General features: G+C 38.6%; 3 protein-coding genes, 1 long non-coding RNA gene and 1 other non-coding gene across 5 annotated transcripts; 3 read left to right on the forward strand and 2 right to left on the reverse strand.

Annotated features, from left to right (window-relative positions):
- The first annotated feature begins 4,953 nt into the window (after positions 1 to 4,953).
- LOC122083658 (cytochrome P450 90B1-like) lies at positions 4,954 to 9,644 on the forward strand. Its single transcript, XM_042651527.1, has 8 exons — positions 4,954 to 5,253; positions 5,556 to 5,880; positions 5,977 to 6,129; positions 6,240 to 6,488; positions 6,580 to 6,672; positions 6,770 to 6,848; positions 6,938 to 7,044; positions 8,979 to 9,644. The coding sequence occupies exons 1-8, from the start codon at positions 5,048 to 5,050 to the stop codon at positions 9,267 to 9,269; spliced, it is 1,503 nt and encodes a 500-aa protein (XP_042507461.1). The 5' UTR covers positions 4,954 to 5,047; the 3' UTR covers positions 9,270 to 9,644.
- A 3,688-nt stretch (positions 9,645 to 13,332) lies between these two features.
- LOC122084317 lies at positions 13,333 to 26,677 on the forward strand. The gene is made up of 13 exons (XR_006141871.1): positions 13,333 to 13,691; positions 13,996 to 14,140; positions 18,402 to 18,489; positions 18,907 to 19,033; positions 19,115 to 19,241; positions 21,368 to 21,639; positions 21,716 to 21,779; positions 21,959 to 22,103; positions 22,587 to 22,676; positions 22,843 to 22,988; positions 25,527 to 25,799; positions 25,886 to 25,922; positions 26,325 to 26,677. It is a non-coding gene; the product is annotated as an uncharacterized LOC122084317 (long non-coding RNA).
- Positions 26,678 to 26,854: 177 nt separating this feature from the next.
- Positions 26,855 to 31,636, reverse strand: LOC122084827. The gene is made up of 7 exons (XM_042653252.1): positions 31,618 to 31,636; positions 31,450 to 31,536; positions 31,153 to 31,296; positions 30,744 to 30,871; positions 28,366 to 30,594; positions 28,096 to 28,201; positions 26,855 to 27,796 (listed from the first exon to the last, which is right to left on the reverse strand). The coding sequence occupies exons 1-7, from the start codon at positions 31,634 to 31,636 to the stop codon at positions 27,195 to 27,197; spliced, it is 3,315 nt and encodes a 1,104-aa protein (XP_042509186.1). The 3' UTR covers positions 26,855 to 27,194.
- Positions 31,637 to 42,113: 10,477 nt separating this feature from the next.
- Positions 42,114 to 42,187, reverse strand: TRNAI-AAU. Its single transcript has one exon. It is a non-coding gene; the product is annotated as a tRNA-Ile (tRNA).
- A 4,135-nt stretch (positions 42,188 to 46,322) lies between these two features.
- On the forward strand, positions 46,323 to 48,990 carry LOC122083205 (SCARECROW-LIKE protein 7-like). The gene has a single exon (XM_042650927.1). The coding sequence runs from the start codon at positions 46,804 to 46,806 to the stop codon at positions 48,652 to 48,654; it is 1,851 nt and encodes a 616-aa protein (XP_042506861.1). The 5' UTR covers positions 46,323 to 46,803; the 3' UTR covers positions 48,655 to 48,990.
- The last annotated feature ends 23,099 nt before the right edge of the window (positions 48,991 to 72,089 follow it).

A 72,089-nucleotide genomic window follows, 5' to 3' on the forward strand; every position in this document is an offset into this window, starting at 1 on the left:
TTGATTAAATCTAATTGCATGTTAAATAATAGCTTTTAAAATGAAAAATCAAACATCAATATGTGACGCTAGATGATGCTCAATTTTAATGGACATGTCTGTTATACAATCTAAGTCACATGTAAATTTTGACTGATTTAATATCTCTTTATGTTATTATAATGTTTTAAAATGAAATTTTAAATGAGTTTCTATTTTGTTTTGTTTTGGACTTTTAGATGAAACATAAGAAAACACAAAGGGAAAAAATTTATACATTGCACACAAGCGATTGATATAGGTCATCAAATTTATAGAAATGTGACTTACCATGCAAATTGTGTTCATTGAAAATACAAGTTGTCAAATAATTAGTTGAAGTGATTGAAAGTAAGGTCCATGCCCTAGAAAAAAAAAGGTTTTTAGCACGGTTGGGATCTAAAGAAAAAACATTAGAATTATATATAAAAACATGAAACTCTATTCTGACACATTTATAATTTTATAACTTACATGTAATAGACTCAAACACCGATTCAATTATATATATATATATATATGTATATAGTTTTTGTGTGAAAAAGCCTAGAGACACAAGCAAACAGAGATCATTGTGTGAGGTGGTGGTGGTGGTGGTGGTGTAGTTTTTTTGATAGTGAAAAATCTCTAGTTTTTTTGGGTAGATGTAAGCATTTGTATTGGCTCATGTTATTTCGTTGTATTGTGTGTGATTGTTTGTTTGATTTCTTATTCATGATTGTGCATTCATTCCCAACTGTTTAAGCCTCTAGGAAAATATGTGAAAAAAGAATTAAAAATATTTTATTTGGGCGAGAGAACATAGGAAACACCAAACCAACAGACCAACCGGAGGGCATGTAAAAAAATAATCAGGGCACACAGTTGTGGGGCTTCTTCGCTTATTTCTATACAAAATAAATACATTGAATCTGTACAAAATCTGAAATCTTCAAGTAATTTTTCCAATATAGGTGACACCTTGCTTGTCTTATTTTCATCATTTTCTGTCAACACATTGATTTGTACTTGATGATTATCAACTTGAGAGACCATATCGTCTTTAGTTATAACATCATTTCTATTATAGATGATAAGGGATTTGATTGAATTAGGTTTTAAAATTTGGCAAGTGTTTATTCAAACCTAGATTTGTCATTTTATGGATCAGAATCTCCACATCATTGACATATTGCTCAAAATAGTGGACGGTCATGAACTTATTATAATAAGAGTGAAAATGAAATTGTAATTTAAAGGAAAGGGATAGAGTTGGAATTTTCGGGATATTGGGTTATTATATTTTTATTATGAATAAAAAGATCCTGTTCAAGAGTATAACTTCTATGTCCAGACTCAGAATGAGGCAAAATGACCACTTCACCCTCAAGAGCTCCAGTATGAGCCACTGTTAGTAGAAACACGTTATCGTTTTTTACTGTTTAAAACACGTTTTCCAATATGCTTATTAAAGATACGGGAAAAAACAGCAAACAACAAGCATTCCCATTCTAAACACATTTAAAAAACATTTAAACACGTTCCAAATTTGTTGCATTTTTTAAGACTTAACTTGTTGAACATAATGTCTACTTAATTGGCCATTTTTTTTTTCTCTCTCTCTCTCTTACTCTGATCGACCTGATTCTTTCACCAACTTGAAGCTAACTCAATGGCCTATGTTTCTTATGATATCACCTTCAACTCAATATCAATGTATGAACCCCGAAATTGAGATATAAATTGATGCATTTGCTGAAAAAGTGTTTCTAAAGTGATGACTTTCAATTCAAACTGAACATACATTACTCCAAGAGTGTGTTGACCATATTGACAACAATAAACAACATTATAGTCAAGTCACATCGCTCAATAAGACTTGAACATATGTGGTGTATAAATTTAGAATTGATGTTGGATGATATTCTAATTATATATCATAAAACTTATAATGAGACATAAGATATATGCATTAATGTTGGATATTGTAGTTGTTTTGAACATTAAATATATATATATTAATGTAATAATTCATTAATTTATATGAATATGCTATTGTTGGTTTTTTTTTTATCTCATTTATTTGAAATTTACACGTTTAAAATGCATATTGTCCGTTTTCTATGTTTCTGACTGGACAAAAAATTTTGCTGTTTAAAGCTTATATCGTCCTTTTTTTTTTTTTCCTCTCCGCCGCGCGGTTGGTGGGGGGGGGAAGAGAACCACAAACACTTCAAAACGTTATTTTGCGAAAGGTCATCAAGTCAATAGTTCGTGGCATTTCACTGTCACGCCTAGTGTCATAAATGGCGGCGTAGGTGATCACCGCCTCCTCTCCACCAATCAAAATTTTTTTTTGTCCTGCGGAGGAAGACAGGTGCCGAAGGATCCTCAAGTCGGTCTTCCTTGCCTCATTGGCCAAGAAAGAAAGAAAGAACTCTTTGGTATTATTATTATCAGGCTTTGGCACTCCAAGCTTTGCAACTGGGCTTAAGTGCTTACAAAAAACCAAAGCGCTCTCCCGGACTAGTCTTATCAGGGACTTGCTTTTTCCAGCTGTAAGGTCCTACGCTAAAGTACACAGGCGGTGGAGCATTCATTTCGCCGCCGCATATGGCCTGTCCTCATGATACACGTGTGTGTGGTGTTGATAAACCCCTATGATGCAATGATTGGTACGACTCACTCCTCACGCACCTACACACACGTGTCTCTACTATCAATCTCAACGGAAATGCCCAGCCGCACGGGTGGTTTGGTTCAACCTCTTAACATGTCAAGACCAGATGATGTAATCTTCTTCTTTCGGTGCTGTTTTGCCACGTGTCAATCTCAGGCATTTTATGGCTGTGATAAAGTAGACTTCCGATGAAGAATAAGAGTAGCTTCGTTTTGTATATATATATACATGTATGATCTCTTGGGCCCCGCCGAATAACCAATTAGATTTTTTGTCAGGGCTTCCCCACGAGAGACAACCTCCGTTGCATCACGTCCAGAGTAGTAGTGGATAAAGTTTCACGTGGAAAGCCAATAATGTGTATCCACGTGGAAGGACTAATGAAGGTCCATCGATGGTTTTACTGTAGAGCATGGGGTTGGGTATTGGTCATCGAGAAAACTGATACAGTACCAATATGGATTGGTATCAGATTGAAATGCCCTTGATTTTTCTTAATTTTTTTTTTTCTTGTTTTTTCGATTTTGATTTTATTTTTTTGTTTCTTTTGTTTTTTGCTTTTACACGTTCTTTTCAATCAATATGGTATTTGATATTGTAGATTCTGATTTGATCAGATTGGCACACAAAAAATAAGGGAACGATCACAAGAGAAAGTTCTAGTAGGAAACTCTTCGATACTTAAATCAAAGTATGATTAGTAGATGCAAAAAATGAATGAGTATAGCTATGAGTGCATGAGACTTCATATATAAGATTTAGGTCTCCATCTCCTTTTCATAGAAGTTGGTCTTGATGGTTACTTGGAAGGGTTCCCTCTTTCTTTCTATGATGAAGGTGCCCTTGTAACCATTTCTCTAACCATGGTTCCCACTCGATCGTTATAACCATAATGGATGTGTAACTTGAAGAAGAAGTTGTTGGACATGTGATCGGTTATGATTGTGATCTATTCAATGGTCCTGGCATTGATATTGGAAAAACTGGTTATCAATATGATCTATTGTTGATACGTATATTTTATCTCAATAAGCTGATTGCATTTACACATATCAATGTCAATAAAATATCAAATTTAATAACACATAAAATTGATACAAATAGACCAATCTGATACCGATACCTAAAACCATGGGTCCATCACATTCTTGACTAATTGAGTAAAACCCGCCGGCCCCGCCTCTCTCCCTCATGACATATAATCATCGCCTCAGATAGTGTGGACGGGAATTGATCAAATTCCCAAAAAAATGAGGCACACACGTGCATGCAGTTCGTGGCCGACCATCTGGTGGACTTCAATTGAATAAAAGGATCTTCTTTGGTCAAAAGCTGACCTCATTAGAAGTAATGGGTCCCATCCTTTTGGTCCTACCAAGCCTTTTGCAGGTTGTACACTTCTCTTTCTCTCTTCTACCCACTCATGAATGAATGGGCTCTTTGAGCATGCCCTAATGAGTAATCACTAATGAATGCATGCTCTCTTTTGCACCGTCCAACACACTCACGATTGATCTGATTTTTGCTGGCATAGATGATCTTTCCACTACTCCATCCCATCCCATTGTGGGCCCTCACCATTTCCAATATATAACTTCTTATCACAGAGTTGGGCTGGGCCTAGTTGACCTATCTTGACTAGGGTTGTCAAAAATTTATTTTGGCTGACTTAATGGAAGGACAATAAAGATAGCATACAAATATTTATGGCCAAAGTTTGACTCTCCACAGTCCTATGGAATGGAACTGCAAGTCCTCTATTTAATGAGGCCTAGGTTCATAGGTTTTCAGCCTACAAACCTGGCGCAGTCAACAACCTGGTCTGATACTCTGATCAAATCAACTTAGTTCCAATGTTGATAATTTTTGCTGGACCCTTTTAATTTCCATCTTAATCACGTCCACAAGCTCACGAGTCCTCGTCTTGGTTCTTGGGCCCAATTATGTGATCCTGTGTAGCGGAAGTGTATCACAAAACATGTGACATTTGTTGTAGCCACGGCAGGATACATGCTTCAAGGAGCCAGACGGTCTCCACGAATTTCTACTCTGATACATACACAGTACAATTGTAATGAAAGTATCATAACATAATAGGATCCAGTGGTAGTAGCTGCAGGTACAGGAGTGGTCTCCGGACCTGATTAGTATATTGTCATCCTAAATTGCTTAATGACGATGGTTCTTCCACATAAAAGTAGCCCAGGGCTACTTTCGTAATTTTAAAACACAGAGTGACTGAACTTTAAAAGCATCTCAGCATACTCCCTCCTTTCTTCATCTTCTTCTCTGTACGTTCAACTCCTCGAATTCGAAGCGAGAGAGAGAGAGAGAGAGAGAGAGAGAGAGAGAGACTTGTATTGCTTTTCCATGACTGTAACAGAGCTACTTCTCTTGCTTCCCACAGCAATTGTAGCTCTAATCATCACATGGAATTATATCAGAACGAAGAGGAGAAGAAGATGTAATCTTCCACCGGGAAATATGGGATGGCCACTTCTAGGCGAAACAATCGGTTATTTGAAGTCTCACTCTGCTACATCCACTGGAGAATTCATGGAGCAACACATATCAAGGTACTTATTTCTCTCTAACTCCTCTCCCCTGTTTCTCCTCTTTTTCTGACTCCACCGGAATGCTAACCACCGGCGGGGACCTCCGACCTCCGACATTCCGGTGGTGTCTTCAATGCGAAACATGCCTTTTACGACTTCAGTCAGATCTGAGATCTAAGAAAACCTCTTTGTATTTTGCGCCAAAGTTAATTAAGAGAGACATGTGCAAAGGTCTTTCTCTTTAGTTTGATTCTCATCTTACGGTGTTAAATTTGTTGCATATGTGGCGAAATATTACTGGTTGTTTTTTTATGAAATTGCAGGTTTGGGAAGATATACAAATCGAATCTATTCGGTGAACCTACAATAGTATCGGCAGACGAAGGGCTTAATCGATATATATTGCAGAACGAAGGAAGATTGTTCGAATGTAGTTATCCAAGAAGCATTGGAGGGATACTTGGGAAATGGTCGATGTTGGTTCTGGTTGGAGATATGCATAGGGATATGAGAATGATTTCTCTCAATTTCATGAGCAATTTTAGGCTTCGAACTCATCTGTTACCTGAAGTGGAGAGACATACTTTGCTGGTTCTACGATCTTGGAAGGAGAATTTGTTTTTCTCTGCTCAGGATGAAGCAAAGAAGGCAGGTTTAGGTTTAGGTTTCTATTCTGATTTGAAGAATTAGACTAAAGTTAAGGAATTTGAATGTTAACTGGTAAGGAAATTGGTTAATTTGCAGTTTACTTTCAATTTAATGGCGAAACACATCATGAGTATGGATCCAGGGAAGCCAGAAACAGAACAGTTGAAGCGAGAGTACATTACTTTCATGAAAGGGGTCGTATCCGCACCTTTGAATTTTCCTGGTACGGCTTATTGGAAGGCTTTACAGGTACAGTAATTACTTTATTTTTTTTCTTAATTAGTCATGATTTGAATTTTAAATTCTTAAATTCATCAATTTTCATGATTCTAATTAATTTTTTTTGGTGGATTAAATAGTCGAGAACGACGATTCTTAAAGTAATCGAAGGTAAAATGGAGGAGAGGATCCGGAAGATTGATGATGAATGCGAGAGAGTTGAAGATGATCTTCTTGGTTGGGTATTGAAGAATTCAAACCTTTCTACAGAACAGATTCTTGATCTCATACTAAGCTTGCTTTTTGCTGGTCATGAAACTTCTTCGGTTGCGATTTCTTTAGCTATTTACTTCCTGCAAGGCTGTCCCAAAGCAGTTGAACAGTTAAGGGTAAGAGATAAAATAATTCTCTGACACTTCTTATGATTGAAATGTTCTCTATTGGAAATCTTTCTCTGGTTAATTCTTAATTAATTTTCAGGAAGAACACGATGAGATCAGCAGAGCTAAGCAACAATCTGGAGAGTTTGGATTGAATTGGGACGATTACAGACAAATGGAGTTTACACAATGTGTAAGCTTAACTCCTCTCTCTCTCTCTCTCTCTCTCTCTCTCTCTCTCTGTCTGTCTGTCTGTCTCTCTAATTAAGACTAAATAGTTTTAAATACAGGTTATCAATGAGACACTAAGGCTGGGTAACGTGGTTAGATTCGTTCACAGGAAAGCTCTCAAAGATGTTAGATACAAAGGTAGGAGTTAAGAGGATAATTAGAGTGGGAATTTGACGATTTTCCAATGGGAAAATTAATTTTCCGTACTTTGTTTTTGTCTTAAAAAGGGTATGACATTCCAAGAGGGTGGAAAGTTCTTCCGGTGTTTGCTGCAGTTCATCTGGATCCTTCGATCTATGACCAGCCTCAACGCTTCAATCCATGGAGATGGCAGGTCAGTTCATGTCCACGGTCCACTTGTTTACTTAAAGTTGCTTTTTTTAACGCTTTTGGAGTTTTTTTTCCCCAATCTTCTATATTCGAAAGTGGCCCCCACCAAGCAAAATCCACCATTTCATTCCATCTAGACCATTCAATTGTTTGACTGATTAGACACATCAGAACCATAAAATGGATGAGATCTTCCCCAGTTGCTCTTATCAGGAGGTAGGGGTGTCAACGGTCCGGGTCGGTGCGGTTTCGGTCCGGTTCCACCGATTTCGGTGTGAGTTTGGAAGTGACCGAAACCGACCCAATAAGGATTTATCGGTTTCGGTCCGGTGTCGGTTTCGGTGCGGTTTGGGTTCGGGTTGGTACCGGTTTGGATTTATTAGGTTCATTTCGGTTTGGATCGGTTTTTTAAACCGGTATGAAGCCATTAGGAAACAACCAAATGATGAATTGTTGAACTTCGATTTCTTAAATCGATTTGTAACCGGGTTGGTTTTGATTTTTGGTCTAGTTTGAATTCGATTTTCCATACAAATGTATACAAAACTATTCAAATTTTAATTTTTTTAATGAATTTTGGAGTGTTTCGGTTTCTTACCGGTTTGGTTTCGGTTTCGGTCCGGGTTTTGAGCCGGTTTCGGTTTGGTTTCGGGTTCATCCGGTTTTCGGTGCGGTTCGGTTTGGTTTTGGGGTTACAATACTTGAAACCGAACCGAACCAATAAGGCTTCGGTTCGATTCGGTCTGGGTTGTTATCGGTTCGGTCCGGCCGGTTTTACCGGTTCGGTTTAGGAATGGACACCCCTATCAGGAGGGTATGGGCCCGTTTGGGGCCTTTGGGTAGATTTATTGTCTTAATCTATTTAATGACTCTTTTGTTATATGTAATGTACGGACTTAGGTCCCATCAGCCATTATTCACAAACATGTCCTTAAAATTTATATTATTTTCAAAAGAAGGATTTCCTTCGGGTGGAAATGATTAAAGCTCATTGGGATATGGCATGCACGTGCATCAATGATATAAGTGAAATCAATACAGATAAAATAATATGCTTAGTGAGGCATAGATTTAATAATCGGTATCGGATATTGGATATAGTATCGTGGGGTGTCAATTGGTCGGCTCGAGCCGGTCTTGGTCAGGCCTGACTGGCCTATGTCCTTGGACCATGACCTACCTATTTAAGAAATGAGTCGGTCTTGGTCAGTTTCGTATCGATCTCGATTGAGTTCCAAGCTTTAATCGGATTAATTGGGCTATAATCGGGCCTTAAATAGGGTAATGTACCAATAAAGCCTTGAACGGGCTTTACACGGTCTTTCATTTTCTTAGATTTAAGATACTTTAATTTATTTGGTTAAATTATCAACAATTTTGAAAAGATATTACACTTAATTACAGTCATTAATTGATAAAAATATCAATATATACCTATTCTATACCAAAAAAATCAAAATGCCTATATAAAAGGTCGGTCTGTGTTGGGCTTGTAAACGGGCTGGGCCACTTGAGAGGCCCATCGGGCTTATCCTTTGCACCGTGTACTACCTATTAGGTCCGGTCAAGGTCGGACCATAAACATATTGGGTTCAATTGGACCTACCGGTGCGGGCTTGGAATTGACATCCCTATAGTATCGGTTGGATATGGATATGAATTGGTTGATCTGAAACTGATATTTCAAACCATGGTGGGAGGAGATTTATTTGTTCTTCTTTATAGGATGAATAGTGGGAAATACATTAGTTTCATTTCCTCTAGCAGGGAGACAAGCAGGTTAGTTGTTGATGTATCTGATTTCTCGAGAGAAGTGAATTATTCCATTTCTTTGGCTGTAGTAGGGATTGTAGCTAAATTTTTTCCCTTATTGAATATCATCTCTCACTCTTAACCTTATTTATTTCTATTTTTGGTATTGTGGGTGAGGAATTGCAGACCACTCGTGATAGGGGAGGTGCAGCATCCACTAGTCCGAGCTTGACTACGAGCAATCTCTTCATGCCGTTTGGGGGTGGACCAAGACTTTGCGCCGGCTCAGAACTAGCCAAGCTTGAGATGGCGGTGTTCATTCACCACTTAGTTCTCAATTTCCATTGGGAATCAGCAGAACCTGATCATCCTCTCGCCTTCCCATTCGTCGACTTCCCCAAAGGCCTACCAATTAAGGTCCACCACCTCCACAACCACCAACACCACCACAACAACCATGACCTCATACAAGTATAACCATACTCAATGAAAGCTCAGTTCTTATTCTTAGCCTCTCATGTACTGGATATCAATCAAAAGATTAAAAAAACAGTTAAATGATTGGCGAAGTGGCGAATATTCCATACCGACATCTCTTGGCTTGTAGAGAGACAAGAGAAAAAAGCCCAAATTGCCATTGTTTCAGGCTTGTCGAAGATTTGCGAATTTCGCCTCACATGGAACGTAGAGAAGAGAAGAGAAACCCCCAAAACAAGAGGATTTGTAGCGTTAACTACAAAGATTCAGAGGACCACGTCCCCTTTGTTGTAACCTTGTAACTTTTTTATTTTCGTTTGTCCTTTTTCTAGGTCGCGTTTGGCCTTGGGGCCCTAACTTATCTGTTTTGTGTGATAATGTTTTCATCTTTCCCTATTTTAGCTGTAATAATTTTCTATTTTTGATAGGGGAAAAAACTTTTACTATCTATATATTTAGTATCGATTTCAGCATTCAAAGATTGAACAGAACTAAGTAAACCTCAGAAAAATTAAGGCCTTCTTTTGTCTTCTTGTCTGTTTGGGTCTTGGGGATTTCTCTAAGGCTCAATTTGGTTTTAATGGGAATTTAAAGGGAAAAAAAGAAAAATTTTCATACTTTAAAAAAAGATGTTTATAATCATTACCCCATATGATTTTATAGACTATTTAATTTTTTTAACCATATTTAATAATGATATATTTTACATGTAATTTTTATTTTACATATTATAGCAAAGGGTTTTGGATGCAAAGTAAAGTAAAATTTTATAATCAAATATAGAATAATTTGAAGTTAATATTAAAATCACATGGGTAAAAATTACATATATTTCTTTTTTAAGTAAGAAAATTTTCACTTTCCTTGCAACCAAACATAGCCTAAAGTTAAAGGGCAAGTTGACTTGGAATCAACCTAGCTAGATTCTTTTCTCTCACACACTATGAACAATGTTCATGGATATCCAGGTCATTTTAACATTGGACCAATGCTCAGAAAGCACATTAGATTGTCACTTCTTGGTTTTGCCAGAATCTTAATCTTGGCTTTTATATTACTTATTAGGGACTTAGGTAGAATAGCTCCTCAAAGAGTTAGCCATTAAGAAATGATGTTCAAGTATCTATGTCTTCACATTGGGCTACTTAACTCTGATGTGGATTTATAAGTTCCATCGTCTTTCGTGTGGAACCCCAACAGGGGGAGGATCCGATGATAAATTATAACAACATGGCAGGAAAATATGACCTTGTTTTGTGAGACCTATTGCAAAGCTTTGCAAAACTGAGATTTCCCCCCTTTTTTTTTTTTAAATTATTTTTTATTATTATTTTAGCGAGAGAGTTTGGTGGGGTTTCAAGTGTAAGAAGAGTTCATATAAGACATGATTTTTTTCTATTGATGAGTTCATATAAGACATGATTTAGGGTCTAGGTGAGTTTAGATATTTCTCAAGTTTGATGTGAATTTCAGTATGGTCTTTGATGCTGAATGTTGGTTTGGGTAAGGTCTAGTAAGGGAACGAAATTGGGTACACAGTTTAGTAGATCATGTTCTCAAGTAAGCAGCCTTTTTTTTTTTTATTTCATATTCTTAGAGTTTTCTCATTAAAAACAGAAAAAAAATAGTGCCTTATGGATGGTCAGAAAAAGATGCACACATACCGCTGAAGTGCATAAAGGTTAAGCACCTGGCGGTATGGCTATTAAAACTAAACCAAACCAAACCCGAAATCAAAACAAACTGTTTAAAAAATGTAATCATTAAATCGAATTAAATAAATGACTTCATCTTTCAGATATGTAATAAATGACATATAATGTTAAAAATTAACGATTAATAACCTTTAATGGTAAGAATAAACAATTATCAACCTGCAATGGTAAAAAAAATAAAAAATAAAATAAATAATAATTTCCTGTTAATAAGAATAAACAATTAGCAATATGTAATGGTGTCAATAAATAAATCGAAATTACTTCTCTTTGCAACATTGGAAGCACATTGATGATGTTTAAAACGGTGTAAGTGGTTTCGATTTCGCTATTTGAAACTGTTTATTAAATAATGATTTGTTAATATCTCCATCTAGTTTACTGTAAACTGAACAAATCAGACCGTGCATGTGACTATTTATAAACTGTTTAACACCCTTACCTGATGGCAAACTCATGCAAATATACAAAGATTAGTGATATAGAATATCCATAAGATCAATATCTCTTTCTTTCTCTTTTATCACACATTACTATGAGATATTTGTGTGACCCCTCATCAGTGTGGGGCCAATGGGAGTACATGTATGGACATCCAAAGAGAGAGATGGGGTGGTCATTTCACTGCCCCCTACCAACGGGCACAACAGGATGTTGCTGTGCAGCGATGTTTTTCTCAAATGTTTCTTGTGTCCTAATTGTCTTTTTTTATTTTGTAGAATTTTTTTCCCAATTGTCTATGACCTCAAAATTTGTTAGCTTTATTTTCTTCCCCCAAAAAAAAAAAAATGTTAGCTTTCTTTGGCTTTCTGGCCAAAAATTTCATGTTTTAATAGGCTAAAGAGACTTCTTTATGGGCCTTGAATTGATAGAGCATCACCCAACAACCTCACCCTTAATTCTCCTTTGGAAATTAATTTGGCATGAGTCATGAGAGTTCACGAAAAATAGTGCATGAAATCTAAAGCTCTACTTCAAGGCTTCCCATAGACATCTCCTGTGTTAACCATAGGTGGATACTGGGCCAGGGCTTCTCAATTGGTTGTGTTTCATGGGTATCTCCCAGGCCTGTTTCTAAATATTAAAGGCCCAAAATTGTGCTCAGACGGTTCACCGTAAGCCCATCACCGGGCCTCAAGGAAGAGCATTAGACAGAGAATTTGGTATTTGGTTTACAATAACAGCTTCATAGATCAAATAGTAGGATACCAATTTTTGTAATAATTTATAAGGAAGAGTAACCCAGATAAAAAAGAAACTATGGACCAATTAGAACACTTGAGGCTGCTCTCAGAAGAAGAACCTTGAAACAGATCAAAGTTGAAAGAAGAGCTCAACCGTCTCCTCAATGAAGAAAGCCCATTGGAGACAAAGATCGAGATAGAGAGACAAAAATGTCATCATTTTCTTTGTTTTTTTTTCTTTATAGGTTGCGAACGGTTAAGCGCTGCTACCGTAGTTTCTTGACCATATTGGTCTTATGTGGATTTATATCATTGGTATATGATATAGGACGTTCATCTGAGTGGCAATTAAGGAACCCTTTCCTTTTTTTTTTTTTTTTTTAATTCCATCATGGGTTTAAGTTTCCCACAATGCTAGCTATAATCTGAAATTACACGTGGACACCCCTTCTCTCTTGATGAAAACCCAATGGCGCAGCGTATCCAACATTTCCCCCTAGGTTAGAGTTTACTATAGCACTACGCCACTACCCACTTAAAATATCCTAAATACGCTCCCCCTATTTACATGTATATAGTCTTTTTAACACCCCTCCCCATCCAAAGCCCTGAAACTGCACACGGGACCTCCCACTTTATTTATTTTTGGTAAATACCGCTTATTTATGGAACTATGGACGTGAATGCCAGAATTAATTTACCAAAAAAAAAAAAAAAAAAAAGTGCTAGAAAGAGTGCCACTTTAGTAATTATCCAATAAAGTTCGGATGTTTGTATCTCATAATTCATAAGGCTGCGTTTGGTAGTCAAGAGAAGAAAAAAAAAAGTTTCTTAATTTAAGAAATTCTCTTTTTGCTTGACATGTCTTTAATCAAGAGAAGATATTTTTTTTTGTATTTCAAAATTCACCTTGAGAATGATAAATTTTTCTTTTTACTATAAAAAAAAAAAAAATAATAATAATAAAAATAAAATAAAAATAAAAAACACAAAAACACACAAGAAAATACAATTTTTGTTTTTTATGCTTCCAGTGGTAACCAATATACATATATTCTTCATTTTTTTTTTCCTATTATTTTCTTTCCTTCTCTTTTCGAGACTATTTTTTCTTTTCATTTCTTCCTTGAGTAGCAAACACAGCCTAAGAGCAGGAGAGAGCGCTCGTGGTCTCATTCTGTTAACGTTACCTACCTTCCATGCTCTAGTATTCCATTTATTCCTTGGGGACTAGGCACTTGGAGGTGACCACGACAACCTCCACCATCTCAGTTATTGTCTCCTCGCTCGCGTCGTTCGCCATTTCCATTCTCCCCGGTAAGAAGAGGGAGCAGTGAGAAAATGTGGCGCTGTGTAGCCTTCGATTATCTTCTTCGTCTTCGAAGAAATCGATCGCCAGCGAACCTCTTAAACAACTTATTTCAAGATTTCTTTCCACTGAATCGGTAACATCTCTCTCTGTTCCTTCTCTTTAATATTTTTTTCTGAGAATCCATGTGTTGCAAGGCTGCAACGGAAGCTAGGTTTGATCTACTGCTTCATTTTTTTTTCCCATTTTAACAGAAACTGAAAATTCTTATATTTTGATCGCTAGTGTATTTTTCGTTTCCTTTACTTTTGTAGCTTTGTCTGCTTTGAGTTAGATTCTTAAGTTTTCTGTGCACCCTACTTTTTAATTGTAATTACTTTCTCGATTTCCAAATCAATGCAGTCGATAGTTGATAAATTAGAGAAGGCTTTTTATTCATTATTTGGACTTTGAGACATTCGGTTCTAATTTCTTGCTCCACTCTGCCTCTTTCTTTTTTTTTTTTTTTTGGGTGACAGACTGGGGGTCGATCTTCTTATACCATCGTAGATCACACATTTGATGCCGTTGTGGTGGGAGCTGGGGAGCAGGGCTGAGAGTGGCCATTGGGCTCTCTGAGCATGGTTTCAATACGGCTTGCATTACTAAACTTTTCCCTACCAGGTCACATACTGTTGCATTACCACTGTATGGAGCACCACAATTAATGTAAATGTTAGGGCACTAGATTTAGATGTTAAACTGAAAGTCTGTATAATGATGTGGAGTTGCTCATGTCATTTATGCCTAAAAAATATATGAGATTTTCATAAACATGCTGGCGTGGAATAGAGCCTTAAGTTGCCACTGTCTGGAGCACCACAATTGCAGGTGTGGTTTAACCTATACTTACAAAAAGGATTTATAATCCATACGCAAAGGCAAGGTAGAAAATATAGCTATTGTAGTTAACTATAGAGAAGACTTAATTGCATTATATGTTTAACCTATAGTGACTATTTTATTAGTTGGCTTGATGAACTAAAGACTGTCGGTTGCACCAAGATTATCATATGATATGAAGAAGAAGCAATAACATAATGGGTTTTGAACCTATATATGCTAAAGAAGCAATACTTTAGTTGGTCATAAAACTTAGTTGGGATATCTTTGAGAATCTGGTGGAGCTAGAGAACCTGATTAAAACATTCTACCTTGTTTGAGAACTCTTTGTGGGCCTCTTCCTGTGAGTCTCCGTTTGTAGGTATTTGGCTCTGGAATGTGCCAGATACCCTACCTCATCTTCAGGTGGAATGTGACTTTCATGTATAGGTGTAGTAATTTGATTCTTCATTGCTAACAACTTCTGTTTGATGCTCCTTTGACTTTCATTCATCCTGTCAAATAATTGTTGGAACATCTCCAACACCCTAGCCATTGGATCAGGTGGATTTAGAAGTCTTGAACTATTCTTTGCCATGCTCTAGTATTGTAAATTGAAAAATCAAAACAGTACCAAAATACAAGATATTTTTCAAAGAATAAGTTCAGAATAAAGGAGTAAAAAAATTTGAAACAAATCAGATGGTGGGATGGGTCTAAAGCTCAAGTTGAATTCAGTATTTGAGAGATAGAATAGTTGTTGAAAACTAGAATTTGAGTCGATTGTTAGATCAGAATATATTGACCTAGCAGATCTAGGAGAAGGGAATTTTGGTAATAAATCAGTGAACAAATAACAGAATTAGAATAATCGATCTAAACTGAAATATGTTAGGCAGCAGTGATTAAACAGAATCTGAAATGAGTATATCAATTAAGCATAAAACAGTAGCTAGAATTAGGAACAGGGCAAAACTGGAATTAGAAATAAATCAAGATCAACAAGTCAGAATTAGGTCAAACTAGTATCGAATTCATCATTAGGGAGCACAGTAAGCAGGGGAGACCACCCTGTGTGATACTCGTCTTGTCTTGATGACAATTACTAATCATCATCTGCAGGTACAGGCCGGACCAACTGTATGCTACTAAGCTTGGTGCCCCCTCAGGCTCAGGCTAGCCTTTTCATATATTTGATTGGGCCGAATTGAACCGCCACCACTACTTTGTCAAACTGATTGGAATACTTTAATTCTTACCTTGCTATAATCGCTCACCAATAATTTTGAACCCCTCAGTGACTTGTGTCGCTTATCCAATTATTATGACCAAACCTTTTTTCCCATTGGTGGCTATCTGATGTCTCCTTGTAAATTAATGCAAAGTCATGTTCCCTTCAGCTTCAGAGTCCGTCATGGATGAAAAGTTATCATGTCCAGACTTTTCTTCCCTTGTGGGACAAAGGTGTGGGTTGTGGCCTGTGGGGGTGTCTGAGTTTCTATATTGACCATGACCTTCAAACTTCATTATCCATCCCAAGTATTTGAGTTAATTAGGGCGGGGGAGGGTTGTTCTTGCTTACCCTTAACCTACGGAAATGGGTAAGGCCAGTAAAGCTTGGTGCTGTCCTTTAGGCTCCGTTTGTTTGATGGAATAAAACAGGGTGGGCAAAAAGGGGTGGGCAAAAAGGAATGGTTTCTTTGAAATCCCAAGAATGGAGATTGTTTGGTTGCCTTGGGGCAGTAAATTACTATGACAAATTCTATTGTTTCTGTAACCACTATTAGCTGATGTGGCATTTTAATTCTCCCACCCTATCTCTTTGGAAAGTCCCATCGATTTTGGAGGGACTTTGCAGAATATACATCTCTCTCTCTCTCTCTCTCTCTCTCACTGTTCTTCTTGTACATTTGTGGCACAACCCAGAAGCTACACAGCTCCCCATTGCCACCGTTTGGAACCTCCCCCTCTAATGGCTTCCCACATGAATGTCAGATCCAAATCTATACGAGGGTTTGAGGTAACTGATCGTTAATCATATTTTTTGATGCTTCGATGCAGCCACAACCAACATAGCCCACAATCCAGTACAACATGATCATACAAAACACATCGAGGTTGATTGTCATTTCATAAAGGAGAAAATTGGCTTTATATGGCATATGTACACCCTTTGTAAGGAAAAGGGATTAGTCGGCTGATGTTTTGACCAAAGGAATCAATTCCCCAATGTTTCATACCCCCTTGAACAAGATGGACATGTATGATAAAATGGCACCTATTCCCCAGCCTGAGGGGGGAATGTTAGATTACTTCTTGTAAGAGTATGATGGGAATTGAATGTATAGGTCTAATGAGAGTAAACACTTATTTGTAAGTGCATTTATGTACATTTACATGCATAACAAGTAATGTAAAGAGGAGAGAGGGAATGATTACTCTCTCCAACACATTCTCTCAAAACCTTGACTCTTCCTTGTCTTCTTCATACTTCTTCTCTCTCTCTTTCTCCTTTGTTTCTCCTTCCTTTCTTCCACTGATTCACCCTCATAATAGAGGACAACTGCAACTCCTCAAGCCTTGCTAATCAGGTGGGCAACACCTTGATAACTATGCTTTTGATGATCTTGAATGTTAAGAACCAAGTAAAGATTTATGATTTGAAGTATGCCTAATATGAGCCTTCTTTTCTTGCTCTGTTGATAAATTAGAAAGTTCACATTTGGGGTATAAAATTAAAATGTCTGTATTATCATTAACTTTGGTAAATTATGGTATTTGTTAATATTTGTGCATGCATTCCATATAATTTGTTAACTATATGGGATGCTTAAGATTGGTTGAGGTAATCAGATTTGTCCATTGAAAATTGTTATTGGGGCCATCTTCACATAGATTGCTGATGGTACCTCTATATCTCTCTGGCTCGATCATTGGCATCCTATGGGAATTCTCCTTCATTCTGTTAGTGCTAGAGCCATTTATAATGCTGGCTCTCCAAGCATTTCGTTGGTTGTGGATATCATAACCCATGGATCTTGGACTCACCCCAGCTATGAATTCCGCCCAACTAACTGTCTTGTGAAACTCTTTGCCTCCCTTGGTTGTTTCTCAGCATCTTCGATGAGACACTACCCTTGGTCACCCAGCTTTTCAGGTATTTTTAACTCTAAAGTGGCCTGGGATTTTGTTAAAACCATAGGCTCTCTCTCTCTCTCTCTCTCAAGATTGTATGGTTCAAGTATAACATCCATCGCCATAGATTCACTATCTGACGAGCCCTATCCAACTGCCTTCCAATGCAGTTTTTTGTCATCCACCATCAAAATCCGGTCTCCCCCTTGTGTGTTCTTTGTGGGTCTGAACCGGACGAAACCAACCATATGCTTCCCCTTTTCTGCTTCTATTTGGAAAGGGGTCCTAGCAAAATGTTGGCCCAAGAGTAGAAGGATTTCCCTTTTCAGAGGGAATGGATGTGGATTGATATGACATTTGTCGGTTCTTCTGCCTATGACACTGTGGGCAAGCTTGCTTTCTGTGCCACCATCAACCAGATTTGGATGGAGCGTAACCTAAGGAATGGACTTCTAAATCTTGTCCTCTTAGACAAATTTGAAATTCCATTTCCTTTGATGTCAAAGCCAAGATCTCGGGTGTTTAATCCACTTGTATTGCCTCTTCTAGGAATAGTCATATTATTTTGTCTCGGGGGATCTCCCCCTCCTTGATTTGGACCCCCTCCTTCCTTGAGGGGTGATCCTTTTGCTTTTCTCTCCCCCCTTGTGGGAGCTGAAGTATTCTTTTTTTCATCTCTTTTGGTTAATGTATTATTTATTCACCCCCTCTCCAAAAAAAATGAATATTTGTTTTATTTATTTTTTATTTTGTTCAATGTACAACTTCCATTTTAACTATGCTGATGAACCCACAACTGGTTTTCTGAGCTTTTGGTTTATCTGGCTACCTTTTTGCAAAATTGGTCCAATGACCAGGCTTTAGAGACTATTTTCTGTCAGTTACCATGATTTGTAGGTAATTTTTTTGTGGTGTTGGATCAATCTAGGGTTGTATTAACGCTGCACTAGGGAACGTGAGTGAAGACGATTGGAGGTGGCACATGTATGATTCAGTCAAAGAAAGTGATTGGTTAGGTAATCTACTAATTTGATATATTCCTTTGTCTTGGCTTGTTTAACGAGGCTTCAGTTTTTCAGACATCTATTTTTTTCCCTCAAGCTCCTGTCATCACTAAGAAAAAATTCATGGGTTTTTGCCATATTTACTGTCTTGTTCTTTTGCTCCCAGCATTTCCTACCCTCAGTTAAGTGTTGGCAAGATAATGAACTCTAACTTGAGAGATATGCCACATGGATTCGGGAATAAGGGGTCACAGTTTTCTTAACCGGCTAAAGACTTTGTTATTTTCCCTCTCCTGTCCTCTCCGTGTGTGTGTAAGAGACTAAGAGTTCTAGACTTTCCCATGGGCTTTTACTTAATATTCTTCCTTTTAAGTGGTTCTCGGTATGCAAGTGATATTTGTTCTCTCAGACGATCAGGGTGTTATACAGTTTATGTGTAGAGAGGCACTGAAAGCAGTCATAGAGCTTGAGAATTATGGTTTAGCATTTTCGCGAACCGAAGGTGGGAAAATATATCAGCGTGCATTTGGTGGTCAAAGCCTGAACTTTGGAAAAGGTATGAGCTATCTCAATGCTGATGGCATGTTTTGTTTGGACATTAATCTTATTATGGGCTTCTTCTGCTTTTCCAATATAGGGGCAGGCATACCGTTGTGATCGAACTGGCCATGCTTTGCTGCACACTCTTTATGGACAGGCAATGAAACATAATACCTGATTCTTTGTGGAGTACTTTGCATTGGATCTTATAATGGACAGCAGTGGTAAGTTCCTGAATATTCTAGGTTCTTTATGCAATGAATGTTTTCTTTTTGTAGGCTCATTTGGTATTTTGAATTCCTGGGGATTCTTAATGAATCTTTGAAGTTTCTTTTCCTTTTTTGTAGGGTTTATAAGGTGAAAAATTGTTGGTTCCATGGGGATATATGTTGGATTGGTAAGCAACCCAAGAGTGGGGTGAATCGGGTATGGCGGAATATAAATGACAATTAGAACTTCAACCACCCAAAACAATTGATAAATTGCAAGGTTGTAAGGACTACAAAAGTAAAGGTGTGAAGAAGGGAAACAGTCAGTGATGGAGACAATGAGATATAGAGTGGTTTGGAAACCTTGCCTACATCCACTACCAAGTACCAAGTGATAAACCTACACTAGGACTTTCCACTATGATGATGACACAATTACCCTTACAATTGTTTTTCTGGGTTCAATAATAACCCAAATGTTTTAGCTCACACTTAAACCTAACAATGGGGAAAACAATCACCCGGAACAACACAAGTGTTCACAAAAGCTCAAAAGCAAAATACATAAATTCAAGCTCAAAGATAAAATCTAAAAAATGTGATATGCAAGATGAATGGTCAACAGTGATTCTCGATAAAAGCAATAAACCAAGACTTGAAAAAAAGAAGAAGGAATGAAGCTAAAAACAGGACTAAAGACTAAAAAATAAAGAAAAGATACAAGGATAAGAAAAGAGAACAAAAAACGGAACTAAGAAGGACACAAAAAAAAAAATCAATGAGAGATCCATTCTGTTGAGGAGGGGAGAAGAGTGAGGAAGGAGTAGTGAGAATAAGAGAGGGGATTAACAAGGAGAATAACGAGATATACATCTCATTGAGGAGGAGGGATGAAAAGAAGGAAGTGAAGGAAGGGGATGAAGGAAAGAAGGAAAGAATACAGTTCATCATGTCCTTAGGATTCAATCCCTGGTAACTGATTAGCTAGATTAGTTGACCAACTGTGAAGAATACCCTATTAAGAGTATGAAGGAAAGAAAATAAGGCACTAAGTACTAACATGGATGCACAGAATACAGAATAAAAGTAAGAAAAAAGGCTGTACTAAAAAAGAACAAGTACCAATTAACAAAAGGATAAAGAAAAGACACAAGCACAACAATACAAGGATAAAAAAATACGAAAAAAAGGATAGGAACACAACAAGAAAACTAGATGCATATCAATGTAATGTCCAAAGAACCAAATAAGAACAAAACAAGGATAAATGAGCTAGACAAGCATATACAAAAGAGGGAAACCAACTCCTAAATATTCTCAACACATACATAAGTAGAATCCCAATGAGTAATGGGAACTATACATCTACACACAACACGAAGGAAGAGAAAAATAACACAAGTACAAAAAATAACACAACAAAAAGGAAGAGAAAAATAACACAAGTACAAAACAAGGAAGAAGAAACAAAAGACATACAACAAATATATAATTTTCAGAAATATACCAACTCATAGAGGTAAGAGGAGAATGAGAGGTGAATAAGAATAAAACATTTAACAAGAACTCCTACATCATGTTATTGGATTGGATTAATTGAACTGAGCATAATGTAATCACCAAGTGAGGAGATAGGAATTGCCCCTTTGTTGCAATACTTACCGATGAAAACCTTTTTTTCTGATGAAAATATGTCTTTCTCTTTCTCATTGACACACCCTTGTTAATTTTCTTCTCCCAATTTTAGATGAAAACTTTGTTAAACAAAACATACCCCTTGCAAACTTTGTAACATTTCCATATCCTCTATTAGACCAAAAAATTCTGTGTCGTTAACTGTCATATGTACTTTTTCCTAATGTGAGCATTATGCATGACTATAATTAGAGTTTCGAATTAAAGTGATATGTTTTCCTATTTCAAGGATTCCACGCTTCACAATACTACGGTGGAAATTAGTATTTTTATGTTTTCTATTTTCAGTTCTCTGTTTTGTCTGTTTAACCAGATTGCAATCTTTTCTTATTCCTGTGATTCCCTAGAATAGCCAATACTTCAGTGCATTTAGCACCAGGATGGATGAGCTACATATTTGTATGTGTTTGTTCTGGAATTGACTGATTCCTGGTATCAATGTTCAGGTACCTGTCAAGGTGTAATTGCATTAAACATGGAGGATGGGACACTCACTGCATTGATTCTGTGCTTCCTCAACGATATTAGCTACAGGGGCACCGGGCATCGATCATTATGAAGCTTAGTTATCAAATTTTTCAGAGGCAATACGTCATTTATCTTACTTCTGTTTAATCCTTGTCTGGGTCATGGTAGAGCGTACTTTTCTGCCACCTCAGCTCATACATGCACTGGGGATGGCAATGCTATGGTTGCACGTGCTGGATTACCCCTTTAGGTTTGTTGCTTGATGTCACAAGACTTCCTCAATTTTATGTCTTTGTATTGTTCCATTCTGATTATTCTTCCCACAGGATCTTGAATTTGTGCGATTTCACCCAACGGGTATTTCCGGGGCCGAGTGCCTCATTACTGAAGGTTGCTATTTACTTATTTTTGCTTTTGAACTTTGTAATTTTCATGGAAGCATACATTTTGCAAGATTTATGGTTTTGTCTGTTCAATGTAAATCATTCCATCCGTCTTAATTTTTGACTGCTCTGTCGTAGTACATTGTTTTTAATGTATGTTCTTCTGCTGTTGCTTGCATCTTGTAGAATCCCATGGTGAAGGTGGCATTCTGAGGAACAGTGAAGGTGAATGCTTTATGGAATGTTATGCTCCTACTGCTAAAGATCTGGCCTCCAAGAGATGTTGTGTCAAGATTAATGACCATGGAAATTTGTGAAGGTCGTGGTGTAGGTACGTTGTCAAACATAGACTCAAATATTCTTTCACATAGGAAACGTCATGACGCCATGGTTTTTTTCACTGGTTGGATGATAGATGCATAGCAGGAATCAGGATGGCTTGATTCAAGCTCATTGTTCTTGTCATCTTTTTCTCCATGATAACATAAGTCTGCTCTTTTTAGTTTTGTTAAATACTAGAAATAGGCGCCTGTAGCTCAATCTTTGAGATTTGGTGGAAAAAAGAAAAAAAAATACTAGAAATAGTAATGCGCCATTGAAAAATTACCACACATATATATATATATTAAGATATGTAACTTGTGATTTCTGTTCATACTGTGTAATATTTTTCTTTTTTTCTCCCCCTGTCCTTTTCTCTTGTCAAGTTCAAAATAATTACTTAAGACAAACATGTCCCCAAAACTACCCTCCCTCCAAAAAATACTTTCTTCTGGTCTATTTCTGTTTACTTAAATCATTAGCTTTCCTTCAGGTGGTTCACATCAAACAGATGCAGTAGTTCCTGGACTAATGGCTGCTGGTGAGACAGCATGTGCATCTGTTCATGGTGCCAATCGGCTTGGTGCAAATTCTCTACTTGACATTGTTGTTTTTGGCCAAGCTTGCGCAAATAGAGTAGCAGAGATACATAAAGCGGGCAAGATTTCCTTTTATTAGGATAGCTATATTTATATTTCCTTCAGAAATCTGCATTCTAAATTAATTTGCCACTACTTGTTGCCTTGTAGGGACAAACAGAAATCCTTGGAAGGTGATCCTCGGGAGATGAGAAATTCAAATGGTTCATTGCAAAATTCAAAAATTTGTCTGAATATGCAACAAGTTATGCAAAACAATGCTGCTGTATTCCGCACTCAAGAAACATTAGAAGACGGTACTCCAGTTCAAATTTCTCTTCTACTTTCATTAACCAGTTAAAAACTAAGCAATTGTTCTCCCTGCTTCCCTCCCTTGAGGTTAACAACTAACTATTCCTCCCATACTCTTTTTTTTTTTGTCTCCTTTCTATAAGGATACCTTCTTATGGTCCACCTAGTTGTGCCATGGAAAGGTGATTTTGCAATTCCAACCTCTAAATAGATGGTATATATGGTCTGGACTGTCCATGTATAGGAGACCTTGATCCCTAGTCGTGCACAAAATTTGGGACACATCCGATCTGCCATGGAGCAGGTATAGGGCCATAGAGGAAGGCATGCTTTGGTGGGCCATTTAGGAAACAATTCCATCAATGTAATAACAGCAAATATTCTTGACCCCTAGAGGTAGCTCAGTTGGGAAGGACCAACTAATGTAGGGCTGGTGGGCCCTCCAAGAAATCAAAGGAGATCGATATCAAGGCTGTTTATGTTGCCCACAAAACAGAGTAGCAGTATTGGTTTAGTAGAAACGGAAAATAGAACAGAAAGATGGCCGTGGCAGATCGATGGGAAGGGGAAGAAGAAAGAAGAAGAGAGAAATAGAGAGGGAGGGGGAAAGGAGAGATTTCAAAGAAGAAGAAGAAGGGGGTGGAGAAGCCGGCCATGCAGGAGGAGTTTCCCAATCAATTCATTTTTCATTAAATCAACTAATCCCATAACTTGGGTTACATGCTTTATTTATAATAATCTAAAATTAGAGCTTCCTCCTTAAAGTCAAAGACTAAAACAGAAATAAAATCTCCTAAATCTAGACTAATAGAAATAGAAACAAAGAAGGACTCAAATTGAAAACTTGTTACCTATCTAGAAACTACCTAAAATAAAAGATTGCAAATAAAATAAAATCCTAGAATTTGTTACTTATCTAGAACTACCTAAAATAAAAGAATACAAATAGAATAAAATCCTAGAATACTCTAACATTCTTGAACCCAAATCAGTAACTTGGAACCCAAATTGGATCTGGGTCTTGGTCCGGGTTCTGGAGCGGGTTTAGGTCGATCCATCCGAGCGCTGCTACATCAATTCCCCTGTTGTTTAGAAAAATTCATCCATGAGTTTTATAGAAGGAGAGAATCAACACCACTCGATCAGCATCCTCGATCAATGGCTCCAATGGGGTAAAGATCCAACGCACCTCGCGATCAACGGTCACGATCTTCTGATGGTCATCAACAAATGATATGACTTTGATCGGAATTGGATGGTGGGGCTTCGCAAATGAGATCGGGCCATCGATCAGTTCTTCAGAAGCATCCTTCATCGGATCATCCAGTTCATCTTCAACATCGACAACAAAGCTTGATGTAATGGTCTTTAGATGGGGGCAAGGTTCTCGAGGTGTCGTCACAATGTCATGAGTAATGTGACCTTGCTGTCGTCCGCCGGGTTTCTGAATACGTGACTCTAGGACATTAAGTCTTGTGTTAATGTCCTGGAGGGTAACAGAATGTGCTTCCCTTTCTATCCTATGTGCTCTTCCCTTTCTATCCTACTAGCAACCAGCTCTTCTTGGAAAGCTTTAACCATCTTCAATGTCTCTTCATTTTGTCGAAGTAACTGAGTCCACAGTTCAGATGAAAGAGTGGTGTAAGCAACCATTGGAGTAAACAAGTTGACAGGAAATTTGCTCTGATACCAAATAATGCGGGGCCGCTGGGCCCTCCAAGAAATCAAAGGAGATCAATATCAAGGCTGTTTATGTTGCCCACAAAACAGAGTAGCAGTATTGGTTTAGTAGAAACAGAAAATAGATAAGAGAGGATGGCAGTAGCAGATCGATGGGAAGGGGAAGAAGAAAGAAGAAGAGAGAGAAATAGAGAGGGAGGGGGAAAGGAGAGATTTCGAAGAAGAAGAAGAAGGGGGGGGGGAGAAGACAGCCATGCAGGGGGGTTTCCCAATCAATTCATTCTTCATTAAATCAACTAATCCCATAACTTGGGTTACATGCTTTATTTATAATAATCTAAAATTAAAGCTTCTTACTTAAAGTCAAAGACTAAAACAGAAATAAAATCACCTAAATCTAGATTAATATAAATAGAAACAAAGAAGGACTCAAATTGGAAACTTGTTACCTATCTAGAAACTACCTAAAATAAAAGATTGCAAATAAAATAAAATCCTAGAATTTGTTACTCATCTAGAACTACCTAAAATAAAAGATTACAAATAGAATAAAATCCTAGCAATCTTGAACCCAAATCAGTAACTTGGAACCAAAATTGGGTCTGGGTCTTGGTCTGGGTTCTGGAGCGGGTTTGGGTCGATCCATCGGAGAGCTGCTACATCACCAAAAACTCACAATTAAGGGGTCACAAGTTCAACTCTCCATGGGGTCTAACTATATATATATATATATATATATAAACTCCAAATATTCTCTGCTGTTGTGTGTTGAATTTTTCAAGACTTAAAACCAATGAGACTGTTCTGCGATATTTTAATGTCAATGAAATCCATTTTTATTTTCAAATTTTGCCCTTGTACAGGTTGTTAGTTAATTGATCAGGCATGGAACAGCTTTCATGATGTTAAGTTGAAGGATAATAAATATGAGATCAAGCTATCTTTTAGTTGGTTTTAAAATTAGTCCACAAACTGTTCATCTTCATTGGATCTGACCTCTGACATCTCGTTGGAGGAACTCTGATTTGATGGAGACTGTAGAGTTGGAAAACCTTTTGATCAATGTATGTATAACCGTGCATTCTGCTGAGGCCTGGAAGGATAACAGAGAAGCACATGCCCGTGAAGATTTTACGGTTGGTTCAGTTTCTCCAACAATTTATCATTTCGTTTTCTTGTCCTTGTATTTTATTAAGTAAATTATCATTATTTGATTCTGCAGAAAAGAGATGATAAGAGTGGATGAAACATACATTTGGGTACGTCTACTTCTGCTTCTTATCTACCCCAGTCGGTTTAAAGTTGTTCTGTTTGATGGGGTTAAGTAAATATGCCTTTCCAAGATTTAAGGGGTTCTTATGGTCAGTGAAACGATTTTTCCCCTATCCCTATGTGAACTTTTCATATCCTATGAATGCAAAACCACAGTTTGGTTCTTTAATTTTATTTTATTTTACTTTTGGATAGTAGCTTGAAGTTATTTAATGAACTGAATTGAAACTTAGAATTCGTTTATATTAACTGTGTTGGTAAGATATTGAAACTTAAAATCTAGTATTCTATTCAGGTGGAAATGTTTAGTTTCAGACCTGGATGCTTGTTTATTAAGTCTTATTTATGCTAAACCATTGAAAGACATGCTTTAATTACCACTTGTCCAGGTCAACTCTTCCCAATGGAACTGATTTTTATTTTGGTCTGCGGATACTGGGAGAACGAGAAGGTGCGACTGGACTACAGACCTGTCCATATGAACACATTGAATGATGAGGTGGAGTCATTTCCTCCAAAAGCATGTGTATATTGAACATTTTTCAAAGCATGTGTATGTTGAACATTTTTCAATGTAAGGTGGGCAGCTTGGTGGGATGGACTGCGAGGTTCTGATCTTGGATCCAAGATTGTGACAATGTGGCCTGTATTGGATTGTTGATCTGATTTGTGTGATAAAATTTTCTTCACTATTAGAAACAGTAAGAATAATAACAGGCTTTGCATTTAAATGCATGAATAATTTTCTTGCACCGTTGTCAACCTGAGTCAAATGATTTACTGCTTAGACATATTTTTATTTTGTGCATGGTATTTCATCCTTCTCCGAGTACATATATATTTGTGCTCTTGAATCTGAAGGTGAATTTATTGATTCTTGGAGGTTGAACAATAAATATTTCCTTGAACGTGGAGAACGGAAGCCAAAATATTTATGAATTACATTCTTGCATTAGTGTATACAGTTGAAAAGAAAAAGGAAAAAAAAAAAAAAAATCACTTAAAAGCTCCTTTGATGTGTCATACCAAGCCCACTCAGATTAAATCTCTAGCTTTGATTCTTGGCGGTTGAACAATAAATATTTCCTTGAACATGGAGAACGGAAGCCAAAATATTTATGAATTACATTCTTGCATTAGTGTATACGGTTGAAAAGAAAAAGGCCAGAAAAAAAAAAAAAAAAAACTCAGATTAATTCTCAGCTTTGATGTGTCATACCAAGCCTACTCAGATTAATTCTCAGCTTTGTTATGCTTGCTTATAAAATATCTTCAAGAATCTCATCTATGAGTCCATTGAGCACAAACTTCTCCACATCCCGTATAACTTCGACTTTTTCAAAATGTCCGAACAGTGTTTCACCCCATCCAAAATCCCACATACAGTTCAAGTCTGGATTCTTATTTTGAATATCTCTCTCAAGCATTCTATGTAGGTAGAGGGCAGTGTCATTTTCATTACCACTATCCTGATTGAGGAATTTCAACTCTTCTAGGTCTTCATGCAACTCTTTAACCAAATCATCCAAGCCTTTTAGCTTCACTGACCTAACAGGTATCCTTACACAAGGATTAAAAGTGATCTCTTTTCTTCTGCCTTTTCTTTTCATCACTTCATAGCAACAGTCTAAAACTAGCTTGCTGTCATCATCTTTGCATGTTTTGGCACTGGAATGGAGGATGTCGATAGGAATCAGAAGTCCAAAAAGTGCCTCCGCTGTATTAAGGAATATTTGGCTTCTCAGTAGTATCTGCTTGAGACGACTTTCATTTTCATCTAGCAAACTGTGTTCCCCAAGACTTTTCTGGTCCTTCATTTGCGAGGAGTTAAAGATACCTAGCATGCCTCTTCCAGATGCAACTGTACATAAAAAAATTGAGAATGAATTTGGTTGGTCAACCAGTTAGACTAGAGGTTCATGCTGTTTTGAAATTAAGAGTTGATCTTCCTAACTTTCTGCAAATAAAAAAAATAGCTGTCTAGAACTGTTTTGGACACCTTAATGGTGACTTTATCTGATAGGTTCTGGATAAACCTTGAGGAGGGACGATTCTATAAGCAGAAGGAAGAAGAGATTGTGGAAATTTGGGAGGATAACAATGCCCATCTTGTGTTTTCATTAAGATGTTTGGTGAACAAGGAATCTCAATTATACTTACCTTTGAGCTGAACTGACACGGAGAAGGATGGCACTGCTTCATCTTTGTCAAGCATAGGTTCAGGACCTCGTAGAGAATTTGAAACTCCTGAGGTTTTGTCATTGGTCTGCATCACAGAAAAAACATCAGAATCTAGTTACCTACCAAGATTAGGTTTGATAATAAGCATATTTATGGGAACAAAAGCAGCTGAACATTGAGATGGTAGATGCAAATACTAAATGGTTTCACCCTAGGATTATTACTGAATATGAAAGAATACTATCTTACAATGGCATGTGGAGCTGTTGCACCCATTTCTCTGAGACTTTGGCAGCTGTCTCCTACATGATTGTTAAAGGTGGAACTAGTTTCACTCTTTCCATGTGGTACCAAATTCATTGTTTCCCTGGCTTTTGCTTTCCTGGATATGTTGATGCTTGTTTCTGCTTCTTTGGACTTGTGGGTCTCTTCTGCTTTTCTATGTTTTAGTTGTTGTAAAATTGAAATCTGCTGCTTCAATGGTTGACCTGTATTGTTAGTTGATCTTTTTTTTCGGGTCACCACTTCATCAACTTTTCCATCTCTCTTTTTGGAGTTGACTCTTTTATGCATGTCTCTGCTACTTAACTTCTCCTGTCTTAGTTGCACATGCAGAGCCTCTGAAAGCATCCGTTGTGGGGAAGTTGCTATTCTTTTGACATCATTATCTGCTTGTGCTTCTGAATTTTCATAAAGTGAGTCAATGCCGAGTTTGTTTGGAGTAACTCCATCACTGATGAGATCGTCACTCTGGCTTTTCTTTCGAGATCCTTCAGATGGCATTTTGCCAAAAGCTTTTCTGGGGCTTCTCTCTCCGGCCATGGCGTGATTCATACGAGGAAGCTTCTTTTGCAAATTTGATGTGTCATGCTTAGGTTTCGGTGAATCTTTCAACAATGCTCCACTAACCTTGGGATTGTTCACTTGCAGCTTGCCTGTTGTATTGTGTCTCCTTATCTCGTCCTCATGAAGCTTTTCACCTTGGGATTCAAATTCTCGAGGCTGCTGAGATCCACTCTTATGCGGGGCCTTCTGTTGATTGCTTGACATATAAAAATTGTCAGCATTTTTCTTTTCTTTATGATGTTGTTTATCAATTCCTTTGTCTTGCTTATAATCAGTAGCTTCTTGGTGCTTTTTCGCTTGTGGTGCCATCCTCTGCAAGTCATCTAAGAATGCTTCACTATTTACACCTTTCTTTATTGCTTTCCAATCCCTGGGATCGGATTTCTCCTCCTTTCCATGTTTGTCTTGATGAATTCCACTAATTTTGCTCAACTGGTTTGTGTTCATCATCTGTGGTCTACTGATTTTGCTGGTAGGCTTCGAGTTTGATATTAGGTTCAAATTTTCCAGATATTTTGGGCCTCTCAAGTGTGGTGTTTCTAAATGAAACATGAATTCAAGGCTGCCATTGTGAGGCACCAGGATTTTGTCTGCTACAGGACCAAGGCCGCTGCCTGGAGTTGCATGGATGTTTGCATGCAGCCCCTGTGGCCTAGGGGTTTGGGTCCTTTCGGATGGACTCTTGTTATCCATAAGAGTCCTTTCTTCTTTTTTGAACCTTCCCTCTGGTGTTTGCTTTGCATCCTTGCTTACTTTGTCTGGCTTCAAGATTCTGCCTTTCTCTGCTCCATTCTTTGGGTTTGTGTTAGGCGGAAGTTCTTCAAGTCCCATCAGTTTTGCAATAACATTTGGGATTCGCCCTTTTCCAGTTTTGGACTGAGATGTATTTGACTGCTTTCTGGGTTCTGATGATGCAGTGAGAGTGCTTGAATCTGGACCACAGCTGGGTGATCTCCTGCGAGACACTGAACTGGATGACGTGGTTGAAGTGTGGTTATTGGAACTGAATTGAGCTGCTTCTGTAGGGTATGATAGAGCAAGTAGTCTTTGCTTAAGGAGGCCAACCTTTGTGACTTGGGCATCTTCAGGAGAGCTTCTGGTGGGCCCTTTGAAAGAGAACTTTGGACCGTTCACTTGCTTACGATGGTTTACTTCGATAGTGGTCTCATCGTCATCTTCCTCCTCGAGCAATCTGATTCGTTGTTTTCTCTGTGGACTGATCACGTACTCTGAAGCTTCTTGCAGGTTTACAAGCATTCTTAATGACTCTTCCAATTCCATGGCTCCCTTTAGTAGCTCTTTTCCAATATCCATGGAGTATCTGTCAAAGTTAAGGCCGTTGGAGCAGGCATTGAGGATCTGGTTTAACTTCTGGGCACCTTTAGATATTTCTTTAATGTGGAGGTGAGAAAGAGTAGGGAAACGACTGTTTGAAGGTCTACTCTTAACTAAGCTGCTGCTGCTGCTGCTCCTGTCCATTTGCACAAAATCCACAGATCTCCCAATATGTTGCAGGAAACCCAACATCGGGTTGCCTGAAGATGTCAATTGTCTCAGTGTGCCACCATTTTCGAGTGCAAAAGCAAGTGCCATTGATAGATCTCCCAATATGTTGAGAGTTCCTGGCTCTCCCTAGTGGAACAATCTCTTTTGAAGCTCCCTCTTTGAAGATGTCAATTGTCTCAGTGTGCCACCATTTGTTCTGGTCTCCCATTGAAGAACTAGTCTGCAACAAATGGAACACTAACTGATGTATACACCAATTCTACTTAATAGTATCAGAAAGAACTCATAGAAGGGAAGGGGAAAAGAAGTTTATCAGGGGTACAAGAAAGAGAAAAAGAAGAGATTACTGTTTCACGTGTGTTTACTGGTCTTGATCCTTGCATGGGTTTTCTGAAGTTTCCACCTGCAGTTGCCATTGTAAATATCAGCGAAAACCATTGGCACGAGTAATGAGTGGTCAGGTTTCGCTGATATAGTTTTCCATGACCTATTTGCTTAACATCCAAGTCCTATGTAGAACTAACTTGAGAGTTTGGACTAACAGATTGAAGGTAAATTCTTGCAGAAGCATCTAGAGATCAGACTAAATTGGTGGGCACACTTATTATTAAAAAATATATGTATGTAAGCAGGGCTTCAGTGGATTCTAATACAGAAAGTTTGTTTTCAGTCGCTGTAACTTACCTTTGTGCATCTGGTTTGAGTAGCTTGATGTATGAGACATTGCCATCTTCTCCTTCCGCATTCTTAGATCATCCAGCAGCTTCTGAGATAAATCCGATCTCTTCGCCATCTTCTGCTCTCTCTTTATCTTTCTCTCAATTGGAACTGGAATTCACTTCCAGTCTTCAGCTCTGCTCCCAGGTTGCCACCCTTCCGGCCCCTCACAAAAGAGAAAAGACATGGCAAAAGGAAAGGACTCTTCAAGCTTGCAAATGGAAGAATTCTTCTCTTTGTTCCTCTTTGGGTTTTTATGGTTACAGGATAGAGAATGACAGAATGAATGGATATTTCCATTTGCATCAGTTGAGATGATTCTTTCAGTGTAGAAGGGTGAGGTGTGGAGTCCTGTCAAGAAGCAATAAATTAGCTAGTGGAGAATTTAGCAGAAAGATTGACGTGAAAGGCTTCCTCTTGGTCCTCTAATACCTGAGTACTTCACTTTCATTGCAATTCAAGCAAAGGCAAGAGCTCCTAAGGGCTTGTTTTCCAAGTCTTCTCCATATACAGATATAGTTTGCCTTTGTCTTTTCGTTCTGTGAGAATTTTCAAACTTATTCAACGAAGGGTTTTGATTGAAATGCTTACTTGCATTTATTTATTTCACTAAATTGAGCAATTGGTATTAAATGGGATCAGATGGGATTAGAGTTTAGACGCACTGCAAGCAACGTGTGACAGTTTCAGTCGGCCTCAACTAGAAAAAGGCTGTAACACAAGCCAAACCTTTGCTTTTAATTGGAGACTGGGATTTTCCATTGCGATGGGGGGTAAGGGTAATCCAACACAAGCTGAAAGCGATTAAAGATGCTTTTAAAAAAAGTAATAATAATAATAATAATAATAATTTATGGAACTGCTGATATTTAGTATATGGTTTAATATGTCATGGTAGTGTTTTATCAAAAATTAAAATAGAATCCATTAGGAGTTTTCACTCTACTTGATAAAAAGAAACCCATCAAGAAGTTTCTTCAACTTGGAGGCCTCTCTTCTTCCACTCCCCTGCCTACATCTATGTTGTTTGACACGTTGAAGGCTAGCTTCACTTGAAAATCTCTCTCTCTCCTCTCTCTCTTGCTAGCGATGGGTATTCAAACATTTGGCCTAACTAGTCCCACGGGTTCATACTGACCCTACAATCATATAGACTGGATCATACTGAGATTGAATTTGAACCATTTAACTTTCATCGAAAACAGTAAAAAGCACTAAACACCCCTATATGAGTGGTCCAAGGAGGTAAGAGAAATCGAACTTAAAACCACATGTTTCTTGAAACGAAGGTCCCTTGCCAACTCGGTCTCTCTCTCTCTCTCAAATTGATGTTACAGAACCAGCTACTCATTGTTGCCAGACTCACCATAAAAACCAAACTCGAGCTGATGCATCAGCAGATCAAGCTTCAAATTTTTTTTTTTTGGGTGGGGGTGGGGTGGGTTGGCCTTGGGGGGAGTTTTATTTAGCCACGGTGAAAGGTTCACCCATGAGTATGAGGTATTGTTGCTCCCCCATATGTTGAAGGTCCAAAATCTGTTTCACTGTTCTCAGATGCCCATCAAAGTGGAATGATTGGCCATCACTGAATTCCTTTTTTATGGCTTTAGAAAATTTGGTTTTCCATCTTTATCATAATTAAGATTAGCAAATCAAATAGATTGAATAGGATTAAGTTTTCCTTCACCTATTAAAGTAGAGAATATTTTAACCCTGGGTAATGTGACATTGTGAATGAATCCTTATGTTATCATTAACTCCCATCATCTATTATACAAGGTCGAAAAATGCATTTTTCCATGCTAATTAAAGGGTCATGTTTTTCTGTCCTCAATATGAGTGAAGAGAAATTGAGTCCAATTAAATTTATAAGTTGCACATCCAAATTTATGTACCAAAGCAATCTTGTAAGTCTGAACAATATACGTCAGCCCACAATTTTTTCACCCCCTACCACCCCACGTAACACAGAGGGAACCTGTTTTAGAGAAATGTTTTAAAGCTTTCCGAAAGCCAAAAAAGGGTTTGGAATTCGGACTTGAAGTCTCTTGAAGAGGAAGAGATTACAACAGGGTTATTTCTCACATGGTAAGACCATTGCCTTAGCCAGTTTTTCGTCTTCAACATCAAGGTTTTCTACTGGAAAGCCAAAACTATTGTGGGTTGATTAACGAATCATCTACAACAGGGGGTGTAAGTTTGACCCTGAAACCCGAGACGACATTGAGCTCAGACAAGCTCTAGGTTGTGCTTTACAGCCTGCTAGGTAGGCTTGGGCTGGGATTTTAAGGCCCGAGGCCAGGTCGAGCCTGAACTAAAGTCTTCGGCTGAGCCGGCCCAAACCTGACTTTTTTCTTAGATATGTCCCAACTCTGATTTTATATAACTATATAATAATTATTATATATTGAATATATAGCTTAAGCCTTCGGGATTATTTTTAAGAATAATTGATGTTGATAATGTCACCTTTTTTTTTTTTTTTTATATTCTTCTCTATAGTGCATTAATAAGGGACAAAAAAAAAAAAAAAAAAAAAAAGGACTAGACAAGGTCAATCAAGGTCAGTTCCAGTTAGGCAAAAAAAAAAAAAAAGTCAATCAAGACCAATTAGGGCCAACTCACCCTATCTTGGCGCCTAAGCTTGATTAAGTTCAATTATGGTCAAGTTGGGCTTGGGTTGAACTAAGAGGACTTAGGTTTATTTTTTAAAAACCGGGCCCTTTTTCATCCTTAATCTCCAGCTTATTTATGAAAGTCTATTGATAGAGGATTGTTTCCATTCCCGAATATTTTAAATAAGCATAACCTCTCCGGCTTTGACAATCATTGCTGAACCCATTTTTTGTAACTTTTCATTCCTAGTTTCCTTGATCGAGAATAAGGCTTCTTCACCGCCTTAGTGAAAGCAAAGAGGTTCATTAGTAATGAGTTCAAACCATCAAAAAAATTATTGCTTCTTCTCTTGATCATCAGACGACGCTCATGTAATAAGAATCTCACTGTTCATGGGCATTCTAAGGCCTAATCTTTCACCCCAATGGCGCATGGATTGTGCTCGAGCTTTGGATCAATATCCTTAAAGATTTATTTTGGGTTTTTTTAGGAGAAAAAGATCGTAACTTCTTGGTGATTTGTGAGATAGCCCTAACCCATCAGTGGGTTGCCCAAATAGTTAGCGCGAATTAAGAATTGTGTGGATAGGTGCACAGTCTCGGGTTCAATTCTCCATCTATGCATCTCCGATTTAAGTGAAGAACGTAGCGGTGAATTACTGCGCTAATCTCCCTTAGGACTGGTCGAGGAAAGTATTTTCATTCTTTTACTTTTCTTCTTGATTTTATATATTTTAATTGTGGTGTAATTTATTTTATCCGGCATTTGCACACACATCTAGGGACCTTTTTTTTTTTTTTTTTAACACATATATGTGAATGTCTTACTTTTCAAATTTTAAATACCATTTTTACCCTTGTTTAGAACACGGAAGAGGAATTTGTAACAGACTCATAGTACAGGGGAGGGCCATGTAATTTACCCTTACAAATTAAATGAATTGATGCTCTTAACTATTCTCTTTTGTGGCATCAACTCTCAAAATGGATATAATGTCAGTGCTTCAAACATTAGAGATACCATATATCCCTACATTAATATATACAAAACCTGCAGGAATGAAACTCATCTAATTGAAGCACATAGGCCCATTAGATTAGAACTCACTTAAATTGGCATTATAGGAAGTTATTGATGCCAGATGCTCTTAGGCTTCCAGTGTTTCAACATTAAAATATTTCTTGGTATTCTTTTTTTTTAATCTTTTTTTCTAATGTACGAATCAAAGAAATATATTTTAATAAAAAAAAATGGTAAAATGGTTTATGTGAAAAAGTGTGACTCCTAAGCCCAGACATGGAGTGGCAAAATATTTGACCCACCCTCATGAAATATAAAAATAATGTTTTTATTGACCCTTCCTCATCCACTCTCATTATGCAGGAGTTGCACTCCTCCACAGGAATTAAAGACTTCCCCAGGACAACTTATCCTTCTCATTCCCACACAATTTGCTTTGGCTATTAAGAAACATAAACAAATTGGGGGACCTTTTGATTTTGTTTCCAGAACATGTTTTTCTGTTTTCTGTGCTCAGAAACGGAAAAATGTTCCAAAACCATTTAATTTTTCTGTTTGGTTTTACTTGTTTTTCTAAATAGAAGTAGGCTTATTTTTGTGTATAAAAACAAGAATGAAAAAACAGTCAGACTTATTTTTCTTATTTTTTTTTTTCTAAACACAAGTGGGAGGGAAAAAAATTATGAAAAACCCGATACTTCACTCGACCTATCCCAACCCCAACCATTGTTGAAACTTTTCGCTATCCAAAAACTACGACTCCAACTTGATTGTGCGAAGCTCATACTTTTGAACTACCTCCATCCTTTTGAAGTTCATCTTTACGAAGCATACTTGCAACTCCAAAGTCGTGCCTTCGCTCGTGAGTTGTATACATGCAACGTCATACCTTCACTCGTGTCTTAAACCCAATTACACCGTTGAAAACGTTTCGAGAAATAAAAAAAATCAAATACCTTGTTATAATTCAAAATATCGTTTCTTGGCACAAAAACAGAAAACAATTGTTTTCTACTATTTCTAGACACAGAAATAACAGAAACAAAATCAAACGGTTCTGAGACTTGCAAATCATTGTGAGGTTCCAATTTACAACAGTATTCCCAGAACTTATTTGGATTTAATTCATGATTAGTCTTTGGGAGAAATAGTGTCACATATATATCTAGTTAAATAGATTGTTTCATTGACTTTAGGATCTCTCAGGTAGTAGTTTTTTCTATCCCAAAAAAAAAAAAAAGTTAGCTTTTGGAAACACTTTATCATCATTAGACATTGTTATTATTATTATTATCATTATCATTATTCCCCTTCTCTTTATTCAACAATCAACTGCTACCTTTCTTGGTGACCAGAAATGTATAGCTTGTTCTTTGTTTTCTTGGACATTTATAGCCATAAGAAATTGCACCCTTGTGCCGCGTCGCTACTCTTGAGACCTTGCATGGTTCTAAGAATTGGAATTGAATCAGATCAGAATTGACTACATTGAAGATCAAATGCACCAATATCTCTTAAAAGATCAGTTGTTAAAGAAAAAAGGGGAAAAAGTTATCTGCACTAGTTGCAGAGGTTGCGCTAGCACTTTGTATCTATCTCCTCATATGATATTTATCTCTCTATTTCTCTATTCATAAACTATTTTGTGGGAGGGAGGGGGGTTGTGAGATCTCCAACCCTAGGATCACGCATTGAATCTCACTGCATTGTCTAGGGAAACTTCTTCCACAGGAAAATGTAATATTTTCGGCAAACAAAATTAGGAACGAGAAGAAAAGAGAGGGTTTAATTAAGAATTCACTTTTTATTAGGAGTTGTATTTTATGTTCAAATCTTCTATGGTGAGCGGTGAGTGGCAGTGAAGATCCAACGGCTAGGAAGGCCTCGGCATGCACCCCAACCGTTGGATCCTCAGTGCCACTCATTGCCTCACAGCTGAGGATTTTTGTGCTTGTATTTTGGGGATTGGGATCCTCTCCAATGGTTCTCCAACTAGAGACATGCAAGTCTGAAGTTGCATATCGACCACCTAAAATTACATGCCTCTAAGTATTAAACTGCGTACATATGAGAGATTGGAGGAAAAATCGTTAGAGATGTTCCAAATATGTTGCCATTGGGTGGCATGCCAAGCCCAGCCCATTTATAATTGGTTTGGTTTTCCTTCCCAACACGTCAAGGTTTAAGCTTAGGTGACTTAAGGCCAAGTCCTTTGGTGCCTAGGGACTAATGAGAATTACTAATACAACACTTAAAAAGAAATAAAAACAATTATCAGATAGAAACTAATTCCTATGTCCTTGGACTTCCCATGCACCTCAATCTTTAATATCTAGTTATCTACCTACCACTTGGTAGTTCAAGTGGAAGACTCCTAAGTCCTTTGTTCACATATAAAGTTTTAGTCTAGATGGAACTTCACAAGTGTAAAAATTAAATGAGAAATTGTTCTTTGTTCGGGAGCGTGGCTTATGTTAGCACTTCTTCATCTTCTTCTTCTCTCTCTCTCTCTCTCTAAATAATGAACAAAGATGTCTCTTAACATGGTGAGGAGAGATAAACACAAGAGAGTGCTACCATAATGTAAGCCACACTATCAGACAGAAAACATTTTTTCAAATGAATTTTTTTTAAAAAAATCAAGAATTTCATGAGAGAATGCATAGTATTGGTCAAGTTACAATAGACATACATGAACAAGAAAATATTTGATTGAACCAAATTCAAAATTTGACACATGATCAATCCACACTATTCCCTAAATATGTAATCGGGAGAATTACCATATATATCCCTCTTTCACATGGCAAAAATGCCAGATCTCCTTAGAGATAACTATTAATCTTATATATTATGATAAAATTGATTACCATAATCATGATTAACAAAATATTTAATGTAATGGTCAAATTGATTACTAAAATCATGATTATGATCGTCACTGCACAAAAAATATTGTTAATAAGTTTGAATTATTAATAAAATCATGATTATGATTGTCCTATCGCAAAAAAATATTGTTAATAAGCTTTTTTTTTTATATATACTTTTTCCCAATATTGACAGTTGATTCATAAGGTTGCGGTCTAAATTAATGGGGGTATGTGGAATAACATAAGCTCAAGACTTTTTTCCCAAAAAAGGACAAACGCGTCATTGAAAGATTTCTAAAAACGTATTCATGATGTCCTCCAACACACAAGTCAAAATCTCCATCATTTGTTCAACCCACCTTTGGCCTTTTGGACTTGGAAGAGAGAAACAAATAAGTGGTTCCACCCTCAGCCCCCAGGAATTCTCAAGCTATTCCAAATGCCCATTACATGGCATGGCCTCAATTTATATATATTCTCATTGAATTAATGTTAATTCACTGTTCATTGGTGTTCATGAGTCTTCCCTCAACATGGGTACATCGTTCTCTACTATTGTTTATTTTTAATTCAAGTATTACTATTTTTTTTTTAAAGTTTACTATTACTCTCCTACAATTGGCCTATATTTATTAAAACTTCTCTACTTATTATTATTATTTTTTTTATACTTTCGTGCTTTTTGATTTTTACATATCTTTCTTCCCTACTCTTTTTAAATACCCAGATTACCCTTCCTTTTTACCTTTTACCTATTAAACTTTTTTTAAATTGATTGGTCCAAAGTGATTGGGAATGAAAATCAATACTTTACATGGTCCATTCCTCCATTAGAGAGTGGCAAGTTCTCATGAATTTAAATCACATTTCCTCTCTTTACTGATGAAGCCTTAGTGAGATTCAAAGTTGATATTGTAGACTAGGATATTAGAAGTTGAAGATATCCACTAAACAGGGAAAAGAATACTCCTTAGTCACGTGACCCTTATGCCTAGACACAAATGATGATGAAATAAAGCCCCAAGGTCTCACCCTTATAAAACCCAAAAAAATCCACCCCATGTTTATACTCATGTACTGGATTCGGCTCCTCTTCTGAGCACTAATAGCGCAAGTCAACCCATAACTACCTAGGCGAGTGTCACCTGTCAAGGCGATGATCCAACGCTTTGAGAGAGGCACGGAGAATGAGGTCCGACAAAGACATAGAGAATGAGATATTGAGATCTGTTGGACCATCACTTGGACACTTAGCAATCGCCTAAGTAACTATGGGAAAGACCTAGGCGATCACCGCTCAGGAGAGGAGCCGAATCTATAACATCCCCTCCCCCATTGGCCCCTACGTAGGTATAAGGACCACACTACCAGGGAGTGTTCTTCCCCACCCCTTTGTTATATATATTGAGAATTCTTTATTCAGGAGCATGGCCCCTACATCAATGCACTAATAAGAGCGCACATATAAGCATCAACAGAACAGACATTTTAACTTTCATAAGGGCGGGACAGTAATTGCCCCCACCGCACACCACCCAATATGTCCTGGCGCAGCCCCCACGCTCTCCCATAGACCATTTTTACAGAATTGTTATAAGGGGTTATTATTCCGTCCCCTCCAACCCCCTAAGCCTCCTTTCCCCAACCCTTTGTAAATCTCTATAAACTTTATTAAAATATAATCATGCAGTGTAACGTATTAGTGACACATGACTGCCAAAAATATATAATTATAAAGTTTCGAATTGATACTCTACATAATAAAAAATTAAGATTATAAAACATGATCAAGGAACCTTAATTGTCAAGCAGAGTGAGGTCAGTCCTTGCCGTAACAGCCGTGATCACGTTGTTTACTGACCATTATGAAGTTTAATTAACACTAACAAACATATAATAAGAATAGGATCATATTTTATCATTAGATGTAATTTGTTTGTTAGAGTAAACAAAAGACAGTTTTTTGTCTCTAAATATGATTAGGTAATTGGATTACAGAAAGAGACAAACCCTTCTGTACGTGGGGTGTGGTTCATGAGGTCGTTGATATATGAGACACAAAACCTGACAATTTGGCCAATCTCTGGGGGCTGCTGTTGTTGTTGTATTCATCAAAACATGTGGATTTTTCTTGGAAAATCAAACATGTTGATTTACTTCTTTTAAGTCCCCCCCGTAATTTGTATTGGGGATTGTGAGGCCATTCTTAATTGCTAATCAAACCACTTGTTAGTATGATTTCTATTCATATTTATTAATTATTTTTTAGAAATTATTTGTGATAATAAATTATGGTTCACAAATAATATTTGTTTGGTTATTATTTATAAGATAGAAATATGTTTCAATTTTCACCTTTAGCATTGAGTTTCAAGTGAAAGAGATCATAGATATGGGGTTTTTTATTGAAAAAATATAAAGCATACTGAAATTATTTATTTACCATTGATTTTGAGTAGTTTAGCACGCATACTCGTTTAAGATAACAAAAATCAATATTAATGATTTATTATTGTTAGGAATATCCCTCTTCATAATGGTTTGATGATAATAAGCAAATAATGCTCTAATAGCTATCTTTCTAGTGTCATGTAAAAGACCACAACCAAGAAACTTGATGTCAAGATATAAACGTACACCTATTGAAGCTGTAAGCGTACAGCCATTGAAGCTCAAGACGTGACATGGCATAAAGTGATTAAAAGAAAGACTCTAGTTGCATGATTGAAAAGTTGAAGACTTAAAGAATTGATGACTAGAAGATTTGAACAGTTGAAAATTAGAAGACTTGAAGACCTCTAGATTAGGTTGTAATTTACATACACTAACACGTACTATATTCATGCATTTTAGTGTTAGAAAAGACATAAGAAGCAACCTAAGATATTGGACACTCTTTGTGTGATTGCTGGGCAGTCAAAACACAAAACAGAAACCAACCGGCAATTGCCGGATTGAAGCGGCAACTACAGCTTGGTCTTTGTGATCAGTTTTTTTCATCAGAGAATGGTAATAGAGACCATCCGGCAATTACCGAATGGAACCAACAACTGCTGGATTTAACCAGAAATTGAACTGATTTGCCGAATCACTTTCGGATCAAATGGTAATCTTTGACTTAGCCTATAGAGGGTATCTAGGACTACCGGATGGAAATGGCAACTGCTGGTTCACCTCTAAACAACCCCAACGGCTATATAACGGTTATATTTTGAGTCTAGCGGCTACTTTCGTATAACTGGACTTGGAAGCGGCAACTGCCGGTTGAGAAAATTTCTATCCGTTAGAGATTATTCTCCTTTCAAGTTGGGTGATTTTATTACCCTAATTTAGCCTAGTCTCTACCTATATAAATACCCCACTAATGACTTTAATAATTAACAATTAAGAAAACTCTTAGCAATCATATCAAAGTCATTTATGAGGATCAACCGTTATTTTATTGAGTTCACCGACTGAAGTTAAACATGTCCTTCAAGAACTCAAGATTGTAGTAAAATCTTCTTCACCACTCCATTCGAGGGAGACTACAAAAGGTGCATTCAATCTTACACTTTGCATACTCATTTTGCACGCACCGCACGAGGTAAACTCGAACAATTCTATTTCACTTCTTTAATTTATTGCTTTTACATTTTCTTAGATTGCAATTAGGATTGTGTAGGGATCCTCTTATCCTCAAAAGAGTTAGGTGTTTCTCCATCGTTAAAAGGAATTGTAAAAGGTGTCTCTCTACCTTGAAGGAGATTGTAAGAATACTCTTGTCCTAAACAAGATTTTGTAAAGATTTTCTTCCCTACCTACTGTATTGAAAGGGAGAGCTATACCTTACAAGTGGAACTTATAGGGAGTGGACTAGAATCAAGTTGAGTCGAACCACTATAAATCTTGGTGTAGTGTGATTGATTGTTTTTATTCCGCATTTATTTTTCCAATTACATTTGGAGAATTCGAAAATATTTTAAATTTTACTAGCATAACCTATTCACCCCCCCTTTAGGTTATTTCAGTTACCACAAATCACAAATAGCTTGAGAGTAATTTGTAATTTGTTATTTATTCTAATTTATTATAAATAGAAATAAGTGTTATATATTATATCAAACATTTGTAAAAATAGAAATAAGTCAAATAAATACAAATAGAAATCAAACCAAAGGCAACGTCATTTTTTTTTTTTAAAGTTGAATAATTGGCCCATGCAAATCTCGAACCTGCGACCTTCGCATTATTAGCATGACGCTCTAACCAACTTAGCTAATAGGCCCTAAACACTTGTAAAAATAGAAATAAGTCAAATAAATACAAATAGAAATCAAACCAAATACAAGATTTGATATGCATCTTTAGACTTGGATCATTTTTGCATTAGTATTTAACACACATTTGACGATTGTGACCAAGTTTAAGTTGCATAATTGGCCCATGCAGATCTTGAACCTGCGACCTTCGTGTTATTAGCATGACGCTCTAACCGACTGAGCTAATAGGCCCGCAATAAAATTGGTTTGGATCTATTTATGTCACACTTGAACCTCAGTAAAGAAATTTGGTTCAATTTAGTATTTGTTAAATCAATTGTAATTTTTTTTTTAAATTCATTTAGGTGGTTTTGAAATCTATTTTTTTGACCCAATGTTCTTTTACAATTATAAAATAAAGGTTGGGCATGCTAACATTGTGCCCAACATTATGTATGTGTCTCTTCTTTCTTTGGAAAAGTCCCCTAACACTCTCATCCTGTCCCATCCCATCATCCTCATTGGTTGAGTTGCTAACATCAGGTTAACTAGCGGTATGCCCAACCCCAATCATTGGTTCGAGAGGGAATGGCTTGACTTGGACATTTATCAAATTATAAAGGCAAGTTCAATCACATACTTCAACTTATGTGGATGACATTTTCCCTTGTATTTTCGATATCTTGGATTGAATATTTGTCAAATTTTGTCAAATACCCCAATTTGTATATAGCATTTCCCTTGTATTTTCAATTTCCGTTTTGTTTTGAATCCATTTTCATAAGTGCTGAATTTTTTAGATGGATTTCCTGAACTTGATTATTCCAAGTCAATAGATCCATTAGGATTAAAACTTGATAAGTGAACTAGGGGACCTTGAAACTTGTTAGTCCACAAAATTGGGTCTTATCCTAATCTCTTATATATTTAGAATATATTAGGGTTGTAGTTAAGTTGTTTGTATGGGGAACCATTTGCCCATAATAGTAATTCTATGTAGTTCCACACTTACCCAACAAGAATGAGAGAGAGAGATAGATCTTGAAACTCATTTCCTTTTTACAATATTCTCATAAATTGTTATAGTTGTATCACCTTATTAGCATATAGGAGCAACTTATTGTCACCAAAGTGGTGAATTAAGAAGTTGTAATTTTTTTTAATTGCCTCTTGTCTTATTTTTAAAATTTTATTTGATTCAGTATTTAATATAGAGAGTTTAAGAAGTGTTGTCAATAAAGTTTAATTTTTTTATTTAATTTTTATGTGAAAAATAGGATTCACCCTCGCTTGGGAAAAAAAAATTATACTAAAAGGACAAAAACTAATGTAACCAACCTTAATTAAAACAAAATTTCCCTTCATTATATTATCTATTTACAAATATTTCATAAAAGGGTTTTTCTTATGACACACATCAAATAATTTGTAATTTTTATTTTTTGCTCTTTTAGTACAATACTTAATTTTTATTTTTTTTTAGTAAGGGTAAAAATATGAAATTTTTGCATCCATTAAGAAAACAAAATTTTGACATTTCACATGTATACTTTTTGGTAAAGCACACAAAATAATGATAGTTCTTGAAAATAACATAATAATAAGTGCACTTTTGTTTTTTGGGTAGAATATTAAATACAATTACTAATGTTTTTTCTCCCCTAAGAAAATAAAGATAGAAATAAAGGGTATCTTCCCTTCCTTATGCCTAGTGAAGTATAACACTTCACTATTTACCACATGGCAATACATGGGTTAGTCCATATAATAGAAGATCACGTAACCATCTCATTAGTATGATTTCAACTTAAATGAGTAGAGAAAGTAGCTAAAAAATTGCAAAAGAATCAATTTTATATTTTATATTCATCTCTATTTTATGACATTTTGATAATTTTACAAAAACTTTGAATCACATTTTGAGAAACTTTTCTTGCTTCTTTTGAACTAAAATATGGTCATTGAGATGTATGTGGGGTCCTCTATTACATCAACTAACCTTTGTGCCCAAGTGATAAATAATGAAGTGTTATACTTCACTAGGCATAATGACGCCTAGGATAATATATATATATATATATATATATATTTTGAGTGCCCAAAAGATTTCTACTATCTTTGTTGAAAATTTTTCCCGATGAAAATGTTCTTCATTGGCTCCAAAAATTACTTTTAGACTGTCAAACAAACGTTGTAAAACTTTATAGTGTAGTTTATCTACTGATGTTGTGAACTATTTTATCCAAACAAGGCATAGAGCCCCTTAGAAGGATAAAAGAATTATGAATGCCCACATGTTTTCTACTCTTTTCATTGGAATTTTTCCGAATGAAAGTTTTTCTCATTGCCTCCAAATTTGCTTTTGCATGGTCAAACAAAACTTTACTATGTATTCTTAGCCCAAAAGAAAAAAAACAAACTTTATTATGTATTTTATACAATGTTTTACATCCTAGCAACAACTTTGAAAAAAAATCTATCAGCAAAATTAAAGCCTTAACATTTTATTTTTCAATTTTAAAATAATGAGATGCGTTCCCATAGGGCGTGGAACTGTGGATATTGTCTCTATTGAGCAGCATTGGTTTTGTACTAAGTGGTAGTTTAATTGGCATGAATACTTCATAGAGTCTATTTGATAAATTAAACACTAAATTTTTTTTATAAGGTTATCAAACAATATACCTCATATTTGGTTAAGGAGAAAGTTTCCCTATTTGGTGTGGAATTAAACTCCCAACATATTTATCAATGGTTAAAAATGTTTTACCCCCATATAGTAAAAAATCGATAATACCTCATACAGTAAGAAATCGATAAGCATTGAAGTGGACTAAAACCCCTGAGTGGCCCAAGGTTCTGTAAAGAAAGGACTACTTGTTAACCGTCATGAAGATCATATATTATAATCTTATAATACCTCATTTATAATACCTCATACAGTAAGAAAATTGATATGGTTTCAGAGCGCACTATTCGCAATTCCCTTACCACTTAAGTCACCTCAGCAGCCCTCTTTGCACGTGGGACCTACATAGATGATGTGGGCCCTATCAACCGTCCAAAAAACAGAACGGACAACGGAAACAAATACGTGGAAGAGATGGCTACGCCTCCACTTTCTCAATAGACGGCTTAGCTTTTAAGATTGACTGAGAGAGAGAGAGAGAGAGAGAGAGGGTGCATTTGTACTGTTATGGGTTTTTATCTTTTTTTTCCTGCACTTTTAACCTTTCACTTGCACTTTTCTGTTTTACCCCCAAGACAACTTTTTGACCAAAGAAAAATATCTTTAATTAGAAAAAGAAGTGGATTGAAACAAAGAGGAAAAAAGAAAATATCAGAATTAGCCGTTGGGTCCACCAAGCCCGCCTTACTTTTCCCGTTGGATATCTAAAACGGGACAGAGGCGGAATTTGTTAAAAAGATTATATTATGACGTCATTAGACCGCGACTTTGCGGGCGCCGTATAGTGACGTGTCGTGCGTGGAATGGAAAAGAGCGTCTGCGTTGTATAGACTACGATAGGAATAGTGGGACCCAGAGAGAGAGAGAGAGGGGGTTGGTACAAGCAAACAGCCGTGCTGAAAGAGTGGTACAACTGGGGGGAATGGATGGATGGATGGTGTGACTGTGAAAGTCTGAAAACGCTCAATCACGGTGGTGTCATCTCAAAAAGAGTATGGGTGCCACGTCATACATGGCTCGATCCAGAGAAGCAAAACTCGGTATGTGGGCCCTCTCCCAAGAAAACCGAAGCTAGAACTGATGGCGGAGTCCAGGAGGGAGGCAGCGTCAGTGTGAGAGAGAGAGAGAGAGAGAGAGAATGTGTGCGTAGTACACTCCTACTACTACTACTACTACTACTATCACTACCACAACAACAGTAACTACTAAAGTACTAATACGTTACAGCGTTGTTATTTGTTACCATGGTTTTAGGTATCAGTCATGATATCGGTTGATTCGTATTTGTATCGGCCAACTTTGATATCAATACTTTATCAATAATCGAGTAATAATTATGTATCATTGAGGGCAAAATCATTTGACGTACCTGATACGTTATTAATCCCGATATTGATTCGGCCTATACTCAATACCTAAAAGGTTAAAACCAAGATTAAATAGGGTTTTACTATATTATAGGAAATTTACAGGAGTCTAATATCCCATAAATTTATAAGTCGTATGCGATGTGCCTCTAAATCGTCTCCGTTAGTTTGTTTTTGCTGGGGTGGGGAGTGGGGACAATGTGATTGGGACCGTTTTGGTTTTGGTTTTGGTTTTTGGTTTTCTTTTTTGTGGGCCCTGATAGCCCTGGTTCTGGCTTGTAGGTGTTAGCACTTTTTAAAATTAAAACAAATTAATTAATTAAATTCACTCACTCACTCCCTTCTCTCTCAAAGCCTTCCTCTCGCTGTCTCCTACTCCTCTTCTGCTCTCTCTCACACAGTCGCAACTCGAACCAGTTTATGAAACCCTCTCCATTAGAAAAAATCCAGTTTCGGGGAGCCATCTCTGTCTTCGTCCCGTTGCTTTGAGGCTTTTCTGAAAGCGTTTCTGTAAGCGATCGCGTTGGTTTTGGGGCCATTTTTTCTAAAGCAAAGGGCTCTCTCTCTCTCTCTCTCTCGTCCCTTCGTAGAGCCCACGAACTTCATTTCATCTCCTCTTAGTCACTCACTCACTCACTCTTCATTTACTCGCGCAAATCCGATCTGGTCCTACTTTGCAATCTGGAATAACCTCTTCTGCTCATACAGTATCGTTTGTCCGTGAAAATCTATCTAGGAATCCTCTGTGGAAATATGCTTTACCCCTAATTTCTTATACTGCCCTGGTGTTTAACGGCAATATCAGCCGGAGAATGGCGTATATGTGTGCCGACAGCGGAAATCTAATGGCGGTCGCCCAACAAGTCATCAAGCAGAAACAGCAGCAACAGCAACAGCAGCAGCAACAACAACAACAGCAACAACAAATCCTTGGCGTCAACCCTTTTTCTCTGAACCCATGGACCGGTAATCACCAACCCATCCCCAATTCTTCCCCCGTATACGGTATCACCACCGCCGGATTCTCCGACCCATTTCCGGTGGCGGAAACTGCTGATACGGGGGATACGATGCTATCGTTTCCCCAGTTGGAAGAGCACCACCATTCCAGCGGCTTCAGATTCTCCGATTTGGGTGGCGCCACGGGGGGTGATTTTGACTCTGACGAATGGATGGAGAGTCTAATGGGCGGCGGAGAGTCGACGGAGAGCTCAGAGCTTCCTTCCGGCTGCGACGCTTGGCACGGCAAGGTTGAGTTCTCTCTCTATGGTAGCGATCCTTTCCTCTCCTGTTCGAGTCGACTCAACCTCTCATCATCCTCCCCGCCCTCCGATCTCAATCGGCTCATCTTCTCTGACACCCCGAAAAACCCCACCCCTCTTCAAACCCAAATACCTACATGGTCCCCATCTCCACCTCCGCCACCGCTGCCACCACCACCAGCGGCAGTTGACAGCTCTCCATTAGACAAACATCCCCCGCTGACCCACCGTAAAAATGACGTCGCCAGCATCCCAGCCCAGTTACCAGAAAACGAGTCGGCCTCGCCCCTACTGAAATCCCTACTCGATTGTGCCCGAGTGGCCGATTCAGAACCAGAACGCGCCGTGAAATCGCTCCTTCAACTCCGAAAGCCGGCGTTCGAAAAGGGCAGTCCAATGGAGCGTGTGGTGTATTATTTCGCAGAAGCTCTTTATAGTCGGGTATCTTCGAAAACTGAGAAAAGCCTTCCTACGTTTCAGATTTCTTCTGAGGATTTCACTCTCTCGTACAAGGCATTAAACGATGCTTGCCCTTACTCGAAGTTCGCCCATTTAACTGCGAACCAAGCGATTCTCGAAGCCACCGAAACTGCAACTCGAATACACATCGTAGACTTCGGAATCGTCCAAGGAGTTCAGTGGGCAGCTCTCCTCCAAGCTCTGACAACACGATCCTCCGGGAAACCATCGAGCATCCGAATTTCCGGAATCCCGGCACCGGCACTTGGGAAGTCACCGTCGGCATCTTTGTTGGCAACCGGCAATCGTCTCCGCGACTTTGCAAAGCTTCTCGATCTGAATTTTGAGTTTGAACCCATCTTGACGCCGATTGAGGAGCTGAACGAATCAAGCTTCAGAGTTAATTCGGACGAGGTTTTGGCTGTGAATTTCATGCTTCAACTGTATAACCTCTTGGACGAGACACCAGTAGCAGTCGAGAAGGCTCTGCGACTGGCGAAATCCCTTCAGCCCAGTGTACTGACGCTGGGAGAGTACGAAGCAAGCTTGAACCGGGTCGGTTTTATTAACCGATTCAAATACGCATTAAGGTATTACTCGGCGGTTTTCGAGTCGCTCGAGCCAAGCTTAGGAAGAGACTCGGCTGAACGGTTCCAGATCGAGAGGGTAATCCTTGGGAGGCGGATCACCAATGTGGTTGGACCAGAAGAAGAAGGGTCGACTAGACGAGAACGGATGGAGGAGAAAGAACAGTGGAAGATTTTAATGGAAGGCTGTGGTTTTGAATCCGTAGCACTCAGCCATTACGCAGTGAGTCAAGCTAAAATTCTACTTTGGAACTACAATTACAGTTCTATGTACACTTTACTGGAATCCCCACCTGGGTTTCTTTCGCTTGCCTGGAACGATGTGCCCCTTCTTACAGTTTCCTCATGGCACTGACGGGTTTTTACCTAATATAGGTAGCTTGTTTGCAGATTCCACCTGGGCTTTTTTTCCTCTGGTGTGGAAGCTTCTACTTTCAGCAAAAATATTGGAAATCCTCACTTGGGTTTCTTCCTGGCATAGCTAAGTCGCCATTAAATCCTGTTTGAAGCTTTTGATTAGAACAATTACTTGTGATTCTTGGTTTTTTTTTTTTTTTTTGGGCTTCCCTACAGGTTTGAGTAGGAAGAACTGTAAAAAGAAAAGTGGGGACAAAAGAACAGTCTTGATTAGTCATCTGTAAATAATTTTGAATCTTTGGTTGCCTTTGAAATGATGAAGTTAGTGATCTTCTCCACTGGTGTTCATTGTTTTTGTGTACTTTCAATGTAAGTATAACAGATCCAAATTGGGAAACCCATCGTTATCTCTCAAGTTCTCGAAATGGCTCGAGTACAGATTAACCCAGAGTTGGACTGCGGAGAATTAGATCATCTGGAATGCTGCTTTCAGCTTTCCATATTCTTCTTGGTTGCCTCCTGCTTCTTCTTTTGTTATCTATATTTTCATGGGCTCTTTTATATATCTTTGCCATCTTCACTGGCTTTAATCGCTATCATTTTACACTGCAATGGAAACATTTGGACCATCTCGATTTCTTTATCACTATATACTCTTTTAGAAAATTATGCCGTTGGCTATTCAATTGCTCAAACGGTCTCTCTTACAACGCAAGAGATCTAGTGATCCACTCAATTAGGTGTTTTCACATGGGTAGTTGAGTGGAAAGTAAAGGGCTTTAAGTGGTTGGTTTGTTAAATGTGTGGTGTTTTTTGGTTTGTTCAATGCGTGATTTGGTATAAGAACCTACTAGACTGAAAAAGTCTACTATGGTATTGAGGAAAATTAGGGGAAAATTATCCTCTTACCTGAGGTTAATTCACCAACTCAAATTCATAAGCCACCAAAAATAAATAAATTAATTAAAAAAAAAATGTTAGTAGTTACACTTCCTATGTGTATTTACATAAATTGTAAATCCTCAGCAATTTAAAATTGGGAGAGGGATAGGTATGCCGCCGATATTAAGTATGCTAGTGGATAGCACCAAGAGGAACACACGATGGAGTATCATTCAGGAAGAATATGGGGGGTCATTTCAGAAAAAGGGAAGAGAGAGATAGACACAATGGGTGCTAGCATACTTGATATCGGCGGCATATCCAACCTTTTTCCTTTAAAATTGACTGATTTGATCAAAGAAGGGATGTTCATAGGTGTATCAGGAAAGGGATTTCTCATTCACAATCGATATAGAATTAATATCCCCCCTCATGCGGAGGAGGATCCGCATTGCTGTACATGTGAACATAAACAGGATGGGGAGAATGGAGCTTGAAAGAATCGAAAGGGAGGCGAGACATAACCTGCATTACAAAAAGAAATCCATAAAACTATCGCTAAAGCCTTTCTTGGTAGTTATTTATTTTTTCTATTTTTGAAAATATGTCGCTAAATCTAGAGTAACATTGTTGTGTGGCAACACAAATCCTTACCAACACTAATTTTTTCTTTACTAAATATTTTATAGTTAACCGCCTTAAAAGCGTATAGTATTGAATTGGGCTATTAGCGATTAAGACTTATTATGAGAGAAACCCAAATACTCTTGTTTCAGGGTTAGTCCATGCTCCTTGTATATTTAAAGATAGTAAGGTCTATTAGTTTCTATCGGCAATTATGTGGAGAAGGGAGCAGACAAGACTAAAGCCATTGCCCCTACTGTGGATTAACTCTCATCAATCTAAATTCAACATAACACCATTGCCATAGGTACAAACCTCCATACCTAAACCTTTGTCAATTACCTTCCCAAATTTAGATTTTTTTTTTAATTTTTTAATTTTTTAATATTTTAATTTATTATTATTATTATAGTTTGTACAATTGTTTCAAATCCAGATCTTAATATTTCTAGTTAGGCAACCTGTTTTTTATACGAAGGGAAATTTATCTTATTCACAACTGATTATTTGTTAAGTTTGTCTCGAATTCTTGATCCGTTTTGAAGATTGACCCGATCCGACATATTTTGGTGGCGACTCGAATGGAAAATTTTCTGAGATCTGTGATGGAAGCAGATCTGTGAAAAAGTCATTGTATTCCAGGGTTTTCACGTAGCTAGGGTTTCAGGGCTAGTTTTTCCTCGCCGCTGCTAGGGTGTAATTTCTATTCTGCATAGTGAATCATCTTCTTCTTCGCCCGAGGACGTAGCACACCACCCTGGTGTGTGAACCTCGTTAAATCTCTATCGTATGGATCTATTGTCTCTTTATTATTCGTGTTTCTTGGTGTTTGATCTAACATTATTTGATGACAGAAAATTCTATTGAAGCATGCACTAGGGGTCTCTTACTTGGTGTACAGGAGGCTCAATTGAAAAAAGATGGGGCATCAAAGATGTTTGGAGCAATTTTAAAGACTTAAAACACATAGTTTCTTACCTTACAACCACCACATGGCCTTGGAGCGTTGTTCCTGTTCTATTAGATGTCTATAATCTGTTTTCTAATCTTTCTTTTGGGCTCAGGCCTATGAATGAGGTGGTTGTCTTTTTGTCCATATGTAACTGAGACGACAATGTCCTTAACTCTTTACTTTAATCTATTTTCTTCTTTAAGGAAGAGAGGGGGGGGGGGGGGAGGAGAGCTTATGAAGAGATCTTCGAGAACCAATATGGATCCAAGTATGGTTTTGAATCTCTGTTTTATTAATAGTGTTATTTGATCCATCATATTGTTCATTGGATTAAATACATCACTCTACTCTTTTTTTTGCTAACGAGAAGTATCCAGACCTTTGGCCTGACTAGTCTTATACTGACCCCACAATCGCATGGACTGAGTCACAATACTCATAACAAAAGATTATAAGATAAATCTTATCACGTGAAAATTGACTGATTTGGATGTTATACGTATAATTGATACACTACTAATTATATTTTTGAATAATGAATGAAAATTGCTTGGCTCTTGAGCCCTCTAAGTATAGATCACAATTTGCTAACTGAAGTAAGATCTTGATCTTGGTTAGTGGTAAATTGCCAAGGTTTATTGTATTTTGGTGATGAAAGACATATCTTTAAGAATATTGGATACGCTTTTCACATTAAAAAACTGATCGCGATTGCCAAGATTGGAACTTTTTACATGGGTCTTGGGATTTTGGTCCTTTCACAAGTTGTTCTTGCTGAAAAGCTTTTTAGATGAAATAAATTCACTAATTACTAGCATCTTTATGTACAAACCCATAGGGACCGATTAAAACAACATTCATGGCCGCACCCAAGGGGTCCAGTTTCCCTCATTAAGGAGTTCTGTTAAGGCCCTTGTTTTAAGGTTGGGTTTTTTTATTTATTTTATAAAAATGTTCAAATTTCGGATTGCTTAAATGTTGGAGTTTGGACTGTTACAGTAAATACCATATGTCCCAGGAGAAAATGGTGAGGCGAAAGTTATAGGGCTTCTCAAAGAAATCAAAAGAGCAAGGAGGATGAACGTGGTATGGAGCGATCAAAAGGAGATCGGATTATTTTTGGAAAGGAAATTCAGATCATTATTAACTTCTAGCTATAGTACTATAATATCTCTATATTTAGAGATGGATAATTATTCATTTTACCCCAATTTGTGATTAAACCTAATAACAGATATTAGGAGTGATTAAGTATATAGCCCAAAATCTATATGTCGGTTATGGTGTGGATGAACAGTAATTAGTTTCTCTTTCTTGTTTTTTTGTTGAATCCAAAAAAAAAAAAAAAATGTGCCAAAGTAGGTTCAAAATTAGTGAAATTTCAGAAAGATTCAGTTTCAATTCAAGGGACACAAGACTTTCATTTTAATATTTTGGTATTAATTTTAACCAAAATTTTGAAATAAATTTGAAAAGGGAAAAGTATGTATCTATTCACAAAATTTTACGAAAAAGTTTGGTACCTTCTCCCTTTATTTATTTGCCTTGACTTTGAAATATTTAACAGATCTAACATTTGAATAACCATTAAATGTGAATTACTTCTTATGCTAAAATATTGAAACTTTAAATAATTATTTATTATTCTATAAGAAAAAAAATAAGAATACTTATTTATTGAGAAAATCTAATTGTCATTATGCTGAGTGAAATATAACACTTCATTGTTTGTCACTTAACAATACATTGGTAAGTCGTATGCGTGAGGATCAGAAAAACATTTCATTGATACAATTTCAACTCAAATGAGTAAAGCAAGTGATTAAAATTAGAAACGACGTCATTTTATCCTGACCATGTGTCTACTAGCTTGCTTGAGTAGGTGTCATGCCCAATCCTTACTCTCATTTGTCTCAAATTCTTGACCAGTTTTGAAGATCGACCCATGCTACAATATTTTGATGACTACCCATGTTGTTTTCAATGAAAGTTAAATGATTCTCTATGACTTGGTCCATACGGTTGCGGACCTCGATACCCGTAATTAGTAAAAGGAAAAAGAAAGTTGAAAAAGTTTTGAGCACGAAGGATTATCAATGATCCACCATTTACATTACTTATTTTGATATAAAATTTGACCACTAAAATGAATATGGTGGGATCCTATTCTAACAACAACTAACTCATACTGCCAAATGAGAAATAGTGAAGTATTACTCTTCAGTAGGCATAGTGATGTTAGTTCCACTTAAACAGGTGATGATGGAGTAGTGGAGAGCAGGAAAACCACCAAGCCCAGCTATGAATGATGATTCTAGTCATAGTTGTATTCCAATTGTAAGGGTTAGATCGATCCTTCCAGTACCTCACGCGGTTTCGGTGGAAGAGAGATCTTAGAGAAGAGCTGCTTCCTGCAATGTTGCGCACTTATTGAAGAATTGATTATTGCTGCTTCATCATCATCTTCGTCATCATCATCATCAACTCGTTTTCCTGAATTGGAGGAAACCAAAAAGGATAAGTTTTTCTGCTACCATTTTGAAAGGTGGATCATTGACAGGTCGCGCAGTTGGTGAAGCCTCAGACGAGGGAGGGAGAGATCTAAACATTGCAGTGGATCGATGGGCGTCCCAAGACACCTTGTCTGTATAATGCTCAGCAATTCTGGATATTGGTTGTCTAGGAGGGTACTGAGGACTGAGGGGAGGACCAACTCTTGCTGACATGGGAGGCGCTGCCTGCAAATTTAAATGAGTTATCTGCCTCTGTAGTGTACTCTTTAAGGATCACTCGAAAGGGAATGATTGAAAAAAATTTGGCTGCTACTCAGGATTGCAGTCAAGTAGCTGCAACACCCAACTGCCAGCCGAAGAAATGGTAACTACAACCCCCAAAAATGAAATAATTCACTTCCTCCTTAACGTTAACAAATACTTAAATTATAATATTTTCCAAATTATCTCTTTAGATTTCATTTCTTTGATTGCAACAGAGGTTGCAACCAGCAGTTAAATTTCGTCGGAAACGATCCGGGACGGACCGTGGGAGAGAGACACCACCGTCTACGTTGCAGTTAGAGAGAGAAAAAAGTGTGTTTCCAAACGACAGAGTGACGTTATTCTTCTTCCTTTCATAACGGTCAGACGGCCCCACTTTCCTTCGACAATCACGCCACGTATTCAACTCTTTAAACGAATGGGGGGTTTGGGGCTGACCAATGGCCATGTGCTCTTCCTTACGTGGTTGCTTTGAACGGGAAACTTTCTTGTTTGTTCCGCCTCTTTTCTCTCTCTCTCTCATTCACTCACTCTCTTTGAACGCGGAAATTTCACAACAGCCAGCAAAAAGTAACAAAGCTGACGGATCTGACAGATCGTTCCTGAGGCTCCTGACATTTGAAAAGCCATTTCGTTTCACTGTCAAAAAATTTTTAACTTTTGATTTTTTTACATTTCTTTCTTAATCCCTACTCCCTACATTACCCTTCTTTTTATCTGTTAACTGGTTGACCTTAGTTCATTTTTTTTTTTTTTTTTTAATCTTTTTAAACGTTTTTTCTCTCATCTTCCTCCTCCTGCGAACATCACTGAAGGCAACCCCACACCGTGGTTGTTGCAGTGGTCAAAAACCCAGAACCCAAGGCTTATGCCACTATCTTCCTTCGCCGTGTTGGGTTACAAAGCGCATGAACCTGGTTAATGCTGGGCGTGACCACCTCCGTCCTGGTAACTATCTCTCTCTCTCAAAAAGAAGAAATGAGATTTCAACAGGTTTGCATTGATTGACTGCAGCGATATTCACTCTTATCTACAAGACTTGTGGTAGGATAGTGAATCCAATCTGTCTTTAAGTTGGGTTGCTTTGGTTCAGAAGCTGGCAGCTCTACCAATCCACGGTTGAAGTGGTTGTGAAAGGCATTCCGGTTGTTCAAATTGTTAGGACTCTTATGTGGGCTTAACTGATATTGATTGACCCATTGGGCCCAAGAGAATAAGGACCACTCTAATTAGGAAACTTCTAGCCCTATTCTATTGTGGGAATGGATTAGGGTTTAGGAATTCTATTATATATAGAATACTGACGGTCCCTGCAGCTATTACTTTCATAATAATATTTTGGGAGCACTGCTTTCTCACAAAGCTAGTGTAGAGACAGAGAGAAGATCCCAAAGTAAGAGGCTACAGAAGATATATAGAATACCCATGGTCCCTGCAGCTATTACTTTCATAATTCGTGGTACAAGCGTCAACCTTGATTTAGGGACTTTATTCACGCTCAACGGGTATGTGATTGATTTCTTTCCATTATTCATTCTTGTATTCTATACACTATAGGTAATTCAAATGATTCTAGGATTAAGAATCTTCATCATAATTCGTGGTATCAGAGCCTACACTATGGTGTTAGAATCAAGAAATTATGTAAGAAAAAAAAAAAAAGATTTGGGTTTCTATTTATGAAAATCATTATTTTACTCTTACTTAAAGATCCCGTATGGGAAAACTTTCTTCACGGAAGTTGTAGAGTACGAGAAGACGGTCGTGGCGGTATGTATACACGTCACCGGAAACCTCCGGACGCGCCGGCACGCGCCGCCGTAAATCGGCTGCCGGAGGAGAGAGAAAAATAAAAAATTTTCAAAAAAAAAAAAAAAAAACGGCGGCGAATCATTGCCGGGTCAACTCGGAAACCCTACCTAGTTGACCCGGGATGCAGTGGGTCAACTCATGACCCACTCGGTCAAAAGTTGACCGGGTCGTTGACCCAAACTTTGACCCGGAACTAATTTGCCCGAACCGGTTGGATTGGATTAATTTTGATTAAAAAAAAAAAACAGTAACTTCAAATGGCTCGTACGGGCAAACGGTGAAGAATTTTTCACCCTGGTTTTTTGCGTTGAGTCCAGTTTTTCGTGCTCTTCGTTTTGATATATTATGAGCCTAGTTTTGATCAACTTTTATGATATATTTTGTATAAGTTACAAGTATGGGTGTTTAATGATTCTTTATAATTTTCCTATTAATTGGAAGAAATGAAAGAAAATCAACTCATACATTTTGCGTTGAGTCCAGTTTTTCGTGCTCTTCATTTTGATATATTATGAGCCTAGTTTTGATCAACTTTTATGAATATTTTTTATTCATGGTTAAACAATCTCACTTTTAGCTGCCGGAATGAATTTGTAGACTATTACAGTAAGATTGGGTGGAATCCACCAAAGTGGTAAAGTTCCTATTAATTGGAAGAGAATAAAGAAAATCAAAGGTCTTCTTTGTTTGAAAAAACAGAGAATAATGGTTGGTAAACAATCTCACTTTTAGCTGCCGGAATGACATTTCAAAGACTATTACAGTAAGATTGGTGGAATCCACCAAAGTGGTAAAGTTCAACCTAGAAGATACTGTCCATCCAAAGATGGCGGTACTTTTCGAAAGTTAGAAGAAGTCTCGCAGTAATAGCAGAAACTTGAGTGGACCAGTATGTTTCAGACCCAAAGGTCAGAAATGTAGTTCCGGTTGACACTCATGAAGTAATTGATACTTGAGCATGTAATGTTTAATTTAGCTAATTGTTACATGCTTATTCTTTTACATATATGTCTGTATGTTGAATAGAATATTCTTTATTAAAATATTCAACAGGATGTCTTCTAGTTTTGGTGTACTTGATATTCCTAAGCTTACTGGGGATAATTTCAACAAATGGATGGAAGACTTAGAGGTCTACATGATTCTCAAGGACCTAGTTTGGTGTACTAGAACCATCAAACCAGCTGAACCTACTGCAACCAGTACCCAAACTGAGAAAGGGGATTATGACAAGTGGGTCACTGCAAATAGGAAGTCGTTGGCTGTTATTAAAAGTGCTTTGCCTTAGAGGTCTACATGATTCTCAAGGATAGTGTTGCTAAAAAGGATACTGCTTCTGAGTATTTGGCTGCTATAAAAGCTAAGTTTGATAGCTCTAAGAAATCACAGGCTCACGATCTCATGAGCCAATTGACTGGGGCTAGATTTGACTGCAAATAGGAAGTCCTTGGCTAGAGAGCATATACTGGAACTGGTTTCCTCTAGGAAACAAGTCAGAGGCTGTATTAATTTGATGATGACTTCGTGGTCACCATTGCCTTGAATTCTCTACCTGAGAGCTACAAGACTCTTAAGACTACTTATAATACATTGAAGGAATACAGGGGTCTTGATGAATTGATCACTGTGGTAACCCAGGAAGAGGGAACAATTAATAGGACCACAAGATCAGAGGTACAGGTATTACTTTGATGATGACTTCATCTCTATGAGAGCTACAAGACTCTTAAGACTACTTATAATACATTGAAGGATAAATGGGGTCTTGATGAATTGATCACTGTGGTAACCCAGGAAGAGGGAACAAGAAGGGAAAGCAAAATTTCAAAGAATCAGGGGTACAAAAAGACATGAGTGGCATAGTGTTTTTGGTGTAAGGCCAAAGGACACATGAAGAAGGATTGTTTTAAGAGGAAAATTCACTAATTTAAAGGAGGGAAAAACAAGAAGGATGATGGTATGAATCTATCCTTAGTATGTTTTGAATCTTGCTTGATTAATGTATCAATTGATTCATGGTGGTTAGATTCTGCGTCATCTATTCGCGTCACTCATTCCTTGCAGGGGTTCCTAAAGAGGAGAGTGCCAAGAAAAAGAAAAGATGCTATGAACTCTGGAGTAGCAGAATACCTAGCCTTAGATACTTGCGAGTGTGGGGATGTCAAGCAGAAGCCAAAGTCTTTAACCCTCAAGAAAAATGTTTTGACTCAAGGACTACAAGTTGCTATTTTGTGGGAGTAGCAGAATACCTAGCCTTAGATTCTATTGTCCTGGTCCAGAACACAAAATTATAGAGACCACTCATACTAGATTTGTTGAATGAAGAAAGTCTTTGAACTCCTCAAGAAAAAGTCTTTTGAAGAAGGGGAGTGTGACACTCCTGAGATAGCACCTGTTGAGTTGAGAAATTCACTTATTGATCTCAATCCCATCCTGTCTGATGATACCACTCATGCTAATTGAATATGATTTGCAAGTTGGGACAATTTCTCTTTTGAAGAAGGGGAGTATCACACTCCTGATACCGCTAATATTGGTAGGCTTCCACCTGAACCTATAAGGAGGTCTACTAGATCTCAATCCCATCCTGTCTGATGATACAGTCACTCAAACTCCAATTGAATGAGTGTTGAGTTTGACATAGGATAAGAAGAAGACCCTGGTACTTTTCTTCAAGCAGTTAATCATAAGTATTCAGACAAATGGGTAGAAGCAATGAAGGAAGAACTGTTATCCATTAGCAACAATGGAGTATGGGAATTAGTACAAATTCCAAAGGATTGTAAGGCTATTGCATTTAAGTGGTTTTCAAAACCAAGACAGATTCTCAAGGTAGAGTAGAACGCTACAAAGCTAGACTCGTGGCAAAGGGTTTTACTCAGCGAGAGGGGATAGATTACAAGGAAACCTTCTCACCTAGTCAAATTCCAAAGGACTCATTCAGAATTATCATGGCCATTGTTGCCCATTTTGACCTAGAGTTACATCAGATGGATGTGAAAACAACATTTCTAAATGGAGAGCTGTCAGAGAAGGTGTACATGAGACAACCTGATAGATTACAAGGAAAATAGTAAAGAGGACTTTGTTTGTATGCTGAAAAAGTCTCTTTATGGGTTAAAGCAAGCATCTCGACAATGATACTTAAAATTTGATCGAGTTGTGACTTCTTTTGATTTTGTCAGAGAATCCAATTGATCAGTGCATATATCTGAAACTCAGTGGGAGTAGTTTCATCTTTCTTGTACTCTATGTGGATGACATTCTGTTGGCTAGCAGCAACAAAACCTTATTGATGGAGACCAAGGGTTTTCTTTCAGAAAACTTTAAAATGAAGGACATGGGTGAAGCAAGTTATGTGCTTGGAATCGAGATTAATCATGATAGGCCGCGGGGGTTACTTGGGCTATCACAACAGGCATATCTTGATAAAGTTTTAAAGAGGTTTAACATGTCTAAATGTTCTGGTGGTGAAGCACCCATCAGTAAAGGAGACAAGTTGAACAAGCAACAATGTCCAAAGAATTATTGAGAGGAGCTCAATGAATAACAAGCCTTATGCCTCTGCTTGGAAGTTTGATGTATGCACAAGATTGTTACTTGCCCTGACATTGCCTTTGCAATTAGTTACTTGGCAGGTTTCAATCTGATATTGGTTTGGCTCATTGGACTGCAACCAAGAAGGTCATGCGCTATTTGCAGCGGACAAATGAATGACAAGCCTTATGCCTCAGTAAATGTTTGAAGTTATGGGGTATTCTGACTCGGACTTCAGTGGGTGTACTGATGATAGAAAGTCTACCTCTGGATACATTTTTATATTGGGAGGAGGAGCTATTTCTTGGAAGAGTGCCAAACAAACTATTTTAGCTTCATCCACTATGCAAGCTGAGTTTGTGGCACTTTATGAAGCTACCAAGCAGGCAGTGTGACTGAGGAATTTTATATCTGAACCGAAAGTTGTAGATTCCATTTCTAAGCCTTTGTATTTGTGGTGTGACAATATTTCTGCTGTTTTCTTTGCAAAGAATAACAAGAGATCTAGCAGCTCCAAACACATTGAGATTAAATATCTTGTGGTTCGCGAGAAGATCAACACTGGGGAGATCGCTGTTGAGCATATTATTACTGAAGAGATGGTTTCTGATCCTCTGACCAAAGCTCTTCCAGTGAGAATTTTTAAGACTCATGTTTCTAACATTGTGGTGTGATGGAATCTTTTGATATGCTTGTTTAGTGGGAGTTTACTTATCCATAGTGGTATTGTAATAAGCATTATTTTGTTATATCATACATTATGAGCACAATCTACATTGAGGATGTTTACTTTCCAGTATAGTGTTCATTTATATTTCTCATCATTGGTATTGTAATAAGCATTATTGTGGTTTACTTTGACATGCCACAGTTAGTGGCGGTGTTTAGCCAAGTTTCGTGATTTATGGCGGTATTTAGCCTAAATCCATGGAGATGGTTGTTAACCATAGGCTGTATGCCAAAGTGAGATATTAATACAAGAAAATGGCGGTTTGCCTAAGTATTGATTAATATCAAAGTTCTCTACCTGTGAGGTTTTCAAGGTAAGCTGGTCTTTAGATCAATAACGGACCTATAAGGAAGGATATATCTTATGTGATCACAGTTATGATATAATTCCTTATATCTATGTTTCCATGGCGGTATTTAGCCTAAATCCATGGAGATGTTGTCTGTAGATATTAATACAAGATATGGCGGTTTGCCTAAGTATTGAGGTGTATTTTCTACTATTGTTCAACAATGGAGATTATTGATTGGATCAAAGTTTGTTTTGAGTGGTATTCAATCTTGGGATTATTTGGCCAGATGTTAATGGGAAGACATCAGTATCAGTGTAGCCCAAGTGGGAGATTGTTAGGACTCTTATGTGGGCTTAACTGATATTGATTGACCCATTGGGCCCAAGAGAATAAGGACCACTCTAATTAGGAAACTTCTAGCCCTATTCTATTGTGGGAATGGATTAGGGTTTAGGAATTCTATTATATATAGAATACTGACCGTCCCTGTAGCTATTGCTTTCATTATAATATTTTGGGAGCACTGCTTTCTCACAGAGCTAGTGTAGAGACAGAGAGAAGATCCCATAGTAAGAGGCTGCAGAAACTCTAGCCCTATTCTATTGTGTGGTTCTTCATCATAATTCGTGGTACAAGCGTCAACCTTGATTTAGGGACTTTATTCACGCTCAACGGTCCCTGTAGCTATTGCTTTCATAATAATATTTTGGGAGCACTGCTTTCTCACAGAGCTAGTGTAGAGACAGAGAGAAGATCCCATAGTAAGAGGTTGCAGAAGATCTCAGTAGAATCACTAACAACAATGTCTCAGTTTCAATTGGCGGATCCGACATGGATATTGATCTTGTTGGGGGGCAAAAGGTCCTTAATTCAATGATTGTTTTTGAAATAGCAGCCAACCCCCTGCCTGTTCCCAAATATAATATCTCCTCGTCTCACCTATTGGAGATCATTTTTTATCTTCTAATGGAAGTCCCGATCCATATTTCTACTCCGGTGTTATCCGAACCTTGTAATCTCTCAACTGCCCCTTTGCCTTCGCATTCCTCGTTCACTAACTAACCAATTTACACTCCTCAATTTACTTTCCTACCTTCATCTTTTGTGACACTACCCCTAACATCTACTACCAATGACTCTATGATTTGCTCCACCACTAGAGGCAAGCCCCAACTTACTGCTATGGCCGATGAAGCACCTCATGTAAGATTTAGCCATTCCTCTCATGGTACTATCAACCAAATCATTCTTCAAGGTCCTGATGTTTCCAATAAGTCCAATCCTTCCAAGATGGTCTCTACCACTTCTAATCTTCTCTCCTGGGTCCTAGTTTGGATGAAAACCGTACTTTCTTTTCCTTCCTTGAAGAGAGAGAGTTGACTATCAAGATGAACATGATGCGGATGCCTGTTCCATAAATACTGCATGATATATTCTGTTAAAATTTAAGCACATTTTATGCCTGTTCCATTCATAATGTCAGAGACCCGTTCATACAGACATACAAATTAAATGGCGTACAAGATAATGGGTGCAAACATAGAGAATATATATATATATATATATAGACTGACCAATGAAAGTTTAACAGTGAAAACTAATAAGGGAAGAAAAATGAGAAAAAGAGAGGTAGAGTCTACTATGTCACATGATTTGGGACAAAATGGGGCCATGAGAAAGCCTAGCACTAAGCTATTCAACTACGTCAACCGTCAACATCATGTGGTCTATATGTGATTTCAAATGAGTCAAACATGTATGGGGATTGTCTATTTCATTTTTAGTGACAACTAAACCATGGGGATGTATTTGATATTGACCTGGAAATGAGAAAAAGAGAGGTAGAGTCTACTATGTCACATGATTTGGGACAAAATGGGGCCATGAGAAAGGTATCAAGAAAATACTTCAACATAATTAAGATATGTATACTGACCTGGTGACTAGTGTGAGAACCAAAGGTGGTCAAGGAAGCGAATTTCCAATTCCTCTCATGTTACTAAGCCCTTATCTGTATGCGCTTGTTATGGATGAGTTGACCAAAAACATTCAAAGTGAGGTTCCATGGCGTACGCTTTTTACGAACAATATCGTTTTATTGGATAACACATACATAGGGCTCAACACTAAATTGGAGTGTATGCGCTTGTTATGGATAGCATGGTGGATTTCTAGTGTGAGAACCAAAGGTGGTGGTGGGTCATCTTTTGTTGACAATATCTTTGGGTATCCATCTCAACCTTGTGTGCCACATCTACATCCTATCTCTATGACTGAGTCATTCCCGTGATTGGGATACCTAGTTTGATGTTAATGATGCATCTTATAGATTGACAATGACGGACTACCAAAACAATTGGAGCCAAAACATATCATGGGACTCATTTGTGGTGCATTCAGAAGAGCAACTATGACATCTGTAATGATAAACAGCTCATGGACTAGAATCACCTATCTCTACTTGGAATTGACTATTGACTGTTGAGACTTGAGACTTGAGAGAAGGCTCACAATTATGTAATTTTATTCTTTATTTTGGGTCTTTTACATTATTTTTTGTTTGTTTTAAACTTTTAATAATGTATTTCACATTTTTTGTTAGTAACTTATATATGTACTTATGTAGTATAGTTTCAGTCGACGACTCAACGTACATTAACAAACTTTGGTCAACACCACAAGTACGACTTTAGGTGCTTTTTTCATGAATCTAATTATGCAAATGGGTTAGAAATGTCTAAAATAGGACATACACAAACAATGAGGCAAAGGAAAAAACACATTTTGGGGGTCGAAACCAAAGTTTCTACCAAACCAGAAAAATTTCCCCGATTTTCTCGAAATTTTTCAGGTTTCAACAGAAATTTCGGTCTCCCCAATGGTCAAAACTGATACTTTGAACCTTGACTATACACCACAGGTGTGGTATGCTTGACAAGGGTGATTGTGTGGGATGATTGTCATAAATTGTGGTATTTGTACGGTATTTACTGATATGTAGTGATTGGATTTGTGATCATATGTAACATATGTTACGTAAGTGAATCTCAAACTATGATGGAAGTGTTGTTGTGTAAATGTGGAAGTGGTTTTAGTCGATACTTTGAAATTTTATCGGTATTTTCACATGTGAAACTAAAGTGTGATATCTTGTGAGTGTGAAACTGAGGAAGTGTATGAAGGTAAATAGAATGCTCCGTTCTGGACCAGAGAGGGGTTTCCATTAAACCGTGAAACTTATATCCATTGTGCACAATGGCGTATATTTAGTAACATAGTGGTAATGAAATTGTGATTGTGTGATTGTGGGGGCCTAGTTTCGCTCCCGTATGGAAGTGTTGTTGTGTAAATGTGGAAGTGGTTTTAGTCGATACTTTGAAATTTTATCGGTATTTTCACATGTAAAACTAAAGTGTGATATCTTGTGAGTGTGAAACTGAGGAAGTGTATGAAGGTAAATAGAATGCTCCGTTCTGGACCAGAGAGGGGTTTCCATTAAACCGTGAAACTTATATCCATTGTGCACAATGGCGTTTATATTAGTAACATAGTGATAATGAAATTGTGATTGTGTGATTGTGGGGGCCTAGTTTGGCTCCCGTATTATGGGCGTTGGCTTTTGTTTGGTTCGTGTTGGGTTGTGCTCTTATTATTTTCCTCTTATTGGGTTGTTAATCTTAACCCATTATTTTGACACCACAGATTAAGATAGTTGTCATGGCGCCAAGGCGAACAAAGGCTTTGGAGGGTTGCCTAAGCGCTTAGGCGACAAGTCGCCCACCTTAAGGCGACTAAGTATTATTTTTTATTTTCCCTCTTCTCTTACATTATTTAGTATGCTACATATTCTTTGTATCATAAAAAATCAGCATTAAGTCACATCAAGTTATCAAAAATTAACATTAAGCCATGTCAAATCCTCAAAAATTAGCATTAAGTCACACCAAGTCACAAGAAATTAACTTTTATAGAAATGCTTTTGTTCGATAATAAGTTTGACTAGTCAAATGATTTTAGTTTTACATGAGAGTTTTTGTATTAGGTATAAACCAAAACCAGCTTTCCAAAAAATCTAAAATAACTTAAATCTAATTTATAATGACAAAGTTATGTTCTAGTCAAACTTATTTTAAAGTACGCGAATGCTATTAAAATTTCCTGAATGAAAAAAAAAAATTTTATAGACATCAAAACAAAAGATTAGTTTACCCAACTTTAGGTTTTCAGCAATGTTTTATCATGATAATATTTTTTTCAAAATTGAGAAAAAACCCCAACATTCGAAAGTTGAAAATCATCCCTACAACTAAAAATCCATTTTTTCTTCTTAGACTGGGGTTGACTTTTTTTATTTCCAATTCCTCTCATGATAATATTTTTTTATTATTTTTATTGGATTTAAATAAGGGGTATTTTTTTTGTTTATGAACAATATCTTAAATAATTACTTAAATGACATTTGGCATAAAGAAGTGCCAAAACATAAGGTGACATGCAGTATAATGAGGCGACAGTTGCCTAGGCCCCAAGCAAACTGCCTGGATGCTAAGGCAATGCCTTGGCGATGCCTTGATAATTATGCAAATGAATAGAATGAAAGCACGTGTTGCAGCGGAGTTCAAAGGCAACGCAAAGTTTTCTTTCAGTTTGTTTTTATTTTTAGTAAATGGTTGCAATAGGGAGCTACTTTATGTAAACTCTAATAGAGTGATTTTGAAATCTTAATGTGTATTCATACCTTAGATTGCCACCAGTAAGTGTTATTTGGGGTTTGAGACTTATAACCTAGTTATTTTTGTTGAAACTTGAATTTGATGAATTTTCCTATGCTTGATTGTGTATGTTTATCAGTCATTTGATCAGCACTAGTGCAGATTGTACCCTTACCTGACATTTGGGTTTGAGTCGTGACAATTGGCGTTGTATTTATCCCCAGTTGCGTATTGTGTGTAAGAATGCTAGATGGTTTGTGGCAATGCTTAATGGTTGGTCAAGGTTCTTGACCTTCAATCACTGGCAGCAATTGAAAACTCAATGATGATCATGTGCCTTATGTAAGACCAAGTTGTCGGAGATGCTGCTTTCCAACATTGGATCAAGAGCTTTAGAGGATACATTCATCAAGGACCATATTCGAAGACATCTCTAGATTTAGTATTTTTCACGTATATATGCATATATCTTGTAAAATCCTGTATAAAGTGATTGTCACACCATAGACACTGACCTCGAGATTTTGCATGACCTAAATTGAGTGGTTTTGACTTTGAACATATTGGTATAATATTGGAATCAAGTTACAATCAAAATCAGAATTAGGATTAAATCTAAAGGCATCTGATCGCTTAGAGGAGCAATCGGTCGCTTCACTGGCTCGCCGGCAGCAGCCAGCGGCAAACCTCCAAAGAGCAGACACTTTTCGACTCTTGTACCAACAACAGCCAGAGGTCATCAGGTCGCTTGGGCGGTCCACCGGTTTCGATCCAGTTACTATTCAAATAGCTATATACAAAGGTCACTGACATCCGGACGACCGACTGGGATACTGGTCGACCGGTTAGGCCATTTTTTGCCTGTTAGACCTTGCATTGATAAGGGTTTTTTAGCCCCCTTGAAGCGTTATTTAAGAACTTAGTTGGGGCCTTTTGGCAAGACACTTAGTGCTTGAAATTGAACGTCTTTCAGTCTCCTTAGTGCCCATCTTGTGAGAATCACTACTTGTGTTATTCATTTGTATACTCACCTTCTAGAGATTTATCTTGGCTATAATATAGCAAAGTGATAGGTAGTCTCCTTGATTCTCTCCATTATCTCTTATCTTCTCATCTTATTGACTTCTGTCATCTAGTTTTACAGAATCAGTTTCTGCACTTGTTCCTCCAACGGATCAGATCAGTTTGGGATTTAACTAATCTCTAATTTTATTTCTGTTGTGTCCAGTGTCATCATTCTGCATATATAAGCATACCAACTGGGTTGATTCTGCCTCTGTTTAGTTTTGCTCTTTATCTGATTAATTACTTATTTCCTCCATCAATTTCTATCATAATTACCATCATTTAAATCTCCTTTAACGGCCCATCACCTCCAGGGATTCTGTTTTGCAGTCATATGACCAAAACCATTGCCGCTACACCATCTTGAAACTGTATATCACTTTTCTCTCTACAGCAGCCTTCGTTGACCTCTATATTTATTTTCCTTCACATCAACCTATCAGCATTTATTTATGCATTTCTTCCATTTTCTTCTTTATTTCTGATACAGCCAAATTGATCCCTCGGTGGAAAAATGACACATGTCGCCCCTGAGACACGTGTCCTCCACCAGATAAGGATTCCAAGGACTTAATCACGCTCGATCACGTTGTTTGCATGAGGAAAATATTCCCCACAAGAAGGACGGTGGTATGGGAGAATGACAGAGGAAAAGACAAGAAAGAAACCCTAGCCCCGAAGAAGGATATAAGGAGGCTGAGAGGAAGGAAGGAGGTAAGCTCTCAGACCCTCAACATTACTCCCTTACTGAAAACTGTGCGACCGACCTTAACTTGAGCGTCGGAGGACTAACCCCGGACAAAGCTCCGGGCCTTCGCCGTCTGTGCTTGTGCAGGACCAACTCTCGGGGTTTTTTGGCAGCAACAGATTGGCGCAGTCTGTGGGAATCGACGGTAATGGTGGGGAGAACCTATAACCGTAAGAGGATAAGAGCGACGTCCAACATGGACATGGGGGAAGAACCTTCAGGGGAGCTTCCTCCCTCGGCGGAGATAGGACGAGAAAGGGGCAATGACGACCGGGAAGTGTCCGTCAGGTACCAGCGTTCGGCTGGATATTCAGTACGTGAAGATAGTGATCATCAGCCTCCTGTAGCTCAGGAGTACGTGACGAGGCAGCAATTCGAAGACCTCCAGGACAAATATAACCGGATGGCCGAGACTATGAGGGAGGTCTCCAAAGCTGTCTCTCATAAGACCGGCGGAACACCCCCAGGTCCCCACGTCCAGTTTGAGAGAGCTCGAGATGAAGATCGGAGCAGTACAGGATCGACAAGGGCCGATCGTAACCCTCAAAACCGAGCGAGGGAGAGTCCCGTGCCCCAAGGCAGGACGCAATGTGCCGCCAGAGACCCACATGGGGATCCGCACCAAGGAGACAAACAGAGGCCCGAGGACTCAGGATTAAAGCGGATGATCCTAGACCTAAAGGATGAGATCAGGAAGGTGGCAGAAAACCAGATGGGAAATCGCGAGCCAGACCTCACCAATGACACGGCCCTAGCTGACGAGGTCATGAAGGACCCGCTCCCGATCGGCTTTCGCCTACCCAAGTATGACACTTATGACGGGTCAGGGGACCCCGTCGATCACCTGGACGGCTTTAAGGTCGCCATGCAGGTCCATCGGGTCTCGGAAAACATCATGTGTTGTGCCCTTCCATTGACGTTCAGAGGAGCGGCGAGGCTATGGTACAACCGACTGCCGACGAAGTCGATCCATAGCTTCAGCGACCTAAGTTACTTCTTTGTGAATGGATTCTCTAATAGCCAGCCCCTTCAAAAGACTACGTTGAACCTGAACAACGTCAAGCAGCAAGAAGGGGAATCGCTGCGGAACTACATGAAGCGATTCCAACAAGAGAAGATCACAATCAGAGGCCTAGACCCGAAGGAGAAGTTCACGGCCCTGTTAGGAGGCGTCAAGGACAAGGAGTTGAAGAGGTCCCTAGCGAAGCATACACCTAGGAATCTGGCCGAGCTGAGGGCACGATGCGATAAGTACATCCAGATGGAAGAAACCCTCCAGGCCGATGAAGAAGTCGAAAGGAAGGCGGCGAGAAAGAGGCGTCAAGGACAAGGAGTTGAAGAGGTCCCTAGCGAAGAAGGCAAAAGACAAAAGTCGGAGTGCGGTCGGGCCCCCAGTCCACTAAGGAAGTTTGAGAAGTACGCACCCCTGAACTGAAGGCGAACGGAGGTACTAATGCAGATAAAAGATTACCCAGATGCCAGAGCCATGACGTGGCCAGGAAAGATGGGGCGACACCCCGAGAGACGCAACGTGGACAAATATTGCCACTTCCACAGAGACCATGGCCATGATACCGAGGACTATTGGCATCTCAAGGGGGAGATAGAAGGAATGATCCGAAGGGGATACCTAGGCCGATTTGTAAACCGGGAAAAGGAGGTGGCCCTAGACGGCAATGGCCAGAGGGATAACCGTCAGATAGATGGCGGAGGTCGTTATGAGAGAAGGGGGCTCGTCCGCAGAGGCAATCAGGAACGGCGAAGGAACCGGACACCCGAGGAAGCTGAGCGTCGCCCCCGAGTTGAGAATAAGAGCCCAACTAGAGTTATAGCGACCATCTGTGGAGGCCCAGCCGCTGGAGAGAGTTCAGTCTCTGCCAGGAAAGCGAAGGCCTACGCGAGAAGCGTACATATGGCAGAATAGCCAAATAAGAAGGCGAAGACGGGGACAGTTATCTCCTTCTCAGATGATGATCTGGAAGGGGTACAGACCCCGCATGACGATGCCTTGGTTATCACCATGACCATAGAGGATTGTAAAGTGAAGAGGATCTTAGTGGATAACGGCAGTTCAGTTGATATCCTATTCCTCGAAGCTTTCCGGAAGATGGGCCTAGACGAGGGAAAGTTAAAGAAGGTCGAACACCCATTGCAGGGATTCTCCAGTGTCCCAGTGAAGGTGGAAGGGTCGATTGAGTTGCCGGTAAGAGCTGGCACCGGAGATTGCCAAGCGACGGTCATGATCAACTTCCTGGTGGTGGGCATTACATCGGCATACAATGTCATACTAGGAAGGGTCGGATTGAACCTATTAAAGGCTGTCGTCTCCACTCCCCATCTCAAGATGAAATTCCCAACCAAGAATAGTGTCAGGGAGTGTCGGGGCGATCAGGAGGCATCTGGAGGTGTTACGCCACTACCCTATGGGGAAAGGAAAAGGCGGGCGAGGCGCTCCCGATAGAGGATCTACGCAATGATGCCAGTTATCAACAGGGGGAGCCGGCCGAAGATTTGGTGCAAGTTAAAGCCAAAGAAGGGGATGACACTCGGTAATTTTAGATTGCGGCTACCATGCCAAGTTTGCAGCGAGAAAGACTCGTCTCATTCCTACGGAACAACGCTGACGTCTTCGCTTGGTCGGCTTCGGATATGCCTGGGATAGATCGAGAGGTGATAGAACATCATCTGAATGTTAGCCCAATGAAGAAGCCGGTGCAGCAGAAGAAGAGGACTTTTGCCCCCGAAAGACAGAAGAAAATAGACGAGGAAGTGGAGAAGTTGCTGAAGGCCCAGTTCATCTGCGAGATCCAGTACCTGGAGTGGATATCTAACGTGGTAATGGTCCCGAAGGCAAACGGGAAGTGGAGGATCTGCATCGACTTCACCGACCTGAATAAGGCCTGCCCGAAGGATGCATACCCCCTACCGAAGATAGACCTCCTCATTGACACCACGACGGGATACGAGGCGCTGAGTTTCAGGGATGCATACTCGGGGTACAATCAAATCAAAATGTCCGAGGCCAATGTCCCGAAAACATCCTTCATAACCGAGGGTGGGCTGTACTACTATGAGGTCATGCATTTTGGACTAAAAAACACAGGGGCCACCTATCAAAGATTGGTGAATAAAATTTTCAAAGGGATGATCGGAAAAACCATGGAAGTATATGTGGACGAAATGCTTGTAAAAAGCCTGAAGGCGGAAAGACACATCCAAGACTTGGAAGAGGCGTTCCAGGTGCTGAGACGGTACGGCATGAAGCTGAACCCGGTAAAATGTGCATTCGGAGTAGCCTCGGGAAAGTTCCTCGGCTTCATCATCTCGGAGAGAGGAATTGAAGCCAACCCAGTCAAAATACAAGCCATTCGGGACATGAGGTCACCCCAGAATGTGAAGCAAGTCCAGGAGCTAATAGGTCAGGTTATCGCCCTCGGGCGATTCATGTCTCGGTCTGCAGATAGATGCCTCCCCTTCTTCAAAGCACTAAAAGGGACCAAAAAGTTCGAGTGGATGGAGGAGTACGAAAAGTCTTTTGAAGGAATTGAAGGAGTACTTGGCCGCACCCCCGCTGCTGACGAAGCCGAACACTGGGGATACCTTGTAGCTATACCTTGCTGTATCGGCAGTGGCAGTAAGCGCCAACTGACGAAGGAGGAAGGAAGGCAACAGCGGCCAATATACTATGTCAGCCGAACCCTTCTAGATGTTGAAACAAGATACAGAAAGGTAGAGAAAGTGGCGTACGCCCTCGTGACAGCGGCAAGAAAGCTGAGACCATATTTTCAGTCACATACGGTATGCGTACTCACCGACCAGCCCCTGAAGAAGACACTGTAGCGGTCGAATATGTCGGGTCGCCTGGTAAATTGGGCCATAGAGTTGGGAGAATTCGACATCCAGTACAAGCCGAGAACCGCAATTAAAGCACAGGCCCTCGCAGACTTTATAGCGGAGACGACACTCCCCGATGACCCACAGGAATCTGCTGAGGAACGAGGAGATGAGGCTTGGACATTGTACGTGGATGGGGCTTCCAACAGCGAAGGAAGCGACGCAGGAATCGTGTTGGTAAGCCCTGAGGGTTTCAAAGTAGAATACACCCTACGGTTCGACTTCGACACCTCCAACAACAAAGCAGAATACGAAGCGATAATAGCCAGAATTAATCTGGCTCGGGCTTTGATGGTGAAGGAACTGGTAGTGCATAGTGACTCCCAACTCGTGGTGCGACAGGTGAATGGAGAATACGAGGCCAAAGAGCAAAGGATGGCCGAATACTTGAACACGGTGTGAGACAGGTTAGCGGCTTTCAAGGAATTTGAGGTAAGGCAGGTGTCACGAGAAGAGAATGCTAGTGCAGACGCACTGTCACAAGTCGCCACCTCCGACTTGCGACAGGTGAATGGAGAATACGAGCAGTGTATTTTGAAGTGCTATCACAGCCAAGCATCGAAAAACCTCGAGAGGTATTACCCGTAGGTGAAAATGGCCAAAGCTGGATGAATGCCATAATAGAATACCTCAAAGAGGGAAAGCTCCCAGAGAATAGGGACAAGGCAAGAAAAATAAGAATGAGGTCAGCGCGCTTCTTCCTGAAGGACGCGACGCTATATAAGATAGGGTTCACTTTGCCATACCTCAAGTGCCTGGATTCCTCCGACAGTGAATACGCACTCCGGGAAGTGCATGAAGGGATATGCGACCAACACCTTGGAGCCCGGGCCCTGGCGCATAAAGTACTAAGGCAGGGCCTGTACTGGCCGACAATGAGGAAGGACGCGGAATCATTAGTCAGGAAGTGTGTCAAGTGCCAGATGTTCACCTCCGTGCCTAGGCTACATTCTACCGAGCTCTCATCCTTATCGAGCCCAGTACCATTCGCCATGTGGGGGATCGACATCCTAGGCCCGGGCCCTGGCCGAGACAAAGGAAGTTTGCCGTGGTGGCAGTCGACTACTTCACGAAGTGGGCAGAAGCCGAAGCCCTAGCGACGATAACCCTAAAGAACATAAGGGACTTCTTCCAAAGGGTGGTAGTATATAGATTTAGAATCCCCCAGGTTGTGGCCACGAGACAAAGGAAGTTTGCCGTGGTGGCAGTCGACGCGTTCTATGAGGCCCTCGGCATCGACCACAGGAAAATCTCCATTGGGTATCCACCGACCAACGGGCAAACAGAAGTAACCAACCGTACACTACTTCAAGGAATAAAAAAGAGGCTAGATGATTCCAAAGGACCATGGGCAAACGAGTTGCACCACATCCTGTGGGCTTGCTGCACTACTGAAAGGTTAGCTACC

Source organism: Macadamia integrifolia, chromosome 7 (assembly GCF_013358625.1).
Source record: "Macadamia integrifolia cultivar HAES 741 chromosome 7, SCU_Mint_v3, whole genome shotgun sequence".
NCBI classification, from domain to species: Eukaryota; Viridiplantae; Streptophyta; class Magnoliopsida; order Proteales; family Proteaceae; genus Macadamia; species Macadamia integrifolia.

What these genes read in the sequence shown, in the direction of transcription:
- LOC122083205 (XM_042650927.1), top strand. Translation starts at nt 46,804, where the DNA reads ATGGCGTATATGTGTGCCGACAGCGGAAATCTAATGGCGGTCGCCCAA.
- LOC122084827 (XM_042653252.1), bottom strand. An exon ending in TCCCTTCTATGAGTTCTTTC is followed by an intron (nt 30,595 to 30,743) that starts TGATACTATTAA and finishes TTGTTCCACTAG; the next exon opens with GGAGAGCCAGGAACTCTCAA. An exon ending in CAACAGCTCCACATGCCATT is followed by an intron (nt 28,202 to 28,365) that starts GTAAGATAGTAT and finishes TCTGTGATGCAG; the next exon opens with ACCAATGACAAAACCTCAGG.
- LOC122083658 (XM_042651527.1), top strand. Translation starts at nt 5,048, where the DNA reads ATGACTGTAACAGAGCTACTTCTCTTGCTTCCCACAGCAATTGTAGCT. An exon ending in CTTATTGGAAGGCTTTACAG is followed by an intron (nt 6,130 to 6,239) that starts GTACAGTAATTA and finishes TGGATTAAATAG; the next exon opens with TCGAGAACGACGATTCTTAA. An exon ending in TCAATCCATGGAGATGGCAG is followed by an intron (nt 7,045 to 8,978) that starts GTCAGTTCATGT and finishes GAGGAATTGCAG; the next exon opens with ACCACTCGTGATAGGGGAGG.